Genomic DNA, 70,735 nt, shown 5'->3' with positions numbered 1-70,735 from the left:
TGAAGATGATGAGGGGAACCTTTTCAAAGGTCTGCAGTAGTTGGGATCGTAGAGGCGATATTTGTCGAGATTGATTGTGTTAAAATAGAGTGGTGTTTTTTTTAATATTGTGTCAAATCCAAGTTGTGCACTTGTCTATTCAAAATGGCTGCTCCTATCCAAATCATTGCACACACATGATAAGAAATATTATGTGGATTAACATTTGTAAGCTTTGCATATTCAAAATTAGAAATTGAGACATGATTTAAATTTTAAATTTGAGACATGCACTGCATGTGGTCTATTCAAAGTGGTTTCTCCAATCCTAATCATTGCACATGCATGATAGGAAATATGTGGATTGACATTTGTAAGCTATGCATATTCAAATTTTGAATTTGTGACATGCATTATAAAATTTAAATTTAAAACGTGCATTGCACGTGCAAGCTTACTAGTACTGGAGAAACATGCTTTCTGAATCTAATTTATTTATATCCTTTCTATATCAGTTTTATTTCTAATTTTTTATTATTGTTTGCTTCACCCAACTTCCTGCAGATACATGATTTCATAACAGTGCACTTTTTAATTCCTCAGCTGCTGAACCACTTGAACACAAAAACAGCCGGTGCTGGTCCTTCCATGCTGAATATGCCCATATTCACGGAGTCCTGCTGGTACATATTCTTTGCATGCGTTGTTGCCTTTGCTTTTTAAAAACTTTATCCAAACAATCAAGTGTCAGATTTATACGTACAGAACATGGTTTCTTCATCCATCTTTTCATCCAAATCTGTCAAGGGCGTATGCATCTCATGGCTAGGAAAATTAATAATCATCGAAATATATTATCTTCCTGTGCTGGCTTGCAATTTTTTAAAAGAAGGATATCAGGCTCTCAGATCACTTCATTGATCATATTCTATAGTACAATACCATATGTTTGCAATATACTCAAGTGTCCTCTTATTCTTCCTTCTCATTGTTGTTCTAAAAGAATCCGTGAGATCGTACACGCATGCACGATGTGAATACCTAAAGTAACAACTTGAATAGTTACTACTTTCATGCTATTGTCAGTTTCTACACATTCATTATAATAATCATTAAAACACTTTCATACTTTTTTTCATAACTGCACAACACCTATATAATATCACCCCAAACATTGTGCCCCTACAAATTCATCATCATTTTTTGCAGACTTCTTTCCATTGGAAATACATGGACAATCCGCTGGAAGGCAACAATACGGGTACATCAAGTTTTATTTGATTTTTCAGCTTCGCGCTTACCTTATTTAACACTACACAACCATTTTCTTCAGGATTCAAACTGATGCACCAAACAATTACTCTGCCACCCTCATCAGCTCATTCAGCCAGAGAAACTCACAATAAGTATATGGAAGCTATTTCAGAGATGAAGAATAATGCAAACTGCCTATGTGTATCACTTTCAAAAGCACAGTTCCACGCAAACACAACACCACAAAGCTTCCCGAGAAATACCCATTCAAGGTTGCCAAATACATCTTCGAGTACATGAAGAAGTCACCCACCCAAAAACCTCTAAGTAAACTTACCATGTGTCATGCTACTTATATTCAATAAATATTTTGTCACGATATAATTATCAAATAGAATTACCAATAACTATTTCCTTTTCGAGTTCTCATATTATATCATTTGTTTTCTTCCTTCATTTTATTCTATTTTCAAAATTGACCTTTTAAACAAAATATCATCCAAACTTATTACAATTAATTCCCGCAGCAACGCGCGGTGTATCATCTAGTTTCTATAGAGATTAAGTACATATTGTAGTTGTCATCGACACATAGGAATTTTACGAGAGGTCTAAAAGCTTGGATCCCTTTGATAGGGCAAAGGTGTCCGATCTTTCGATGAGACGAAGATAACGTCGATTTGTTGGTGGAGTTCGTGCTTGACGATCCGACTACACGTGTAAAGCTTGTGCGCCAATGCAATCACTAGGACAATCTCCGGGAGTTACTGATCTTGCGGATGCACGATCAGCCTGACCAGCGAGGGTCTTAATTCCTATCTGAAATCGAGAACAAGTAAGAACTAATGATGCAATCAGAATATTGCGGATATAGATGAAAGCTTTATTGAATAAGGTGGGATTACGAATAGTCGGTCTTGTTCTGGGCGTTGGTCTCAAAAGAAGTACACGAGAGTTGTAGCAATGGCTAACTTTTAATCTAATCAAAATCCAAGTCTAAACATGACGGCTATGGAGGTATTTAAAGGAGGAAAATGTGGGGTTTCGGCCAGCCATACGTATGGTGGCCAAACCAAACCCTAGAAGGCCTTTCCCCCTTCAATACGGACTCTAAAAAGTGGCTGACTTAAATCCTGTGAAAATTACATGGGCCTAGCCCAAAACTAATGATGTCGCAGCATCATAACTCTATATTTCGTCCATCATCTAAGAAAAAAAAAACACAAGCAATTAGGGCATATAGAATGTTGAGAAAGCGGGCCGTGCACCTTGGCGCACAACTGTGTTTCCAAAAATTAAGCAAGAGTCAACGGCCAGCCTCCTCCTGAATTGTTGGCAGCAGGTAAACTGACATCTCCTGTTTTGCCTCTTCTTCCTCCCCTCTGACTCTGTCTCTATCTTTCCCTCTTCAGGTCAGCCATCCGCTGATTATTCGCCTCTAAAAGAGAAAAGGAAACATTCCCCCAATTAACTACCATCGACGCGCTTTCCACCCTAAAAATAGAGATCTCAAAAGCGGGCTGGCCGGTTCTGTTTAGCGTAAGGTTTCCTCGTCGTCTGATCTAAGAGGAGAGGCTAATCCAATTAGCCTCCTCCTCCTTCTTCGTCTTTTCGTTTCGGCTAATAGCTAGATCTTCCTTGGAAGAACAAGTCGTTTTCCCTTTCCATCTCGTCTGGTTGATTTCTTCCGCTTGCGTCGTTTTCTTGCCCCACTCGCGTGTTTGATTCCTTTGTTGTTTCCGGTTCTTTGTTTCCATCTGTTTTTTTCTCTTGGTCGGCTGAGCATCATATTACATCACATTCCAAGGCGATCGGGCGTCATGCGGGCTTGAATTCCTCGTATATATCCCATGGATGGATATAGGACGATCCGGCATATCTCCTCCCGATATTTCCGCTGCAGATGCATCGCGGCCGCGCGTTTCTCCTCTGAGATTTGGTTTTAGCGAGAAAACAGAGTTCTTTGCCTGAAAGTGGGGGAATCGGAGTTGAGGAAGAGTACTTCTTCACACACGATCGGCTGATCGGTCGATCGGATGAATTCCCTGACGACGACGACCGGTAGCAGCAGCGGCGCCGGGGCCAGCGGCAGCCGCAGCTTCGGCAGCGGCGACATGAAGGCCGCCGACGGCGAGGGCTACGTCAGGGCGGACACGCTCGACCTCACCAAGCTGGACGAGCAGCTGGAGAAGTCGCGCTCCAGGGTGTGGCTGGATCACCAGCGCGGCGCCTCGCCGGGGGAGCTCCTCGAGTGGGAGATCGACCTCGCCAAGCTCGACATCGACAAGCAGGTCGCCAGCGGCACCTTCGGGGTCGTCTACCGCGGCACCTACGACGGCGAAGACGTTGCAGGTCAGTAAAACCACAACCGTGACACCTCGCCTGTATGTATATCTAATTCTGTACGAAATTCTGTATATATGTCCAAGATGAATTATGCGCTGGTATCCGTTCCAGATGAATTATGCTTTGCCATCCGCGCCATGCGATTCTCTTTTTTACCGATCGAAGGTCATCTTGCCAACCCATGATAAATTTAGCAGGGAGCCAGCTTCTTTTGGCTAATGATTTGATTGGGCGAGGTCACATCATTGCCACGCCCATTGCACGTTGTCTGTCTCTCCCCAACCAGTTGAGACAATTAGTTCAGAATAAAAGTCGTTTTGCCAAAGTTTGGCATGGCAATAGCTGTCAACTTGCCAATTACTAGCCAAGCTTGCCAAATGTTGACGAGTTTGATATTGCAAAATATTGGCTTACCAAACCATCAGTATTGGCAATTGAGCTTGAAAGTCAAGCACGATTATAATACTTGATGTCTTCAACATACATGACGTTTTAGGTTTGGACACATTTTAGACGTGCCACATTGACCGTTATTGAATATGTCCGTGCAAATATATGAAACTATTATGAAGCTATATAGAGGTGTTCCTCGTACAGATCTACAGATCAAATTTTAAGCTTTATAGATCAAAATAAGGTCTTATAGACCAATATTCAAAAGTAAAAAACAAAAGGTTTTATCACACACATTCTAAGACGTCATCATCGAATTTGGAAAAAGTCGTGCTAAATAGGTGAACATTTTTACCGGGTTGTAGCGCTTATGGTCGGATGGCACCATAGTCGACAAGTAGCTATGCCAGAGGCCAAAGGTTTGAGATGTAGGAGGATATATTAAGGAGATCTCGGTGACACAAGTGAGGTATGGCACATGGGCTGATAATATAGCGGTAGTTGGTGGTGCTGGAGGATGAAGGGCATATGTAAGTTGGTGGGATAGAGAGATCGATAGCCTGGCATAGTAATTCCATGTACTACCTTTTATGTCACTGCATAGACACCAGTCCACGTGTGAATGAGTTTTATGTACCGAATATACATCCAAATCAGAAGGCAATAAGGAAGATACATATGTCGGTAAACATGGTCCGATGCCATTTTTGTCATGTGAATGATGACAACGTAAGAAAATTTTGGTGACCTTTTTGTCCCTATGACTTGGCAGCTATGTGGCAGTTGTTATTTCAATCCATATGCTTCAAATATATATAAAAAATACTTCTTATGTTCCATTTTTAGGTTTACTTTTCCATTCGCGGTGACCAAGGCACTGATTTGTGGATATTTTGGGATGAAAATACTCATGATAACAATGTGGATTAGAGTAGTAGTTACACCGGGCTAATAACATTCTTTCCTGTTTTTGAGGGGTAGAATCGATATCGCCAGACACGTTTGTAATAACCTCTTATATTATGGGAGGGATGGAGTATTTTTCTTTACACATTTTATTTTATTGTTTGCTTTCAAAACCATTACGCAATTTATTAGTGAGAAAGCTAGCCATAGAACTTGGATAAGACACATTAGAAGCCATTGGATCATAAGAACCTTTTTCATATTTCTTATATTGTGTCTGTTATGGAAACCAAGACTGTTTATAGGTCCTCAGTTGATTTGCATGATTCGAAAAATAATAAAATATAGAATTGCAACATCATTCCTTAAACCGCAAAGAACTAACATGATGTCTGATTACATCGTAGTAAAACTACAAAAATATTCCCACAATGTTTTTCTATAAACTGTTGACAGAATACAGATCAAAGAGTTCACGTAGCTCGCAAACATTTAAACATACTACTCCTAACTCCTAAACAATCTGTTGAATCATAGTGTCTTTGGGAGTGGAAAGAATATACTATAAATAGACGAATCATGTTTCATAGTTTTTATGTTGCTACTAGCCGGGGTTTGAGACAAGGCCTCGGGCACCCAAGACGGTGGCTGGGGCATGTAGAAATTTGATTTGGTAAATTTTAGTGATTTCAGTATTGTCTGGAGGTATTTATTTCTCGGTTTCTCTACCTAACTTGATCATGAATTCATGATGCCCTAGGCCTGGTTCAGTTATGACTGACACAGCAACTAAGCTAAATACTGAAACTATGTTTATGATCTTTTGTCTAAAAAAGTACTGATACTATGCATCAACAGGTTGACAAGACGAAAAAGTTTACATATGCATTTCTCTGTTTCCCTACCTAACTTGATCATGATGCCCTAGGCCTGGTTCAATTATTACTGACACATCAACTAAGCTAAATACTGCTACTATGTTTATGATATTTTGTCTAAAAAAGTACTGATAATATGTATCAGCAGGTTGACAAGACGAAAAAGTTTACATATGCATTACGATTTGCTCATTTTATTTCGTATGATGCAGTGAAGGTGTTGGACTGGGGTCAGGAAGGTCAGGAGACAAAGCACCGGGAAGCCTTCGAGAAGGAGGTGGCCGTCTGGCAGAAGCTTGATCACCCAAATGTCACCAAGGTACTGTACGTGATTATACATTACTACTGCATCACTGGCGGATAGTGCTCGGTAAAAAATGACTAATATGAACTGCATTCGTTAATTTGGTGCGTTTTTTCTATGTGTTTGCAGTTCGTGGGCGCGTCCATGGGGACGTCCCAGCTGAAGGTCCCGGCGAAGAAGGGCGGCGGCGGAGCGCCAGGCCAGCGGTGTTGTGTTGTGGTGGTGGAGTACCAGCACGGCGGCACCTTGAAGACCCTCCTGTTCCAGCACCGCGACAAAAAGCTTCCCTACAAGAAGGTGGTCCAGCTCGCCCTGGACATGGCGAGGGGGCTGAGCTATCTGCACTCGAAGAAGATTGTGCACCGCGACGTGAAGGCGGAGAACATGCTTCTGGACCGGAAGAAGACTGTGAAGATCGCTGACTTCGGTGTCGCCCGTGTGGAGGCTCAGGACGAATGCAACATGACAGGGCAGACGGGCACGCTGGGGTACATGGCCCCGGAGGTGCTAGAGGGCCTCCCCTACGACCACAAGTGTGACGTCTACAGCTTCGGCGTGGTCCTGTGGGAGATCTACTGCTGCACCCTGGCGTACGCCAACTACAGCATCGCTGACATCTCATACCACGTGGTGAAGCTGGGGATCAGGCCGGACATCCCGCGGTGCTGCCCCAAGGAGCTGTCGGAGATCATGGCACGCTGCTGGCACGCCGACCCCGACCGCAGGCCGGAGATGAGCGAGGTGGTGGCGCTGCTGGAGAAGATCGATACCACCAAGGGGAAGAGCATGACGCCCGCCGTCCCCGACCACATCGGCCAGGGATGCTCCTGCTTCGGCTTCAAGTAACTCTGTCGTCCTTGTGTCCGCGGCATGCCGATCTCATCGATGATTTTTTGTTTCTCTTTTGGGTGTGGGTGAGGTCAGATTGTAATTTGCTTGCTTGGAAACTCCGGTTATCTGCGCTAGTTTAGATGATTTTTTGGTTACTAGCTTGCCTACCAACGAAATCTTTGTGCACGCATGGCATCAGGTAGGTACTCAACATTCTTTGAGTCCTCTCAACTTTTGGTCCTTCTTTTGACGAAATGCAGCGGAGCTGCTTTCATTAATTAAGAGGAGTAAAAACAAGATTAAAACTAAGAAGAAAGGGGGTTCGAACCAACAACAAGGTCAAAAACCAAGAACAAAGGTGACAGTGAAGCTGAATTTAGCCACTGCCATCTACTCTGATCTAGCTCTATAAAAAGAAGTGCTTCTTTATTCTTTATTATAGACTTATCCACTTAGATGAATAAATCATACTCTATTTATATTATTAATGAATATGTATCCCAACCCATCTCGAGGTATTTGTATCAATACCTATTCGGTAGATCTTTTTTTTTCTCTGCCAGGAACCAGATTTGAACTGGTGACACGAGGGTTTTCAGTCCTCTGCTCAACCAACTGAGCTATCCTGACCTTTTCTCCAAGTTACCGTTCCAAGGACCAAGACAGCTTCCCCTGTTGCGCGAGGAGAAGCGGCAATAGAGTGGAAGATTCTGCTATTTCTCTCCTTCCAATTTCCAGGGAGTGGGAGCCTGGCAGGGGGGCAGGGATGTCGAACCTAACTGAGACCAACCTCCAGACGTCAGCCGAGAAGGAGCAGGAGATGATCTGCAGTCTCCCCGTGAAAACCGGTTACTCTGGCGAAAACCCTAGCCCCGGTAACTATGGCGTCGCCAAGTAGCTAGTGCTCATGCAGCACAAGCTACTTCCGATCACTTTTCCACCCAGATGGTAAACCGGAGTACCGGACAATAGACATCAACTTGGGATCCTTGGCCCCTTCCGCTAAGCATCATGATGGCCTTGTGCTCCTTTTTTCTTTGTCGGTATTTAGATTAAAATCTTGTAATTTTATATCAAGAGCAACAGATAAAATAGAGGTGGAAGAGGGAAAGTAAAATGTAGTACCTACGAGACTACGGTTTTCTGTGAAGATCAAAAGAACAAAATACACAATGCCTGCAATTTTATATTGCTGCATACACATCTTTATCGATAACCTAAACAGTTAATAGACAGATTTCCACTGGAATACAATAATGTTTCTTCCAAAGTTACATACAGACTACAATATCTCTATGTTTTGAATGGCATATTGAATTCTAATATAGCAGTGATTACATCTGTGTAAAACTGTAAATAATTGGCTGAGAAACAATGCAAAATATTGTTTTGCGATTTTGGCTTCTAAATGTGCACATAAATATTCTGCCAACATCTTAGGGCTAATATAAATATATAATAAATCGAAAAAAAAATTAACTATACTCCAGCAACGAAAATGGGTAAGTGACCATTGCGTAGCCAATACGTGGTACTAGCATAGTACCTATGATACGACTCAGAACTCAATATGTGGTGCTTATCATAGTAGTTGTAAAAGTACATCCTAAGCAAGGCTATAACTCAAGTACATAAAACATATAAGGTGGCTCATATGCTCATATTTATCCAAAGTTCCACACAAGGGAAAAGAAACTCAATCAAACAATTGGAAGTAATTTTGTCGAATAATTGTGCTTCATGCAAACGATCCTCTTGCACAAAATAAGTTTGTCATAATGTGCTGGAAATTCTACCTTGGAACGAACTTATGACAGGTTTTCATTGCTTGCTTTCATATAAGTACAGAGCAGAATACAGTGAAACAGTACTTACTAAAGCTTTTTTATATTAATTTCCGCAAGGGATATGCTGCAGGAACTCAAGATCTTCGTAAGACGATGAACCCGGTCATCAATAATATGACATTTAACTTCGACTATCTTAAGTTGCCTCATTGCAAGTGATCGCTCCATAAAATTGTTGGCTTTCAATTTTATGCCCCATTTGGGTTCCTGCACCAAATAAAATACTTTATAAATTTAGCATGCATCATATAGTTTATCAAGGAATACACATCATAATTACTAGTAAACATATGTATACCTTACAAAGTTGAAGTGTGAGTTTCTCTAGAACTGGTGTGTGATGCAGAAAGTGCAGTAGTATCTTGAAGTCAGCAACCAAACACCAGTCAATGAGTGACAAAGATCTTAGCCTACTAAATGTAGGGCAGCATCGCAGATCTCTTTTGAATATAATCTGTGCAAAGTACAAATCATTAAGAGCAGCTTAAACTTTATTGGACGTACAAGATGGAATGATAATGGAATGCGTATGAAACTTGAGCATGCAGCTTAAAGGAACTAGTACATTCATACCATTTCACGGGAAGTTATCAACTCCAGACATGTAGCGTTGGACAGACCTTCAAAAACCACAGAGAAATCAAGTATACGGTCATTATCCCGGTACATCTCAGACATGCAACAATCACATTCATACTCTTCAAGGCCACCGTTATCACAGTACTCACAGTATTCCTCGTATCCATGGCCAAGATTGACAGATGCAGTTTCTAATAATGGCATGCTTTCAAGAATCGGAATCATAGAGAGGCAATCACGTAGTTGTAGTGTAATAAGACTTGGGGCAAAGATATGAGTTGGAATATCTCGCCAGAGGAACTGACAGCCCATGATGCTAAGATGCTTCAAGGATTGGGGGGATGAAATCCTATCAGTACTGAGGACACAATCAGCGAACTTCAGACCCTCCAATGCCGGGCAGCTCGAGAAATCAAGAAATCTTTCTTCCAAATAGACACCGCCGAGCTCTACTCGCACGAGGTGCTGGGAAATGAGAGGCTGGTCGACCAGTTTGACGAGCGGCTCGCCCTGATTTGTGGGCAGATTAGTGTAGATATGGACCTGCAGAATCCGGACATGGCATGCCAGAACGCGCCGGATCCAGAGGTCGACGAGCGTGTCGTCCAGCCGCAAGAGCCCGCGAAGATCAAGCTCGCACTCGTCGAGGACGAAGCTGGTGTCACGGAGGAGAAACAGCTTGTCCACGAAGCATTTCAGCTTCTTGACGCTCCGGAATGCCTCAACGTCGGTGACACGGAGGCGAGGGATGAGCCTCCAGAGGTGGCGCCAGCGACGGGCGAGCACGCACGTCCGCACGGCCTCCGCCGCCTCGAGGAACCCAATCACATGATGCAGTAGGGCGTCCGGGAGAGCGCTGAGGCGGTCTTCGCAGCCCGTCGTCGACGCTTTCGCGGTTTTGCACCGGCAAGACATTGCGTCGAACACGTAGCGGGTGTTGATGTTGCTGTTGGTCACGCAAGGGGAAAGGTGTGGTGGGAAGATTTCGTTAGAAGAAGAAGAAAGAACGGGAGAGAGAAACAGAGCTTCTCACTGCATCACCACCTCAGCTTACTCTGGCACGGCGCGCCGGCGGAAAAGAGAGGTCGGACGAAGAGGACGGCTACCTCAGTACCTCTGCTGCTCAGTGATAAACGGGAGCTCCGATTGCTCCCGCCGCCTGAAACTGATAGGGTGGCTTAATGGGCCGCTGCAAATGCGACCCAATAAGAAGTTGCGGTTTATTTTTCAAGTTGTCATAAATCTTTAAAAAGTTTCTCTCAATAAAATCTTCAAAAGTATGTACTTTCTTCTTATTTGATCCTAGGGCTAATATAAATATGTAATAAATTGAAAAACAAAATTATGATTATATACTGCATAGCAAATCCAGCAACGCAAATGGGTCGGTCACTCTTGCATTATATATATCAACTCAATATGTGGTACTAGCATAGTACCTATGATACCACTCACAACTCAACGTGTGGTGCTTATCATAGTAGCTGTAAAAGTTCATACAAAGAAACGATATAACTTTAAGTACATAAACCATATAAGGTGGCTCATCTGCTCACATTTATCCAAAGTTCCACACGAGGGAAAAGAAATTCAATCAGACAATTGGACATAGTTTTGTCAAATAATTGGATCCACTTACACAAAATAAGTTTATTATAATGTGATGGAAATTCTACATTCGAACGAACTTATGACAGGTTTTCATTGTTTGCTTTCATATAAGTATAGAGCAGAAGACAGTGAAACTAAAGCTTTTTTATATTAATTTCCGCAAGGGGAACTCAAAATCTTCGTAATACAATGAACCTGGTCATCAATTATATGACATTCCGATACGATACACATCCCACCTGCAACCCGTTTCTAGCAAGCAGCAGGTATTAACTGTGTATAAGAAAATGAAAATTTTATGATCCCAAACATATTACAGCAAGACCTACAATACACATGTTGTTTCTGTTTCAATGCATGCAAAATAAGGCATTCAAATTCAAGAGATGAACATCAAGTTTGAAGGTTTTCTAGTCTGCGTGCATTGCTGCAGCGCAGATAATTAACAGCTGGCTACATGGCATGTATTTGCAAAAATAAAATACTCCATGGCAACCAGTCCACTAGTATATCGGTGTTGTCAATGGAAAGAATGAACATGAGCAACTATACTGATCTGAGCAAAACGCATGTTCCATAAACTGGAAATGCTTAAACAGGAAATACGATCTTCGCAATAGCTTAGGCAAGATTGGTACTACTCAATAGCCAATTGCGACAGGTTAGACACTTCAGACAAGGCCTGTATTTTGATTCTTGCAGACTACTCATACAAAATTCAAGAACAGGAGCAGAGCAGTAGAGATCAACAAAATGATCCAACCATCGCAAAAACATAATGCACCACCAGAGCTAGTTCAGATTCGTAGGCAAAAGAAGCAACACGGATACTAATCAAAAAGTTGTTATGATAGTTTTTCATCGCTTGCTTTCATTTAAGTACACAGCAGGATACACTGAAGCTGTGCGTACTAATTAAAGCTTTTGGATAATAATCTTCGCAAGGGAGATGCTGCAGGAACTCAAGATCTTTGAAATATTATGAACCCGCTCATCAATAATATGACATTTAACTTCGACTATCTTAAGTTGCATCAGTGTAAGTGACTGCTCCATTGAGCTGCTGCCTTCCAATTCTATGCCTGATTTGGGTTCCTGCGGCGAATAAAATACTTTGTAAGATTGATCATGCATCATATAGTTTATAAAGAAATACACATCGTAATTGCTAGTAGAACATGTATATACCTTAGAAAGTTGAAGAGTGAGTTTCTCTAGAACTGGTGTGTGATGGAGAAAGTACAGTAGTATTTGGTAGTCAGCGACCAAACACCAGTCCTTGAGTAACAAAGATCTTAGCTTATTAAATGTAGGGCAGCACCGCAGATCCCTTCTGAATGTAACCTGTGCAAAGTGCAACAAAGTAAGAATGGTTTAAGCTTAATCTGCCGTACAAGATGAAATGATGGGTATGAAATGTGATCATGCAAGCTGAAAGCAACTAGTAGAAACATACCATTTTAGGGGAAGCTATCAATTCCAGACATGTAGCGCTGGACAGACCTCCAAGAAACACAGAGAAATCACGTTTACGGTCATTATCATCATCCCAGTAAGTCACGATCATCCCACACCCACATTTTTCAAGTTCAAGGCCATTATCACAGATATCACAGTATTCCTCATATACGTGGCCAAGATTGAATGATGCGGTTTCTAATGCTGGCATGCTTTCAAGAATTGGAATCATGGTACAGTCATGTAGTTGCAGTGAAACAAGATTTGGAGCAGAAAGCTGAGTTGGGTACATATCCCAGACAAACTGACAACCCCTGATGCTAATATGTTTCGAGGATCGGGAGAATATCTTATCAGTATGGAGGACACAATCAGCGATCTTCAGATCCTCCAACGCAGGGCAGCTCGAGAAATCAAACAGTCTTTCTTCCAGATAGACGCCACTGAGCTCTAATCGCACCAGGTGTTCGGAGAGGAAAGGCTGGTCGTCCAATATGACGAGCGGTTCTTCCTGAGAGGCTGGCAGATTAGCGTAGAGATGGACTCGGAGCACCGTGGCATTGCATGCCAAAACTCGTCGCATCCAGAGGTCGACGAGCCCATTGTCCAGCCGCAGAAGCCCACGAAGGTCGAGCTCACACTCGTCGAGGACGGAGCCTGCGTCACGGAGCAGGAGCAGCTGATCCACGAACCTGATGAGCTTCTCGACGCTACGGAACGCCTCGATGTCGGTGATGCGGAGGCAAGGGATTGGCCTCCAGAGGTGTCGCCAGCGCCGGGAGAGCACGCACGTCCGCACCGCATCCCCCGCTTCGATGAAACCGAGCGTGTGATGCAGCAAGTCGTCCGGGAGGGCGCTGAGCCGGTCTTCGAAGCTTCCCGTGGACACTTTCGCGGTCTTGCTCCGGCGAGACATTCAGTCGAACAGGTACCGGGTGTCGATGCTGCGGAGGAGAACAAAGAGATATGAGAAACGCGAGGGAAAAGGTGTGGTCAGCAGTTTTCGTTAGAAAAATTAACTGGTTCTCACTGCATCATCTCTTTAGCTTACTACTATCTGGCAGACTGGCCGGCGACGAAGAGAGATCGGAGAGGGGAGATCCGCAGTGACAAACCTTTTTTTAGTGCGTCCTCAGTGTTAAACCGGGTGCCTCCTGCTTGGCGATTCACACATTTAGCCCACCCCAATAGCCCAAGATACATAGGCCCAAGTGAAAAGGACGGAATTGGCCCCTAAACAGGAATTCATCGATCCTATCTGAGTAATATTTTTCGGAACTGTCTAATTCACATCTAGCTGATTTTCAATTGGTCTACAGTCACTTTTTTCGACCAATCAATCGTGTCCACATCATTCATCGAAATCGTTAAAAAAAGGCCGACCTTCGCGAAGGGAAGGCAACTCGCTCCGCACGCAACAAGTGGTGCGCTGTGGTGCCAGAAAATTCGTGGGAAGTGATCTCCCTGCTCGCCACGTGTCGCAAGGGGAAGCAAGGTGGGGATGGGGAAGGAGAGAGAAGACTGTGTTGTTGTGTCAGTTTTTCCCTTTTTTTCTAGATTCATTTTTTTCAAAATGAAAAATCTTGAGAACCGTAAGTCCAAATTGCGAACCGTTTTCGCTTTTGAGATCCTCGCGTCGAGATCTTCAAAACTAGATCCCATGTTGATAGGTTTGGAGATACTTTTTTTCGTACTTCCAATAATATTATGATTATACATGTGGTGTGTACCTAACTGTACTCGTGTTTCAACTGATAAGTACTCATGTTTTTAGTGTATTTGGTGCAATTTTTCCCTTTACTCGCAAATCAGACTTCGCCGTAAAGTGGATCAGATCAGATTTACGCGCTGATCAGACTTGCTCGTGTGCGCCACTGTATTTATGTACATGTACTTGTTCGTGTTCACGACTGTACCTGCTCGTATGTGCGTTTGTACCTGCTCGTGTACGTGATTGTACCTGTACTCGCTCGTGTGTTCAACTGTACTCGTGTGTTGTGCGTGACTGTACCTGCTCGTGTGCGCGACTGTACCTCCTCGTGTGCGCGACTGTACTTGTACTCGCCCCGTGTGTGCAACTGTACTCGTCTGTTGTTCGCAGCTGTACTCGTGTATTGTACATAACTGTACTCGTGTATTGTAAGGTACTTATGTTGTATGTACTCGGAATTTTCACTGAGCCTAGTTGTTTGTATTTCAGCTTTCAGTAGTTGTAACTTAGTATGCATGTGAAATAAGCTAGTTGTAATTTAGTATGCATGTGAAATAAGCTAGTTGATCAATTTCCCTGGTGTTTTGGAACATGGGTGCATATGCTCCCTTTATTTTGAAATGCATGTTATGAATATTTTAAATTTCAAAAAAATTGAAACAAAAAATTTGTACGTACATCTTCACGTGCTACGCGCTCACAAAGTCGTTTCATAAAAATCGACTTATCATGTGACGTGTGTAAAAAAGACAAAATTCAGTGCTAAAAATAATGCTTTTCACAAGATAAAGTTTCTCCTTTTTACATAGACCACAAAAAATATTGGTTTTTCGTGAAACTTAGCGAATGCACATACATTATGGAGATGTACATGTAGAATTTTTTATCCAAATTTTTTGACATTTCGAAATATGTTTTTTTGGTAGAGGGAGCATACGCACCCGGGAGCCGAATTGAATTTCCCTAGCTTCAATCGATCGATTCTGGTGAGGGTAGCTAGCTAGCTATTGACATTTGTACCGCACACGGGATTGAGTACGTACGCGCCCGGACACGAGTACGCCAGGTAGCGGATACGCGCGTGGGGCACGAGTACATGAGGCTGCATATGTACGCACGCTGGGACGAATACATACGCGCGGGGCAGTGTACGCGGGGACGAGTACGTGAGGCTGCACGCCTGTACCTATGCTCGCGGGGACTAGTACACACGGGTGCGGGTCGCGTTCACGCGCGTGCTCGCGTTGACAGTCCGCCACGTGTCAACCGTTCAGATGTTGCGGGAGCCAGCATTTTCCTTCGTGAAGGTTGGTCTTTATGTAATGGTATTCATTGTGTCCGTGCGGTGCTTGTGTCACGTGAAACAGGGCTTTAAGCCTCATTCTGGGTGGACCAGAATAAAAACACTAGACCCAATAACAATATCATCCAATACAGAGCATGTGGCCAACTACGCAGAAAATAAAACAACTAAGGTCTTCCTGAGTTGTTGGGCCACTCTAACTTTACAACACCGTGTGTGCAGCCCAAACAAACACACACGCTTCAAACGCTTCACAGATACAAACCTTCGAAAGGAAGAAAACAATATTGGAAGACCAAAAGAAGACCTAGGGAACCTGGGAGAATCGGACCAAAAGAGACCATGGTGGACGAAGAAGAAGGCCAAAGGGGAATATATGCTGACCTCAAAGCAGAATTGCCGTCAGCTTCTCTCCATATCAGTCCATCAAAAAACTCCCTGCCAAAATCATCTTCACCTCCACTTTCTTTTAGTACCCCACATGAAAAATGAATCTGCCACGCATGTAAACCGAATACAACAAGAGACCGCATAGTACACAGAAGGGGTAGTCTTCTGATACCATTTGTTTTAGGACACATTACGAAAGTCTTGAGACAATTTTTGCAGCACTTGGTCTCATTCACCATAGCTAGTCTGAAATTATGATTACTGAAGGACGAACACATACTGTAAAAACAAACTAACCTAGTCTGAAATTATGAGGTCTGCCACCAAACGAGACTCTAGAGAGCATCAAACGAGACCTTCACATAACCATCTTCGTATACCCTGAATTAAATCTGGATTTCTTTTGCCTTTCATAACCATCTTCTTCCATGTGGAACAAGATGAGTACAACTCCCATACCCAGCCCGCGCTCGCCAATACAATCATTCATCCTCCCTGATTGTGCCTCGGTAAGATTTAGATCATTTGGGCAAACAACAACTGTTGAATCATCTTGAAATCGATGTCCAATTGAATACATGAATCAGCACATGCACAAAAGGACAAAGAACGATGAAACAAGAACATGACAAAAACTTCGTCATTTGCGTGACTACTAGGTGGGCATAAAGTATACAGAAGATAGTATTAAAAGATAGAGATTATGAATGAAAAAGCGAGTACCTTGCATCCTTTCCTTTTGGATACATGTGGGACCTTCTGCAACAATACCAAAAGATTGGGGAGCGTTATCAGCAGAATCCTAATCCTAACACCAGCAGTCGTTCCATATTTACTGATGAACTCCTCGTAACCAAGTCCATAGATACGAGTCTTGTTGGCACGTTTCATCAAATGAAACCTATACTCTGTTCCATCGACATCAACAACATCAAACACATTGCCCATCAGGTTGTTAACATGAAGTAAGGGCACAAAATCATCTTCAAAAAGGGTGTGGGAGCAACATACAGTGACTAGTTTCCTGAAAGAATATCAAAGAACTATAGACTCAATCCATTCACAGGAAAACGAAAATTCTGTTGACTGAATAAAATGTACTGAAAAAACTGAATCAGCTCTGATCTTAAGTTAAGAATGACAATGATCACTAAATAAAAATAGACTGGAAAAAATGGAATGACAAAACTAAATCAACTATGACACTAAGTTAAGAAACACTAGAGAAATGACAGGCACAACTATTCTTGAAATATAGAATGAAGAAAGACAATGAAGAGAAGACACAAAACGGAAGTGCACAGACATATGAAATGTGAAGAAAGTAATGAAATGAAAAATGAGAGGAGAAGCCGAAGAAAATAGTGGCTACCAGATGAGGATTACAGGCAAACAAGACCACAATAATGAGAACAACACTACACTCTAAAGAACAAAAAATGAGAACACTAATAAAGAATGAAACATTTAACTAAACTAAGGAACAAAGAAAGACAAACTAATAAACAATAAAATCTGAAGAACAACACATGAAGAACAAGAATGAGAAAATCAAGAAAGAATGAGAAGGCTGAAGTGAAAGACTGAAGAATGAACACCAAATGAACAAAAAGGAATATAGTGAAAGAAAGCCCGAGGATGAAAACTAAAAGAATAAAGAAGAACAATATTCACTGAATAAAAAAAGACTGATGAAAATGGAAAGAAAAAAACTGAATTAACTATGATATTAAGTTAAGAAAGACTGGAAAACTGAAAATTAAAAAAAAAATGAATTAAGATTGAGGACTAAGAACACAAAAATGGCAATGAAACTAAAGAAAGAGTATTACATGCCGTCAAGGAGAATATGAGAATGACAAAGAATAGAAATGAAGAATGAAGAAATAGAGAGACTACGGAATAGAAAACTAAAGATAATAGCAGAATACTAAAACTTAATATTGAAGACTAAGAATGACTCAGCATAAATTAAGAAAAGAAGAATGAAAAGGGCAGTCAAGACTATAGGAAGAGGAAGAACGCAAAATAGCTATTACCGCTGGTATTTAGTGTTTTCGTTTAGCTTTCTATGCATCATGTCTCTGGAAATAAAAGGATAGCTAGACCAAGCAAGAACAGAATACATGCATGCGACGGGATACGGAAACATACTTGCTTCCTAAAGAACCCAAACAATGCATCATCTAAGACTGTGTCTATTATTTTGAATTCCAGATCCTCCACAACACACATATCATATACAAAAAATCGGCGAACAACCAAAAACAAATCAAAGAAGAAGGTACAAAATAGATGATAAATTGTACATACCAAAAAGCTGACATCATTGCCGTTAGATCTGCTGTCTCCTTCACTATTCCCAACATCAGAATGATAAATGCCAAGATCAGATATAGCGTGGGAAGACCTGCATATGCATTTGAGTGTGTTAAAAAAACACAAATCCTCTATTTACAAAAAGGGTAAAACACCATAGATAAACCCCTACGGTACATTGACTAGCTACTCTCCCAAAACTAGTTACCATTGGGCTCGAAACTGATATAAATCCTTGGCAGCCAAACTCTCATGCAATTTGCAGAGCAACTATATTATGGAAAAATCCAAAACAAATCTACACCATGATCATTATATATAAAAAAGATGGTGTGCCTGGATATCAAAAATTTACCACAAAAACTACAAGCTCATCATGTCTCTGGAAATGAACAATCCAACTAAATATCATAAAAATGAGACCAGGACAGTTGGAAGCCCAATACTAACAATAGCATAACATAGAGACGGTGTCCATAATAACAGTACCGAACTAACAAAAAAAATGGTGCACACATTTGCATACATCAGAACATACGTACATATGGACATACGTACATACGTACATACCTACATACCTACATATATACATACGTACATATGTACATACATACATACATACATACATACATAAGTACGTACATACGTACATACGTACGTACATACATACATACGTACGTACGTACATGCGTACATACGTACATACGTACGTACGTACATACATGCATACATACATACATACATACATACATACATACATAAACATGAAAACATGGACAATAAACATTCTGCCCCACATTGATTCACACTTAGGGGTTCTGTCAAAAAGAAGCTGCAAAACGTGCAATTCAAAAAACGGCATTATTTACATAAATAAAGACCATGAGAAACACTGCTCACTGAATTCGAATCAACTAACACATCTGACTAAATTATGAAGGATAATTCACGAAAGCAAAATAAAAAATTAGAGAGCATCTAACAGCTAACTCGTATGCCCAACTACCAAATTAACCATACAGGGAGGAGGTCCCCATTCGAATCTGCACGAACAGACATGGATCGCTCAGATAGAAAAACAGGGGATCTACCGCCCCCTACTCAAATCGCTCCAAAAATACACCTAGACACCTAACACATAGCAAACCTCCCCCGGGGAGCTAGAACTCTCATCCGACGAACTCCAGCTCTCCTAATGATATCTCCGTCTGGCCTCCACCTCCGAGCGAACGCAGGAAATCAAGAACCCCTCATCACCTCGACCCTCCAAAATTTGCGACGAGACAACAGAGAAAAGACGAGCAGCGCATAATCATACCATCGCCGGCGGACAGTCCTTCCTCCGCCGTCTCTGGATCTCGCCATACGCATACGACAGGGCTCGAGTCGCTACACAGCAATGGGAGGCGCCGCTCCTCTCTTCCACCACCCGGTTCCCTCTCTGTCCCTCGAGACTTTTCTACGACCAACGGATAAAGACACAGAGCCAGGCCCACAAATATTTCAAAAAGACAGACTCGGGCAATAATGGGCGCCCAACATACATAACAGGCTCGGATCATGCGTCTGGCTAGCCCGACACCCGCAAGCTCGACAAGAAAAGAGAGGACGTGCGGGAGGACTTCGCACGAATCACGAAGACAAACGAACGTACATGAAAACGTGTGTGGACGAATTGAAATACAGCTAGCTGTTGTTTAGCAGTCCCATATTTTTTTATCTGATCATGTGTGTCTAATATTTTTTGATCTGATCGGCGGAGTATGACATTATGCTTGCACCACCGAATGCTAGGGTTCCCGGCGTTACGTATCGTCACCGATAGCCGCCACCACCACCCCTCCGCTTTATGATTTGAATGATACACTGAATTCTAGTATATCAGAGAATTAGAGCATCTCGAATCGTGTCCTCCAAAGCATCCCCAAACGGCCTTTAGCGTTTTGGGATGTTTTTTCTTCATGCCTGGTTTAAGGACGTAGCTACCTAACCACGTCCCCCAAACAGAAATTGAGATTTTTAAATTTTAATCGAAAACAAATTCATTCAAATTTGCTATATATTACATAGATTTGAACGAAATTCGATGAAATTTAAACCTAAATCCTAATCTAGTAGTACTTGCAGCGGCTAGAGGGGTCGTAGTACTGGTGGAAGTTGTACATGCCATCATCAACGACGTCCTCCTTACCGCGCTCGTCGATGGGCTCATTCTTCACGGTGCCGCTGGGCTCAGCTTCACCGTCGTTGGTGAGGTCGACGAGCGGCATCCCAGCGTCGCGGATGGACATGGTGATCTCCGCGTCGAGGTCGCCCCTCAAGGCGTCCTTGTCGTTCAACGATGTCATGTACACCGCGTGCAATCCTGGGCAGTCCTCGGGGTCGTTGCTGCTGGCGATGAGGCGTTGCCGCCGCTCGTACTCCACCATCAACGCGGCCTTCACGGCTTCCTCGTTGTCCTGCTCTTTCTTCACCTCGACATCGAAATGAGGAGGGTGCCGCCGGCGCGCCTCTACTGCTGTTGCGCTGGTTCGCGGATGTTGATGTTGTTGCCGCCGCGCCTCCGAATCGCGGGCGGCGTCGCGTACTCGGGCTCCTCCTTCACCTTGCTCTTCGGCACGTTGTACGGTGTGGCACGGTGCGAGGAAGGCATCGATCGCACCGGCCCCAAGGAAGAATAGTTCGAGGAGGACGAGTACGTCCTCCTCGATTGTCAGCGCGCTGCGGCTGGAGGAGATGCGGCGGAGAAGCTGGCATCTCAAACCTTGTCGCGCCCCAGTGGATGCCGTCGATGACGGCCCAGAGGGTGCGCCCGGGAACGCCCCAGAAAAGGATGCGCCCCTCCTTGTTCCATGTGTTCCTCCGACCGACGAGGTCATCGGTGATGTTCATGTCGGCGTCGTACTGCGCCTGGAAGAATTCTGCCCACCAGTCATCGTTGTCGGTGGGGGCTGATGGCGTGTAACTCACACGTTCGTTGGGAACCCCAAGAGGAAGGTATGATGCGCACAGCAGCAAGTTTTCCCTCAGAAAGAAACCAAGGTTTATCGAACCAGGAGGAGCCAAGAAGCACGTTGAAGGTTGATGGCGGCGGGATGTAGTGCGGCGCAACACCAGAGATTCCGGCGCCAACGTGGATCCTGCACAACACAACCAAAGTACTTTGCCCCAACGAAACAGCGAGGTTGTCAATCTCACCGGCTTGCTGTAACAAAGGATTAACCGTATTGTGTGGAAGATGATTGTTTGCGTAAAAACAAGAAACAAGTATTGCAGCAGATTTGTATGCGATGTAAAGAATAGGACCGGGGTCCACAGTTCACTAGAGGTGTCTCTCCCATAAGATAAAAGCATGTTGGGTGAACAAATTACAGTCGGGCAATTGACAAATAGAGAGGGCATAACAATGCACATACATGACATGATAAATATAGTGAGATTTAATTGGGCATTACGACAAAGTACATAGACCGCTATCCAGCATGCATCTATGCCTAAAAAGTCCACCTTCAGGTTATCATCCGAACCCCTTCCAGTATTAAGTTGCAAAACAACAGACAATTGCATTAAGTATGGTGCGTAATGTAATCAATAACTACATCCTTAGACATAGCATCAATGTTTTATCCCTAGTGGCAACAGCACATCCACAACCTTAGAACCTTCTGGCACTGTCCCATATTCAATGGAGGCATGAACCCACTATCGAGCATAAATACTCCCTCTTGGAGTTAAGAGCAAAAACTTGGCCAGAGCCTCTACTAATAACGGAGAGCATGCAAGATCATAAACAACACATAGGTAATAACTTGATAATTATCATAGCATAGTATTCTCTATCCATCGGATCCCGACAAACACAACATATAGTATTACAGATAGATGATCTTGATCATGTTAGGCAGCTCACAAGATCCAACAATGAAGCACAATGAGGAGAAGACAACCATCTAGCTACTGCTATGGACCCATAGTCCAGGGGTGAACTACTCACTCATCACTCCGGAGGCGACCATGGCGGTGAAGAGTCCTCCGGGAGATGAATCCCCTCTCCGGCAGGGTGCCGGAGGAGATCTCCAGAATCCCCCGAGATGGGATTGGCGGCGGCGCGTCTCGAAGGTTTTCCGTATCGTGGCTCTCGGTACTGGGGGTTTCGCGACGGAGGCTTTAAGTAGGCGGAAGGGCAACGCGGGGGGCCACACGAGGGCCCCACACGCCAGGCTGGCGCGGCCAAGACCTAGGCCGCGCCGCCCTAGTGTGGCGGCGCCTCGTGGCCCACTTCGACTCCCCTTCGGTCTTCTGGAAGCTTCGTGGCAAAATAGGACCCTGGGCGTTGATTTCGTCCAATTCCGAGAATATTTCGTTACTAGGATTTCTGAAACCAAAAGCAATAGAAACAAAGAATCGGCACTTCGGCATCTTGTTAATAGGTTAGTTCCGTAAAATGCACGAATATGACATAAAGTGTGCATAAAACATGTAGATATCATCAATAATGTGGCATGGAACATAAGAAATTATCGATACGTCGGAGACGTATCAAGCATCCCCAAGCTTAGTTCTCGCTCGTCCCGAGCGAGTAAAACGATAACAAAGATAATTTCAAGTGACATGCCATCATAACCTTGATCATACTATTTGTAAACATATGTAATGAATGCAGCGATCAAAACAATGGTAATGACATGAGTAAACAAGTGAATCATAAAGCAAAGACTTTTCATGAATAGTACTTCAAGACAAGCATCAATAAGTCTTGTATAAGAGTTAACTCATAAAGCAATAAATCAAAGTAAAGGTATTGAAGCAACACAAAGGAAGATTAAGTTTCAGCGGTTGCTTTCAACTTATAACATGTATATCTCATGGATAATTGTCAACATAGAGTAATATAACAAGTGCAATATGCAAGTATGTAAGAATCAATGCACAGTTCACACAAGTGTTTGCTTCTTGAGGTGGAGAGAAATAGGTGAACTGACCCAACATAAAAGTAAAAAGAATGGTCCTTCAAAGAGGAAAGCATCGATTGCTATATTTGTGCTAGAGCTTTTATTTTGAAAACATGAAACAATTTTGTCAACGGTAGTAATAAAGCATATGAGTTATGTAAATTATATCTTACAAGTTGCAAGCCTCATGCATAGTATACTAATAGTGCCCGCACCTTGTCCTAATTAGCTTGGACTACCGGATCATTGCAATACACATGTTTTAACCAAGTGTCACAATGGGGTACCTCCATGCCGCATGTACAAAGGTCTAAGGAGAAAGCTCGCATTTTGGATTTCTCGCTTTTGATTATTCTCAACTTAGACATCCATACCGGGACAACATGGACAACAGATAATGGACTCCTCTTTAATGCATAAGCATGTGGCAACAATTATTATTCTCATATGAGATTGAGGATATATGTCCAAAACTGAAACTTCCACCATGATTCATGGCTTTAGTTAGCGGCCCAATGTTCTTCTCTAACAATATGCATGCTCCAACCATTAAAGTGGTAGATCTCTCTTGCTTCAGACAAGACGGACATGCATAGCAACTCACATGATATTCAACAAAGAGTAGTTGATGGCGTCCCCAGAAACATGGTTATCGCACAACAAGCAACTTAATAAGAGATAAAGTGCATAAGTACATATTCAATACCACAATAGTTTTTAAGCTATTTGTCCCATGAGCTATATATTGTAAAGGCGAATGATGGAATTTTAAAGGTAGCACTCAAGCAATTTACTTTGGAATGGCGGAGAAATACCATGTAGTAGGTAGGTATGGTGGACACAAATGGCATAGTGGTTGGCTCAAGGATTTTGGATGCATGAGAAGTATTCCCTCTCGATACAAGGTTTAGGCTAGCAAGGTTTATTTGAAACAAACACAAGGATGAACGGTGCAGCAAAACTCACATAAAAGACATATTATAAACATTATAAGACTCTACACCGTCTTCCTTGTTGTTCAAACTCAATACTAGAAATTATCTAGACTTTAGAGAAACCAAATATGCAAACCAAATTAGCAAGCTCTAGGTGTTTCTTCATTAATGGGTGCAAAGTATATGATGCAAGAGCTTAAACATGAGCACAACAATTGCCAAGTATCAAATTATTCAAGACATTTTAGAATTACTACATGTAGCATTTTCCAATTCCAACCATATAACAATTTAACGAAGAAGAAACTTCGCCATGAATACTATGAGTAAAGCCTAAGGATATACTTGTCCATATGCAACAGCGGAGCGTGTCTCTCTCCCATACAGTGAATGCTAGGATCCATTTTATTCAAACAAAAACAAAAACAAAAACAAACAGACGCTCCAAGCAAAGTACATAAGATGTGACGGAATAAAAATATAGTTTCAGGGGAGGAACCTGATAATGTTGTCGATGAAGAAGGGGATGCCTTGGGCATCCCAAGCTTAGACACTTGAGTCTTCTTAGAATATGCAGGGGTGAACCACCGGGGCATCCCCAAGCTTAGAGCTTTCACTCTCCTTGATCATATTGCATCATACTCCTCTATTGATCCTTGAAAACTTCCTCCACACCAAACTCGAAACAACTCATTAGAGGGTTAGTGGACTATAAAAATTAACATGTTCAGAGGTGACACAATCATTCTTAACACTTCTAGACATTGCATAAAGCTACTGGACATTCATGGATCAAAGAAATTCATCCAACATAGCAAAAGAGGCAATGTGAAATAAAAGGCAGAATCTGTCAAAACAGAACAGTCCGTAAAGATGGATTTTATTGAGGCACCAGACTTGCTCAAATGAAAATTCCCAAATTGAATGAAAGTTGCGTACATATCTGAGGATCACTCACGTAAATTGGCATAATTTTCTGAGTTACCTACAGAGAATTAGGCCCAGATTCGTGACAGCAAAGAAATCTGTTTCTGCGCAGTAATCCAAATCTAGTATGAACTTTACTATCAAAGACTTTACTTGGCACAAAAAAACATAAAACTAAGATAAGGAGAGGTTGCTACAGTAGTAAACAACTTCCAAGACTCAAATATAAAACAAAAATACTGTAATAAAAACATGGGTAGTCTCCCATAAGCGCTTTTCTTTAACGCCTTTCAGCTAGGCGCAGAAAGTGTATATCAAGTATTATCAAGAGATGAAGCATCAACATTATTTTCACAATTTATCCCATTGGGTATCTTAGATGCTCCCTTATCTATAGTGGTTTTAAGAGCTTTATCGATTTTGGGCCTATAATAGCTTTTTGGTTTAGCCCCTTTAGAGATATACATGAACCTTTGCTCCTTTCCCACATAAACTTTCTCTCTAAACTTTATAGATGAAAAGGTTGAACCCAATGTTCCCATAGCCTCTTCTAGTTCACTAATCCTTTGGGTTTGATTATCATGAATAGCACAAGATTCTAAGATGGCGATTCTCTCATTAATTCCACCTAGAGATTTATCAAGTTTATCAGTGCTATCAAGTAATGCTTTCAAAGTAGTATCAATAATTGGAAGGTTTTGCTCTATGGTTTCCAACTTTTCCATGACATTTTCAAGAGAGGCTTCAATTTTAACTTCATTAACAGGTGGTATTCCAAATAAACTCTCAATAATGTAACTAGCTTCTAAAGCAGGGGCGCCTAGGAAGTTACCTCCCGCGAGACAATCAAGAACATACCTATTCCAGCTAGAGATACCAACATAAAAATTCCTGAGTAGGATAGTGGTGGAGTGTTTCTTAGTGCACCTATTATGGGCATCACTAATTCTATACCAAGCATCTTTTAAACATTCTCCCCCTTGTTGCTTAAACGAACGAACTTCAACTTCAGGATTACTCATTTTAGCAGTAGTAAATAAAGCAAACTAGATAAAGTAAATGCAAGTAACTAATTTATTTGTGTTTTTGATATAGAGTGCAAGGCAGTAAATAAAGTAAAGCTAGCAACTACCTTTTTTTTGTATTTTGATATAATGCAGCAAACAAAGTAGTAAATAAAATAAAGCAAGACAAAAATAAAGTAAAGAGATTGGGAAGTGGAGACTCCCCTTGCAGCGTGTCTTGATCTCCCCGGCAACGGCGCCAGAAAAAGAGCTTGATGGCGTGTAACTCACACGTTCATTGGGAACCCCAAGAGGAAGGTATGATGCGCACAGCAGCAAGTTTTCCCTCAGAAAGAAACCAAGGTTTATCGAACCAGGAGGAGCCAAGAAGCACGTTGAAGGTTGATGGCGGCGGGATGTAGTGCGGCGCAACACCAGAGATCCGGCGCCAACGTGGAACCTGCACAACACAACCAAAGTACTTTGCCCCAACGAAACAGCGAGGTTGTCAATCTCACCGGCTTGCTGTAACAAAGGATTAACCGTATTGTGTGGAAGATGATTGTTTGCAGAAAACAGTAAAACAAGTATTGCAGCAGATTTGTATGCGATGTAAAGAATAGGACCGGGGTCCACAGTTCACTAGAGGTGTCTCTCCCATAAGATAAAAGCATGTTGGGTGAACAAATTACAGTCGGGCAATTGACAAATAGAGAGGGCATAACAATGCACATACATGACATGATAAATATAGTGAGATTTAATTGGGCATTACGACAAAGTACATAGACCGCTATCCAGCATGCATCTATGCCTAAAAAGTCCACCTTCAGGTTATCATCCGAACCCCTTCCAGTATTAAGTTGCAAAACAACAGACAATTGCATTAAGTATGGTGCGTAATGTAATCAATAACTACATCCTTAGACATAGCATCAATGTTTTATCCCTAGTGGCAACAGCACATCCACAACCTTAGAACCTTCTGGCACTGTCCCAGATTCAATGGAGGCATGAACCCACTATCGAGCATAAATACTCCCTCTTGGAGTTAAGAGCAAAAACTTGGCCAGAGCCTCTACTAATAACGGAGAGCATGCAAGATCATAAACAACACATAGGTAATAACTTGATAATTATCATAGCATAGTATTCTCTATCCATCGGATCCCGACAAACACAACATATAGTATTACAGATAGATGATCTTGATCATGTTAGGCAGCTCACAAGATCCAACAATGAAGCACAATGAGGAGAAGACAACCATCTAGCTACTGCTATGGACCCATAGTCCAGGGGTGAACTACTCACTCATCACTCCGGAGGCGACCATGGCGGTGAAGAGTCCTCCGGGAGATGAATCCCCTCTCGGCAGGGTGCCGGAGGAGATCTCCAGAATCCCCCGAGATGGGATTGGCGGCGGCGGCGTCTCAGTAAGGTTTTCCGTATCGTGGCTCTCGGTACTGGGGGTTTCGCGACGGAGGCTTTAAGTAGGCGGAAGGGCAACGCGGGGGCCACACGAGGGCCCCACACGCCAGGCTGGCGCGGCCAAGACCTAGGCCGCGCCGCCCTAGTGTGGCGGCGCCTCGTGGCCCCACTTCGACTCCCCTTCGGTCTTCTGGAAGCTTCATGGCAAAATAGGACCCTGGGCGTTGATTTCGTCCAATTCCGAGAATATTTCGTTACTAGGATTTCTGAAACCAAAAACAGCAGAAAACAGCAACTGGCACTTCGGCATCTTGTTAATAGGTTAGTTCCAGAAAATGCACGAATATGACATAAAGTGTGCATAAAACATGTAGATATCATCAATAATGTGGCATGGAACATAAGAAATTATCGATACGTCGGAGACGTATCAGCATCCCCAAGCTTAGTTCTGCTCGTCCCGAGCAGGTAAAACGATAACAAAGATAATTTCTGAAGTGACATGCCATCATAACCTTGATCATACTATTTGTAAACATATGTAATGAATGCAGCGATCAAAACAATGGTAATGACATGAGTAAACAAGTGAATCATAAAGCAAAGACTTTTCATGAATAGTACTTCAAGACAAGCATCAATAAGTCTTGTATAAGAGTTAACTCATAAAGCAATAAATCAAAGTAAAGGTATTGAAGCAACACAAAGGAAGATTAAGTTTCAGCGGTTGCTTTCAACTTATAACATGTATATCTCATGGATAATTGTCAACATAGAGTAATATAACAAGTGCAATATGCAAGTATGTAAGAATCAATGCACAGTTCACACAAGTGTTTGCTTCTTGAGGTGGAGAGAAATAGGTGAACTGACCCAACATAAAAGTAAAAAGAATGGTCCTTCAAAGAGGAAAGCATCGATTGCTATATTTGTGCTAGAGCTTTTATTTTGAAAACATGAAACAATTTTGTCAACGGTAGTAATAAAGCATATGAGTTATGTAAATTATATCTTACAAGTTGCAAGCCTCATGCATAGTATACTAATAGTGCCCACACCTTGTCCTAATTAGCTTGGACTACCGGATCATTGCAATACACATGTTTTAACCAAGTGTCACAATGGGGTACCTCCATGCCGCCTGTACAAAGGTCTAAGGAGAAAGCTCGCATTTTGGATTTCTCGCTTTTGATTATTCTCAACTTAGACATCCATACCGGGACAACATGGACAACAGATAATGGACTCCTCTTTAATGCATAAGCATGTGGCAACAATTATTATTCTCATATGAGATTGAGGATATATGTCCAAAACTGAAACTTCCACCATGATTCATGGCTTTAGTTAGCGGCCCAATGTTCTTCTCTAACAATATGCATGCTCCAACCATTAAAGTGGTAGATCTCTCTTGCTTCAGACAAGACGGACATGCATAGCAACTCACATGATATTAAAGTGGTAGATCTCTCTTGCTTCAGACAAGACGGGCAACGCGGGGGGCCACACGAGGGCCCCACACGCCAGGCTGGCGCGGCCAAGACCTAGGCCGCGCCGTCCTAGTGTGGCGGCGCCTCGTGGCCCCACTTCGACTCCCCTTCGGTCTTCTGGAAGCTTCGTGGCAAAATAGGACCCTGGGCGTTGATTTCGTCCAATTCCGAGAATATTTCGTTACTAGGATTTCTGAAACCAAAAACAGCAGAAAACAGCCACTGGCACTTCGGCATCTTGTTAATAGGTTAGTTCCAGAAAATGCACGAATATGACATAAAGTGTGCATAAAACATGTAGATATCATCAATAATGTGGCATGGAACATAAGAAATTATCGATACGTCGGAGACGTATCAGGGGCCAGGTGGGATCGGCGCGCTCCTCGGCGTTGAGGCAAGCGCGCTGGGTGCTGATCGTGTCCCTCCAGCGATCGGTTCCCGGCAGCGGCGGCGGCGGGACGCCGATCCCGTTGACGGACCGCTGCTTGGCAGGCTCATGTCCGGTGGGACACGGTACCGCGCACGGTACAACAATCACGCCTCTGCCACCGTGAGGCTGCCGCGCCCAAAGCCGTTCGCCGCGAGGATGTTCTTGCGGGAGGACGACATTGGCGCTGAGGCGAGAGGAAGGAAGGAGGTGCGGAAAGATTGGAATGGGGAACGTGGCGAGAGCAAGGAGGGGCGCTCTTTATTGTACAGCGGCGACAGGCGAAGCTGCAGCGGGGCGTTGGCCGCAATAAACGCCGGTGCGGATGGCCACGCGGCCATGCACGACGAGAAGCTTCACTGCGTTGCCTGGGAAAGCTATGCGCCATTAACGTCGCTTGACCAGAGGTAAGCGACGGGTTTTAGACTATGTGTCAATGATGCGTCGGGCCCACCACTCCCCACCTCATTTCTCGCTTTGTCTGGCGTGCCCGAAGCATCCCATGTGGACCGGGGACGGGCTCGGGGCGCCGGACACCGTATTGGCCGCGCCGGACGGAAAGGGCCTTTTGGGCGCCACTGGGAACGAAAAATATCCGACGCGCCCCAAAAACCTTTGGAGGATGCTTTAGGGGACGCGGCTGAAGATGCACTTACATCGGTGCAAATAACTTGCTGAGAACCAATTGCGTTTCGATTCATAGATAGGAAAAGAAGTTTACATTACAAGCCTAAGATAAAGCCGGGACACCAACACACCCGACATTCAAAACGAGACTACGACAAAAGGGCGAAATTCATCGAGTGCTCCTCTAAGACTGCAACAGAGTGAGCTCCACCAACCCATGCTGATAAAAGTCGCAGTGTTTGTGCATCATCGAAATTACCAAGAACCTGTCAGTCGTAGCCAAGAGGCGTACCACCCAGATCCTGCGAGCCCACCAGGACTCAGCTGGGAGCATTGCTGCTCCGATCTCAGCCCAAATCCAGGGATGCCGTTGGCGCAGTGCGGCAGTGCCTACCTCCCAGCAACCTCCACGGGCGTGCAAGCGTGCAGTCTTCCGCAGACTGCCATCAAGCACAGAGGTCATCCCAGCACTGCTTATCCAGAGACTTGCTCGCGCAGTCCGAGGAAGATTCTCGTACTGCAAGCCACCGCGATACCACTAGGCCGGTGCGCCACTTGCATCGCAAGATGCCTCATATGTGGCCAACACAGGACCCACAAGTGGTCTCTCAAACTTTAAGTTGTAAACCAGGGGTGTTTCCTTTGAAATATCTGGGTGTTCCTTTACACCACAAGAAGCTGAGAAAATAAGATTTACAGCCCATAATTGATAAACTTTTAAAAAAGGCTGCTGGTTGGAGAGGAAAACTTCTTAGCCATGTTGCCAAGCTAGAACTGGTTAGAAGTGTCCTTGCTAGTATCCATTTATATTTGTTGAGTGTTATAAAATTCCCCAAATGGGCAATAGCCTTGATTAACTCACAGATGGCCAATTGTCTGTGGGATAATTATAAGGGACACTATAATTATCACTTAGAAAATTAGGGTTTAGTGTCACAAAAAAAGAAGTTTGGGGACTAGGCATTCCAAGCTTAGCTGAAATGAATATGTGCCTCCTTGCTTCGTGGATTAAAAGATACCAGCTAGATGATAACAAACTTTGGAAACAAGTGATAGATTATAAATATAATGTCAACAATCCAAACATTTTCTCCTGCTCCTCATTGGGTGTCTTACCATTTGGGAAAGGAGTTGTTTGGGAAGCTAAAGCTGCTTGTGTACCAATAGAAAGTGGGGAATGGTAAGAAGATCAAGTTCTGGGAGGACCACTGGTTTGGGTCTTCCAGTCTTGCAATCTAATACTGGGAAATTTACTTCCTGGAATGACACTATTGCTGAGTTGTGGTATGGGTTACAACTTAAAGTGACCTTTAGAAGATGCTTTGATCACAGGCGGACGCTGTTATGGTATGAGATATTGCAAATTGCACAGACCAATCAGATTAGTGAAGATGGTGATAATCTCATATGGAAGCTTGAGTCAAATGGCTTATATAGTGCAAAATCCCAATATGCAATGGTCAATTTTAGGGGGATTTGACTTTTTATATACAAAATGTGTGGAAAATTAAAGTACCACCAAAAAATCACTTCTTCTTATGGTTGTTGTCTCATAATAGGATTCTCACTAGGGATAATCTAGTTAAGAGACAAAATGTGGATGATCTGCCTGTGTCTTTTGTACTGAGCATGAAACAAGTACACATCTATTTTTTGAGTGTATAGTTGCTAGAGCTATCTGGAAAGATATTTTGCATGTGACTAGGTTAGGATCTTCCCAGGTTTCAATAGAATCCTTGGCTGCTTTCTGGGAGCAGAATAAAAATCATAAAATACTCAATATGATCGATGTTGCAGTCTTATAGGTTATATGGCTCATCAGGAATGATCTATGCTTTAATCGTACCCCATGGATGGGTTTACAGGTCATCTGGCGGAAGATGGCCTACTTCCTTGCTCAATGCAGCATTCTGTACAAGGAGTGGAAAAACAAAATAAGAGGATGTAGGTGATTTCCTTGGAGTCCTTAGCTCATGCTCCACCACCACTGTTGTGGCCGGATCCTGGCTGATTCCGGTGAAGAAGATGATGACATCTGCTGAAGTGGAGTCGATGAACCAATGCTGCTCTGAGGGAGAAGGTATCAAGATTACAGCTCCTGATCTATCGAGGACTCCGGCGGCCAATGCCTTGATGCTGGTGGGTGATAGGGAGCACTTCAAGATCTTAATAGAGTTTAGCTTCCATGTCGCTGCAGAAAAAAAAGAAAAGGAGTTGTGTATGGTAGTCACTTGATGGTCGGGAATAAACATTTTTGATATTTTTTGATGGGGTCGGTAGGTGTTTTGAGTTCCCATGGGGTGTGTGGTGTGTGTGTCCGTAAAACTTGGATGTTTGTGGTGTGGTTTCATGCAATGGAACCGGGGCGAGGCCCTTCTCATCTAAAAAAACGTGGCCAACACAGAGATCCCGAGGAAGAATTACAGCCCGAAATCTACTTCCCAAGATGACGCCTCCATGGGGGAACGACGTCAAAGACGTCGCCGTTGCCCAATTTAGCATGCCAAATCTGAGGTTTACACCCAAAACCCGAGACCCTGGGCAGGGGAGGTCTTGGAACTCCTTGATGATGCCATAGAGGAAACGATGCCCTCAGGCATCGTCGTCACCGCCCCCGAAAGGTAGGGCTTTCGCCCGGAGCATGGTACCTCACCATCGCAAGCATTGTTCGCTCTTCGCCTAGAGCTCACGCGCTGACCTTTCCACTCAAAGCACTAGCCTTGCCAGGGCATCCCGTCGGCAGCATGTCCAGCGCGCCAGATCGGAGGCAGCCATGCCCACAAAGGGACAAGTCGCCTGAGAGGGGTATCACCAAGCCGCAAGCGGTATAGGTGCCGCCATGGGAGGACTCTCCGGCAGGTCTTTGCGCATCTACCTCAGAGAAGCATTGCCGGCAACCCAGCACCGCTGTCGTTGCCTATTCGACGGTACCTCAGAGGAGGGATCCTCACGAGGGGGAGAAGAAGTAGGGGCCATAGGGCGGAGTGCACACGGGGCGGTGGTACGCGATTTACCCAGTTTCGGAACACCTGCACGATGGCAAGGCCTACTGCTGCTTGTCTGGAATTATCTGGGTGCTTTCGCGTTGTTACAATGAGTTGTGGTTGTGCCTCTAGGGCTCCCGGGATCCGGCTTATATAGGCGCACGGATCTAGGGTTTACATGGAGAGTCCTAGCCGGATTACAGGTTGCCTAACTACGATACAATATCTTGCCATGTACGTTAAGGATCCGCCTTCCATCTACGTCGTACTGGATCCGGGTCCCTCATGGGCCTTCACGGATCCGGCCTCCTCCGAAGGTCGGTTGGGATCCGGCTTCCCTACCCTGGGCTGAACTTCATCCTTCATGATCTACAGCAACTGGGCCACCCGATGGGCCACATGCCACATCACTGTCTGTGGGCCACCCGGGCTTGCCGGATCTAGGCACTGTCGATGGTACACCCATGAAGTATACCCACAACAAACCGCCCACCCACCCGGCAGCGCTGCACGGGCGCCTCGAGCCGCCACGCCAAGATGGTGTTGGTCTCAGCTCAACCCGGCCAGAGCAATAGAAACCCTGCGCTCGGAGCCAAGGAGGACGGACGAGGAGGTGGGTGACCGCACCCAGGTGCAGGTGATCAGAACGGCCAAGGCCCGGCAGCCCTAGCAAGCCCGAGGGGCCCAGATCTGGGCCGGCAGACCCGCGCCGCCACGGTGCCAACTCTAGCTGCCCAACACCGTCACGGGCATCCCAGCATCATTGCCGCCTTCCCTAGCTCAGTCGCCGGACAGCCGAGGGGCTCCCGCCGCCGCCATTGGGTTCACCCGTGTCTCCCGACGAACGGGCGGGAGGTAGAGATGCCCGCCGTCGACGGCACCGCGCGGGCTTTGCCCGACAGCTCCCGCCGCCGCCGATGGAGGAGGGGGCAGAGGGGGTCGGGATGAAGTAGGGGTTAGGTTTCGCACCTGACTCGCCCGCGGGGACGAGCTAGGGGTCGCTCTCGTCTCCCACTGGCCCTGGTCAGAAACAATACAAAATATTGTTTTACAATTTTGGCTTCTAAATGTGCATATATAATATTGTGCCAACATCTTAGGGCTACAATAAACTTATAATAGATTGCAAAACAAAATAGTAATTGTGCTAAATAATACTCATATAAATTACATCTTGTTTGGGCAGGATTAACCCTAGAAAAATGGCGTGAGCTACTAGAGGACTTGCATAAGATAAGAAAACGTAATTAAATCCCTAAAAATATTGACCATGCAAGTGGTGCAACACAATACGCCTTATATTCTGAAAAAATTCTCAAAAAACTATATGGCTTATATCTAGAAATGGAGGTAGTATATATACATTTTAATATACACATGCTATTTTTTTACATATATACAAGTGTTGTCCAAACTTAACAAATCATCCAATTTCATAGGTTGTACATCCAATTAGAAATTGGAATTGGGTAGCACCCTTCGATTCCTACCGAAAATTCCAATGCTTCCTGCAAGCCTGCAACTGTAAGCACAAAGAAACTGGAGTAGAATCACCATGTCCAAGCTTGATCCAGATTAGCAACTCTCAGCGAATTTAGCAATGAAAACCAACAGAAAACATGCATATGTTTAACAGGTTTAGCTCTGCTGAAAAAAAAGCTTGGCCATGCAGCGCTGGAAAAACAGTAATACCACAAAATCATTACGATCCATTTCAATACCAGCCCTATTTTGCCTTTCCTTCTGTGTGCGACTCAACACAGGCATTGGTCTGTATGTCACTCAACACAGACAATGATTTATCGTGTAGGACGATTACTACCAGCAAGATGGTCTCCATGTATTTGCAAGAGCTGGTAGTAAGTTACATCGGAGTAGGTGTTAATTGTGCAAGAAAATGGAAATTTCTGGTCCCAAACATACCAGTACAACAAGACCTGCAATACACAAGATGCATGCAAAACAAGACCTGCAATACACAAGATGCATGCAAAACAAGGCATCCAAAATCAAGAGATAAACATCAAGCTGAAAGGTTTTCCATTTTACAACTGAATTGCTGCAATGCAGGTGACTTTAACACCAAGCCATACAACTAGTCCACTAATATTAGTTCTGCAAATATGGCAAGAATGAACATGGCAGGAATGAATTAGTCTGAGCACAATGACTGTTCCTTAAACTGGAAGTTTATTCCTTAAATATGAAAGAGATCTCAACAGGACCTAGCAATAGCCTAAGCAAGATTGATACTACTCATCAACTTCTCTCTGCATCACCACTTCACTCTACTCTCCGTGCGCCAGCACCAATGAGAGAACTCGGATCCACAGTGATAAACGGTGCGCCTCTTGCCCGGCAATTATAACACACCCTGAAAGCCCACGATAGAGAGAACTCCGAGTTAGAAGTTTTCCATTGTATAACTGTACTTCTGCAGGAAAGAAACAGTAATCTGTGCTTTCATATAATTACATAGCAGAATACAGTGAAAAAATACGTACTAAAGCTTTTGGATATTAATTTTTGCAAGGGATATGCTGCAAGAACTTAAGATCTTCGTAATATTATAAACCCGGTCATCGATCATTTGACATTTAACTACGACTATCTTTAGTTGCTTCAGTTTAAGTGATTGTTCCATCGAACTCCCTCCTATTTTCATGGTGGATCTGGGTTCCTGTGCCAAATAAATATTTTAGGTGATTGATCATGCTTCATATCTATACCTATCTATACCTAATAATAAAGGAGCTAAGGTTTCTGCCAAAAAGTTTCGTCAACGTTTTTTTTGGGACCGTTTTGCCCTCCCACCAAATCGCATAATACAGCAAAAATGCCACAGGCCACGTACCGGTTAACCCGTGAGAAAAAAGAAAACAGAGAGTCTCTCCCGTCGGTCTCCATCTCCAATCGCCTCCTCCATCAAAATCCCCTGCGCCGCCGCACCTACTGGTCGGCCTCTCGCCGGCCCTCGCAGGACCTCACCGTGTCGCCTTCATCTACCGCCTGTGGAGGTGCTCCCGATTCCCATCTTGCATCTGCTCCCCGCGCTGCACCCGGTGGAGGAGTTGAATGGAGGGAGAGGGGGATGCAGATGGGATGTCCGCCGAGGAGAGGAGGAGGTTGGTTGCCAGGGAGAGCGTGGGTGCGGTAGCTGGCGAGCACGGCCTTGATGCTGCTGCTTTGGAAGAGAGACGCTGGGGCGAGAGGAGAGGGATGGGAGGAGGCCGACGAGGAGAGAGGAAGGACCAGTAGAAGCGGAGCTCCAAGCTGGCCGCATCACGGTGGGACGCATCACGGTGGGACGGGCGTGCAGGTCATTTGGTTCTTCCATGGAGAAGGCTATGGAGCATCTTGATGGGAAAGACAGATAACTTTTCGCTCTGAATTTTGGGCTGCAGCTGCGTTGCTGCTATTTCATACTGCGGATGTGCGGTCTGCCGAAATCGTTGACTGCTGCTTTGGTGAGATATGGTTAGAGAAACTGACAGACAACAAGATTGTTACTGTTAACGTGTCGCCTCTCTGAAATCCTCTGAAACAAGCCCTTGTCTTTCAGTTCTTTGCCCTTGTGGACATGGAGTAGTAATAATTGTTTGGTAGTTGCCTGTCTCATCACACTGCATTTTACAACACGTTGACTTGGTCAGTAATGTCTCATGGTGGTACCAAATATTATTGTTAATTTAGTCAGTATACTGATCTAGCCAATCAACAAATGTCAGCAATTGCTCAGCTTCAGTATATGTATCAGTGTTTTGTTGATAATCAAAATGGATGAATTTTAAAACTTCACTTGACTATTTTCATTTGTTCAAGTTAAATTTGTTGATGATCAAAATAGATGATTTTGATTTTACGTTTTAGGAAATCATCCATCCTTCGGTCTGCTTCTGGCGCCAATGCACTATTGGGCTCTCAAGGGCCCTGAGCCAGACCAAAAGGATGATTTATAATTTTTTTAACCCAATTTAAGATAGAAAAATGAAGACGTTAATCAAAAGATGCTGATTATGAAAAAACGATAGACCGACACAGCGGCCCCTCCTAATCAGAATTTTTTAGATGGGGCATATTGTCCAAATCGGTGACGTCCATGTAGTTCCAATACCAAGAGCAAAGACAATTAGTTGCAGATATTTCGAACAATGATATCAAGCGTGAGCGTGATTAAATTCAGATGAAATATCTTGGCATGCATGGATATGTATATGAGTTTCCGCCATCATTTGAATTCCATAATACAAAATACCAATTATTTATCTAAATACATGTGTTGGACTCATAGTCAACCGTACCGTAGCAACGCACGGGTATTGTCCTAGTAATAATAAAGGAGCTAAGGTTTCTGCCAAAATTTTCGTCCAACTTTTTTTTTGGACGGATTTGCCCTCCCACCAAATCGCATAATACGGCCATATGCCACACCGGTTCGTTTGTTTTGTTTCCTCCGGCTTCTTCTTCCCGAACAATCCCCTCCTCCACTCGATGATCCCCAATTCCTAACTTCACGCTACCAAATTTCTCTCCGTAGAATTGGATTCATATGCTCCTACTCCCGATTAGATGCTACCGGCTCCGTTCGCTCAAGCATCTCCAGTGCCTTGGTCAATGGTCACCCTCCCCACATCGTCCCGTGGCCGGCTACTACCTCGCCGCTGCTTTGCTCTGGAGCGGCTGCGGAAGAACGGTGAGTAGGCCACGACGAGGCCCCACGCTCTTCAGGTGAGGGTGGTGCGGACGAGCATCGCGATGCAGCACGGACGAACGTCGTGACGGAGGGGACAGGGGAGGAGGAAGATCTCGAGCAAGTGATCCCCACCGACGGAGTGGATGGTCGCGACCGGTGAAAGTAGGTACCTGCTCCGGCGGCGTGTCACAGTCAGTCCATGGCGGTGTCTCGTGCAGGGGATACACGCGCAGTGAGGCATGCGTTGACTGGCCAAATGCGTGCTGCAGCAGCCGCCGAACAAGGACGACGCGGCCGACGAGCCCAAGCATCAGAGCTGGGACAGCGAGCGGCGCCGAGCGCTGAGCGCCATAACGTGAACAACCGGCGGCGCGGAGCGCTACGATGGTGGGATTCAGTTTTCGGATCGGGATGCCAATTTCAGATGCGGGTTCCGCTGGCTCCTTGCACAGGCAGAGCAAAGATTATCTTCTCTTTTTTCCTTTTTTTAGAGCTTTTGTGAAAACGGTTCGTTCGGATTGTTTTTTTTAGCAAAGACGTTCGGGTTAGCTTGTTCCGTAGGTCCCATCGCTGGCTCGCTGCGAGCGTCGTTCCTTGAGCCAGCGATCGCTGTGGGCCGGCTTTGTTCATACTGTACGAGCGACTTGGCGTTGCGGCCTGCGCGCTGGACATGGGATCCTTCATCCTTGGGACAAGCTGCGGCAGGTCCAAAGCAAGCAGGGGTGCCACGCGTAGTTTTCTTAATCAAATAAATAGTCCCACCTCGCTATTTAAAATCGAGTCCGGCCTGTTTATATACGTACACGCCTGGGAAACCAACAAGAATTAGCACCGTTGGCAAAACTACTCAATGAAAGATTCTACTACAACCCATGGAAGGTGTAGAGTGCAAGCCTGAACCAGCTATGCAAAGAGAGACCGCCTGAACAGACATGACTCTAAGGGAAGGGAAGGAAGGGCCGACGCTGATGAACCACACCGAAGCCTTACATCAAACGGGAGCGGGATAGATGTGACAGAAAGGAACATGGCCCTATGTGATGGCCATAATTAAACGGGAATTCCTTGACATGGAAGAGGCAAGAGAGGTCAACCGGGGAGGCAGTTATTGGCGGCGGGCGCAAAGAGCTGATGCTGTACTATCCGTGAAATATATTTCTTTCTCCCGGTGCAACGCACGGGCACTTTTGCTAGTAGTTTATAAAGGCAATACACATCATAATTACTAGTAGGACATATACATACCTTACAAAGTTGAAGAGTGAGTTTCTCTAGAACTGGTGTGTGATGGAGAAAGAACAGTAGTATTTGGAGGTCAAAAACCAAACACCAGTCATTGAGAAACAAAGATCTTAGCTTACTAAATGGAGGGCAGCATTGCAGATCTCTTGTGAATATAATCTGTGCAAGGTGCAAATAAGTAAGAAAGCTTAAACTTAATTCGCCGTACAGGATGGAATGATAGTGGAATGGGTATGAAATTTGACATGCAAGCTGAAAGGAACTAATAAGAGCTTACCATTTCAGGGGAAGCTATCAGTTCCAGACAGGTAGCGCTGGATAAACCTTCGAGAAACACAGAGAAACCACGTTTACGACCATTATCCCAGTACAACTCAGACATGCCACAATCACATTTTTCAGCCTCAAGGCTGCCGCCATCACAGAAATCGCAGAATTCCTCATATTTTTGGCAAAGATTGACAGACGCGGTTTCTAAGAATGGCATGCTTTCAAGAACTGGAATCATGTTAGAACCATGTAGTTGCAGTGAAACAAGACTTGGAGCAGAAATACGAGGTGGGCGCATATCCCAGAGAAACTGGCAGCCCATGATGCTCATATGCTTCGAGGACTGGGATAAGATCTTGACAGTATGCAGGACACAATCAGCGATCTTTAGATCCTCCAACACCGGGCAGCTCGAGAAATCAAGGAAGCCTTCTTTCAGAAAGACGCCATGGAGCTCTAATCGCACCAGGTGGTGGGAGAGGAGAGGCAGGTTCGCCAGTTGGACGAGCGGCTCTTCCGAAGAGGTGGGCAGGTTGGTGTAAATATCGAGTCGCAGCACTCGAGCACGGCACGCCAAAACGCGCCGGATCCAGAGGTGGACCCATAAGTCGTCCAGCTGCAAGAACCCACGGAGGTCGAGCTCGCACTCGTCGAGGACGGAGCCGGCATCGCGGAGCATAAACAGTTTGCACACGAACTCGTTCAGCTTCTCGACGCTCCGGAACGCATCGATGTTGGTGATGCGGAGGCGGGGGATGGGCCTCCAGAGGTGTCGCCAGCGCCGGGAGAGCACGCACGTCCGCACGGCCTCCCTCGCCTCGAGGAAACCGAGCGTGTGATGCAGCAAGTCGTCCGGGAGGGCGCTGAGCCGGTCTTCGAAGCTCCCCGTGGACTCTTTCGCGGTCTTGCCCCGGCGAGGCATTCCGTCGAACAGGTAGTGGGTGTCGATGCTGCGGAGGAGCAAGAAGGGTCACTCAGGCCAAGGGGAACCCCCGGAAAGGCTTCATTAGCAAATATGAAGTGGGGGAGAAGCAGAGCTTCTCACTGCATCACCGCGCTGCGGCGACGGCGGAGAATGGAGATCGGACGGGAAAACGACTATCTCTGCACCTACGCACCAAAGTGATAAACCAGAGGGAATTGCACTCTCCACCAGGCTCAACTCGAACCGTTGCACATATCACCACATGGACAGAAAATTTGCACATTGCACCAGATCTACATCTAATCCTTTGCAGTCCAGTCTAATACCATGTTAACAGCTAACCTAGCAATAAAATTACAATGGAAAGCTATTTTAGTCAAGTGCGTGCCAAAAAAAATTAGAAATGGCGCAGCAATATAAGAGTGTTATTTAGGAGACAATAAATATTAACAGCGATATATAAAATAGAATATGACCACAACAGTGGAGAAACTTAAAATCGAAGCAAAAGCTACAAGTACCGCTTTATTTTCAAACACTCGAAATTTGCACTTGAGAGTTTTAAAAAAAGCGCGTGAAAAATTGGTAGAAATTTCATTTAATTCGAACATAACATACATAGTTGAAAACTAAACCCTAAAGCCTAATTCAATCGTACTCGTCTTCTTCATCATCGGAGATGAGGTCGACGAAGGGCGGGGGAACCCTCGTCCACGTCCACGTCCTCGCCGTCGCTCTCTTCCTCATCGTCCTCATTCTCACTGTCTAGGGGGTGGGGGGCGCTCCCCGGGCATGAAGTCCCGCTTGTCGTGGATAGTGCAGCGCACCTCATGCTCCTAGGAGAGGAAGGAACGCCAGAAATCCGGTCGCTGGTACACTGGCTCATAACGCTGCGATGGAGGAAGTCGCCCTTCTTCATCTAGCTCGGCAGCTTCATCTCCGGCGGCGGGCTGCGGATTGGGATCTGGCTAGAGAAGTGGTGCGGCCACCGAGTGCAAGGCCAACTTAAGTAGACCTGACCACGTGCATCGATGTCAGCGCCATCGGGCCAACATCAATGCACGCGCAGCATCCCGGTGCCAGTGGCGTCAATGCACGCAGGCAGAAGTTTAGGCGGCGACGGCACTGGTCAACGGTGGCTTTGATGGTGTGGCTGCTGCCACTGGTCACCTTTCTGCGTCGGGTCATTTCCATGCGGGCTCGCGGCACGCGTGAGAGGACACGCGCGATGTCCGCCTCGACCCATCGATTTCCCAAATTTGAGAACGGATGTGCTGACGCGGACGGATCGGCCCACCGGAGCGTGCGCGGACCAAATCACACGTTTGGACTAGATGGGTCGGCCCCCTAGAGATGCCCTAAGCGCCTTTTGTTTATGCCTAAAGTGGACACAACACATGGGGAGGTGCGATACTTGATAAAAAAAAACAGGCCTATCTGTGTGGGACCGACTTGTCAGTTTAGCTATTAAGGCTGATAAAATGAGTATTTAGACTAGGTTGCAACTGATTAGATGTAGACCTGATGGAGACTGCAAAAGGCTGATAAAATGAGTATTAGACTAGGTTGCAACTGATTAGATGTAGACTTAGTGGAGACTGCAAAAGTTTGAACTGAACCTGGTGGAAGCTGCAATTTCCTCCGATAAACCATGCACCTCCCAGCAGATATTTCAGTTGATTCCTATGTCTAATGCCCGGACCATAAACACGGACTATGTAGATTGTAACTGAACTGGGAAAATTCAGAGTACAAATCATTCAGATTCTACTTAATTACAAGATGGCCACCAGACCCCCACGTATTTGGCAGGCAAGCTCGATAAAGGACCAAAATTTAATTTCAAAACATTGGCAGGGGCCGCGCGGACGCGTACCCCCTCTACCACAAATTACGACGTCCACTCTCCCACTTGGGGAGATGGTAGACCAACGCACCCACCAAGTGCAATGTGGGCCATTGATCTAGGCCACGGCCCTTCATGATCGGCCGTAGACCCCGTCCAGGTAAGTGAGTTGGACGTAGCACCGGGCGCCTATTATATAGCCGGCTCTCCCAGGCGATGCTCTCCCGCTGGCGAGGTGGTACTAAACGAGAGCGTGCCTGTGCAGCCGTGGGAGGACGGTGCTGGGTCGCGCTATGGGCCTATTTCTGGTGGAAGTGGGATTTGGATGGCAATGGCCCATTACTACTCCATCTGCGATGCTGCCTTTCTTTTTTCTTTTGGTATACAGCGGGATCTGAGGTATACATGAGTTTGCATTAATGGAGGACATTGCATACTAGTATAGAGTACTTTCCACTTTTACTATACAACTTTCCCGAGCCTTTTCTCATCTCAAAAAATTGCAGACGGCATGCTACGCACATGCTTCATGCAAGTACAGTACAAACGAACTGAAATAGCAGTCACCATGTCCAAGCTTGATGCAGAATTGAAACTCTACAGCGTGTCTACCAAGGAAAACCAACACAGGGCACGCATACGTTTTAACGGGTCTGGACTTGGAGCTCTACATAAAAGGAAGATTTGCCGTCCTTTTGCTGTTACTCGACACAGACCTTGATCTGTATGTCACTCAGCAGAGAGTGATTGTCATGTACGATGATTACTTCCAGCAAGATTGTCTCATGTACTGTATTTGCAAGAGCTGATAGTCAAGTTACACTGGATACAGATGCTACTGCATTCTATTCCGATATTATACATCAGGAATGCATCATTCTGATCCCAAACATACTAAAACAAGACCTGCAATACACAGGCTGTTTTATTTGCTGTCTCGGAGAAAAATACAGCTATGCATGTTCATACTTGCCACTGGCAGCATTGGTATGTTATGTTAGTGAATACGGAGGTTATTTTATTTCTATGTGTGTATGCAAAATCAAACATCAAGCTGAAGGGTTTTCCATTCTATGTCTGAGCTAGTGCAGGTAATTATAGGCCATACAGTTGGCTACATAGCAACTGGTCCACTAACACCTCAGTGCTGCCAGTGGCAAGAATGAACATGCACAGCAATACTCTTGTCTGAGTCAGGATTTTGTTCAGACAGTCTGAGCAAAATCATCATAACTTACACTGGAAATAGAACATAATTGTAGTTCCTTAAACATGGAAAAGATCACGACAGGAAATACAATCCTACATATGCAAGGCATTCAAAATCAACAAATAAACATCAAACTGGAATGTTTTCAAATGTACGCCCACACTGCTGCACAGTAAGCCGTACAGTTTTTAGATAACTAGGTAACTAGCAGTAAGCCAGTAACCCATACAGTTGGCCGCATGCAATTAGTCCACTAACATATAAGCAATGCCAGTGGTAAGAATGAACATGAGCAAGGAGAACATGTAATCTTTAAACTGGAAATACAATTCATTCTACTGCAAGGAGAACATGTAATCTTTAAACATGAAAGAGGTCTGAGCAGTAAATACAATCTTAGCAATATTCTATGGAAAAATGATGCTACTCAACAGCTGTTTGCATCATGTTAGACACTTTCAGCTAAGGCCTACATGGTTCTTGCTGTCTACTTCTACAAAATTCACAAACATGTACAGACCAAAGATCCATAAAATAATCCAACCATCAGAGATACATAACAAGACCAGATATAATACTAGCAGAAATGCACAACTAAACATTCTGATCCGAAAGACAAACCAGCAGCACAGGACAATCTCTTACAGCCACAACAAAACATAAATCCATCAATACCCAAACACTAAATAATGACCAGTTCATATTGATTCAGATGATAACTACTACTCCATCCGATCCGTATTACTTGTCACTAATATGGATGCATCTAGATACATCCCTATGGATCAGAGGGAGTATATGATTCACATGGATTCACATAATCATATAAGCCATATAACAATGAGAATTAGAAGGAAGTATCATGCCCAGGCGCACAACCACATGGGTCCACAAAATCATCAGCATTGGACATTTGTTAAGCACAACTGAACTTTAACCTCCTGTCGCAGCAGTAGAGCAAAGTCACAGATAAATACTGTTCAGTTTGATGCATATAAGACCTATTGATACAGATGTATACTGTCCAGTTCGATGCATATAAGACCTGCTAATACAGATGCAAACCAGTTCATATAATTCAGATAAATCAACAAAGAAAATATAACCAGAAAAGGTAGCACGCAACCACCACATGGTTCATTTTGCTCAATACAATATAGGTCTTACTTAAGAAATTTGGATTGATACTAGCACCAAAGACTAATGCATCAGGTCAGAAGTTTCAGCTAAGGCATACATGGCTAGAACAGTGTAGAATAAAATTCAAGAACTTGTCCAGAATGATCCAAATCATGACAGATTCATAATACATGACCAGAAATGAATGCAGAAACGGAACATTACTCTAGCTACCACGACCAGACAGACCATCCATGGTACCTAAAGAATTAATTATTGCCCAGTATGAATACCAATTGATTCGGTTGTAACTAATTTATATAATTTACATGGAGCAACCAAGAACAAAAGATTAAGAGGAAGGAACAAGGTCAGGTGCACCAGCACTATACACAGAATCATATAAGCATAGGAGATTCATTAACCTTAACAAGAGCATTGCACGTGTACTGAACAATAGAGCAAAGTACTACTATTACAGATCCAACAGGAAAAAGCAGCACGGGAGATTTACTTCTTACAAACCATCATCCATAGATCACTACAACTACTAATACTACCAGCAGTGGTTCTAGACAACCCAGGCTCTCAGAAGCGATTAGCAGCGGCCATCTACCAGTACCATGAGGAGCGGCAAACCTATCATCCGCAGAAATGTAACACTAACAATTATCATCTGCAGGTCAAAGCAGCAGAACATCTTAACAGGAAAATGTATCTTAACAATAGACTAAGAAAGTAGCCTCAAGCCTCAACCTTGCAGACTACCTACACAAAATTAAGATCAGGTGCGGAAGGTTGAGATAGACAAAATGATCCAACCATCAGGCATTGGTTGCAAGACCAGAGCAGTACACGGAAGTCCCATATAATTGCAGAAACGCGTCATGCAATGAGATCCACTGGCGAAAGCACCTGCACATAACACTCTTGTAACCACGACTACACACTAAGGATCATCCATCCATTCATAACATAAACTAAAAACTGACAAGCTTGACTCAAACAAGATCTATGTTGTATTGTGAGCAAAACGCTTTCATCCAAATTTCATAAAGAACGTCTATACTGTATTGAGCCAAATCAACATGTGCAGCGACACTGTTATCCGAGTAAAATGTAGTATTATTTAAAATGGAAATATGATAGAACATCATATTGTGAGCATCCTAAAAATGAAGGTCTCAACAGGAACTGCAACCTTAGCAATAGCCTAATCAGGATGGATAATAGCACCAACAGACGATTGCATCAGGTCAGAAATTTCAACTGCATGTATAGTATAAGCTAGAACAGGTGCAGAAGAAAATTCGAGAATATGTCGAGAATGATCCAAATCATGGCGGATTCATAACAACCGCACAAGTCGCATATAATAGCAGAAACTAAACATTGCTAGTGCAAATCTCCAGGAAGCAGCAGAACAGAAACATCGTCTTGCTACCACAACCATTCAAACAATAGACCTATATTGTATAGTTGGGGGCAGAAATTTCTTAAACAGGACCTATCTTGTATTGAGCAAAACGAACATGCACAACTATACTGTTAATTATCTGGGTAAAAAACTGAAATAGAATAGCAAATTGTATTGTGAGCATCCTAAACATAAAAGTGATCAGGAAATGCAACCTTAGCAATAGCATAACCAACAGACAACTGTATCAGGTCAGAAATTTCAGCCAAGGCCTATATGGCTATAACAGGTGCAGAACAAAATTCAAGAAATCATTGCAGGTCATAACGCGAACAGAGATGTATCCAATAGCAGAAACAGAACATTGCCACTACAAATCCCCTGGAAGCATCATCAGAACAGAAACATCATCTTGCAACCACGAGCAGACAAACCGTCCATAATCATATACGCAGCATAGATTCATTGACCGTAACCACAACATTGTAGGTGCACCGAACAATATAGCGCAGGTACTATTCAGATCCAACAGGCAAAAGCAGCAACACGGTTTTTCTTCTTACAGACATCCATAGATCGCTATAACTACTAATACTACCATAGACAAGCGAGACTTCCGAGAAACGACAAGCAGCAGCCATCGACCACCAGGCAGCGCAAGGGGGCGGCGCACCTAGGAGGAGGTGAACTTGGTGACGGCCTTGGTGCCCTCAGACACGGCGTGCTTGGCGAGCTCCCCGGGGAGGACGAGGCGCACCGAGGTCTGGATCTCGCGGGAGGTGATGGTGGGCTTCTTGTTGTAGCGCGCGAGCTTGGCCGACTCGCCGGCGAGCTTCTCGAAGATGTCGTTGATGAAGGAGTTCATGATGGACATGGCCTTGGAGGAGATGCCGATGTCGGGGTGGACCTGCTTGAGCACCTTGAAGATGTAGATCTTGTACGTCTCCACGCTCTTCTTGGCCTTCTTCTTGGACTTCTTGTCGACGCCGTCCTTGGCGGCGGTCTTGCCCGCCGGCAGGCTCTTCCCCGCCTTGGGCTTCTTCGCGGCCGGCGCCTTCGCGGCCGGGTCAGACGCTGGTTCGTCCTCGACCGGCTTCTTCGCCGCCGGCTTCTTCTCGGCCTTGGGCGCCATGGGAGCTGGTGGCGGTGGTGGGGATCGGATTTGGGGTTGCGTGTGCGAGGAGGAAGATTGGGGAATTTGGGTTGTGGTGGGGAAAGGAGGAGACGGGGGCGGTGGATTTATAGTGGTGAGGCGGTCGGCGCTGATTGGTTGCGGGGCTGGTGCCGCGGATCGGTGACGTGGAGGGGTACGAGGCGGTTGGCGCGGCTTTGGGTGGACGGGCGGGATGCGTTCCGGCGCGGATCGGAAATTATGGGCGGGATCATTATCTCCATCGCGGGAAACAACGTTCACGCCAAAATGTGCGGGCGACCGCGTCCAACAGAAAAAAATCGAATGCGCATTAGTACCTTGCAGTACCAGATGCTCTCGCTATGAAAAGCACATTTTTTAATTAAATGGGAAAAGAGATAGGAAGTGCGTCTACATGTTTTATGTGGGTATATATGGTTTCATGGGAAAGTGACTGTGTTGCCACCTATATGTCTTTTCTTCAGATAATGTTCGAACGTGTAAATATCTCACCTGAGTAGGCTTGCGTCTCTAGCAGCTCGTAGCATAGCTAGTAAGGGTGTGTTTGGTAGCGTGGGCCAACTCAGAAACTCTCATCTCAACAGAGATTTATGGACAAACATGTGTTTGTTAGCCCGTGTCAATCCATCTCAACTATCCCACCTCATACGGAAAAGGCTCCTCAGCCAGGTCCGGTTGTGAAGCTCAAATCGAGCTTGACAACTCAGCTTGGCTGAGTGCATCCCGCAAAATTGCCCACCCGCACACCTCGCAGAGGCCCAGACTTCCATCCCCGAAAAAAAAAGATGCCATTTTCTCTCCGCACATCTCTCGTGAGCGCTGGCCGCCGCGCCTCCCGTGCCTCCCGAGCGTTGACTGACGCCGGCGCCGCGCCTTCCGTCCACTGGCCGCCGCATCCGCGCTTCCCCTCCCGCCAAGACCGAGCCTCGCCGCCGGAAGAGCCTCCTCGCGCCGCCCAACAGGGCCTCCTCGCGCCGCCAAGCAGAGCCGCCTCTCGCCGGTAGAGCCGACGCCGCGCCGCCACAACTGCCCAGCAGAGCCGCCTCGCGCCGCCAGTTCCGTCGTCGCGCCGGCGGGGCCGACGCCGCGCCGGCAGGGCCTCCTCCAGATCCGATTTTGGACCCGATTGCTTTTGCTATACTTTTTCCAAGGACCTTTTTGCAAAAATGTCCCTGTTTGTAGAAATGCTGTGTATAAATACATAATAGTAAACCAGTGTGAATTTTATATAATATGGATTTAGTGTGTATTTTATATAGATATAGTATTAACTTAGTTTAAATATTGAATTAGTGCTGAAATCAATTGCCGTGATGTCCTTACCATCTCATGTGATACATGTGCTACCAAACAACATCTTATCTTATCTCATACATGTGCCACCAAACAACATCTCATCCTAGCTCAACTTAGCTAGGGTCATCATGTATGAAGAGAGAAAGTAATTCTCAATTGACCCGGGCTACCAAACACACCCTAAGTTTCTAGTGTGAGAAGGAGATGCAGGTGGTTAAACTATATACCACAATTTTTAGCTACTATTCCTGAGAAAGATTGTAATAGTCATGAGTAACTAATAAAGCTCCTTGGTTCGCAAAAAAAAAATGTTTAACCTGTTTAAAATGTGTTTTTCGTGTGGATACGACAAATGTTGAAGCCGGTGGCGATGTGGGGTTAGTTCGGTGTCGACGGGGATCTCAAAGAAGAGTGGCTCGCGAAGGAGAAGGGCTTGATCTAGTTAAGATGGCAGACCAATAGTAATGAAAAGGGGGAAATAGATGATCCAACATGTCAAGTATTTTCCGGTCCTAGGTACTTGTTGGTCCACCCATGTCTGGCACAATCAAGTAAACTTACAGTTTTGTAGAATTTGAACAATCTGAATCTTGAACAATACTTGCTCAACTACTCTTCTCGCACAAATGTGCATGGAGTTACGCTCGAACTGATCAAACTCTATATCAGATAACATAACCAAGTCGAGTAAATATCATAAATTTGAAACGATGGCAGCGCATTTGCTGCTGGATACGAGGAGTCTCGAAGTATAGTTGAGCTGTCAACATTGATGGCGGCCAGCCTGGCAGTGGCTGAGATGGTGATGAGGACGCTACCTCAAGTGGATAGAAGAAGCCATCTGAGTAGGGGGACTGAAGCCCAGTGCAATATAGTTTCATATTTATTGTATTGATCTAATGATTTTTATATCACGGGTTCAATGTATTCGTGCTCACCTATCCGCCGCCAGCTTGCCGACCTGGTTGCCCGCCTACTTGATGTCATGGTTGCTGCTTCCCTGCTGGTGCTTCGTGCTCACCACATCATGAAGGAATGTGTGAGAGAGGCAAGTGGCGGAGCGAGGCACATAGATTTGGCAGTGAAACAGTGGCGACACACGTCTGCGTGAGAAGCTGGAAACCCTAGCAAAAGTTTCCTTGACCCTTGGGTAGCCACGCCCAAGTAGAAGTTGCATCGAATGTACGTGGGCTGGAATCACCAGGTCCCCGCTAGACAAAATCCTTCCAAGCCCGACCAAACCCTCCAGCCCAGTTGAGCCTCCCTCTCCGTAGAGTCCTAGGCTGGAATTAACATCGGTCTAATCGCTGGCCGGTCCACGAGGGAAATTCTAGCTCTAGCTCATGGCCCTAAATAAATAGGGTAATGAACCGATGTTGGTGAAGAATGTTCAAACTACACAATGCAAACAACATTTTCGTACATGGTATAAAAGAGAAATAATAATAAGCTAGTAGTGAGATGTGGCGCGTGTAGCGAAAATTCAATTCGCCTACCATGTGCATATGCTCCCTTCACCAAAAAACATAAAATAATTGGCATATTTAATATTTTAAAGATGAACAAAATCTATATTTATCTATCCACCTGATGTCGAGGGTACTCCTCGCCAATGCCCTCCGATAGGGGCTTAGGGTTGACGGAATCCTGTTGGCTGACTCGAGACATCGGTTTTCAGACAAGCGGGGAGAGCAATTTACCCAGGTTCGGGGCCCTCGATGAGGTAAAACCCTTACGTCCTGCCTGTCTGTTCTTTGATTATGAAGACAATGGGTTACAATGGGGTGCCGAATAGTTCGGCTGAGATCTAGTCGAGATTGCTATTGCTAGGGTTACCTAGCTCTAAGCTTTTCCTGGCTAAGATTGCTAAGATTGATCGTGTCCTTCGGTAGCCCCTCTCCTAGCCTTTATATAGGAGGCCGGGTCTCAAGGGGTATAACCGAATACGACTAGATTTACAGTAGTTTAGATCCAATCTTTCCTTGTTTGTTCGCTCCCTTGTCTTGCACGTCAAGGAATCTTCTAGTGCGCCGACCTAGAGGCCCATCACGCCTTCAGGTATCTTCATGGGCCTCCAATTAGTCAATACCGGATAGGGCAACACTGGTTACTCGAAGGGTAATGCCCACGTCAGTAGCCCCCGAGTGTCTAGCCGAAGATAATTCGGGTAGAGACTTAATGCACGTCTTCTCTTGATATTCTTCTCCTTCATTGTCCTTGTTCATCTTGAATCTGCTTCACCTTCTTTTATCGGGTGCGCGTCAGCGCTCCCGATGGGAGTAGCCCCCGAGTCTAGGTACGGATGCTTGCAATCCGTGCGTAGACTCAAGTTGTTCTACTCGAATACTTTCCTCTGCCGAATTTTTCACGGATCTTCATAGGTCATCCGATATACTTTCTTTACGCAAAGGATAATGAGTAACGTGCCCAACTTTTGTTGGTTAACTGCCGATGGCAAAACAACGTTACCCTACACAGAATCAAGTCCCCGGGCATGATCCTGGAGTGCAAAAAACTTTTTAACGGGTGTGCACCACGTCCTCCCGATGGGAGTAATTATCGAGTCTGGGTACAGACTCAAACCTTCTTCCTTCGACCGCTTATTCTGTCGAGCCTTCTCTTTATCGGGTGCACGTCAGTGCTCCCGATGGGAGTAGCCCCCGAGTCTAGGTTCGGATGCTTGTAATCCATGCGTAGACTCAAGTCCTTCATCCGATGACTTTTCATGTTTCCTTCGAGTGCCTCTAGTTTTTTTTATGACGTCATTGATGACGTGTAACTGCTGCGAGCTGATCTGACGGGTCCTGACATGACGGGCTTGCCCTAGCTCTGTGCAATCAGTTTTTTTAGGGCTTGACCACTATACGCGTAACGATCGAGGTGGCTCCTCGATTTTCGCGCAATCGTGGGCATAGTGGGCCGCCGGTTCCTCCCCTTCCTCAAGCGCCACGTGCTTACTTAGCTCTTAACTTCTCCTCAAAATCTCCAAAGGGCGAAAAATTCCAAATCTTCTCCACAGTTCCGCAGTATCTCCTCATTCTCCCCCTTCTTCCTTCCTTCGTCATTGTCGCGCCGCCACCACAGCTTTTCCAATCTTCCTCAGATCCCACAATGGTGAAGAAGAAGAATCCTGCCGCCGCTACTAGCTCCACCAGCGGAGGTGCCGCCGCCAAGTCCTCCTCTTCTCTTCCGAAGGGGAGCGCTCCGGGCGCCCCTCCCCCAGCTCCGGCGCCGCCAGCACCGCCAAGCTCAATGGTCAAACCTTGGGACTGGGTAGCATCAACCGTCACCAAGCGTGACGAGAAGAGATCCCGAAGCCTAGGATTGATATCCTCCGATGCGGGAGATGTGATCCTTCCAGGTGCGATTTCTCGGCCTGATCCTCCTGCTGGATTTACTGTGATGTTCTTATCTTTCCTTCACCGAGGCCTTTCGCTCCCCACTCACGGATTCCTCCTCCATCTCTTGCGGACGCACGAAATCCAATTATGGCAACTTTGTAAGGGTACATTGCCCCTATGTGTGGTTTTGGTAATCAATGACAACCCCTATGGACTAATGTTTTCATTGAGTTTATATGAAGGAATATTCCATAGGTACTACTTGCTCTCCATGTGTTGGATTCAAGTATGGATGCCATGAAGATAAAGGTATATCTTGTGTATTGGCATCAAGATCATCGGTATGAAGATATATATATGTGATATGATCAATAAGAAGAAATGAAGATGGAGTTCTTATGTGGAACTCAATATTAGCCATGCTCTATCTTATGTGAGTATGTGAAGATACAAGGTTGAGTTGGGCAAGTTCAAGATGAGCGTCTCAAGTGAATCACATACTTGAAGCTTGCCGTCCATTTGATGATAATGGACTAGTGAAGATGTGTATCAATGGAGCTTTCCCATCATAGTGTATGGGGGAGCATTTGTGAGTCTTCACGAAGCAACATTGGTCAAGTGAGGTATTCCGGCTTGAGTGAAGCTTGAAGGTTTATCATCAAGATCAAGCGGGATGCGCAAGGCAAATGTATGGCCTTGCTAGGTTTTCCTTTTACCTGTATCAAGGTGGATGTTGGGAGACCGGATTATAGGATAGATAGCCGCACTACTAAGAGGGGCTTTCGGTTGGGTAACTTGATCACATCGTCTTAGGGAGCTCAATACTTTGCATACTTTGCATATCCTTATTGCTTCTTGGTGTTTCTCTATGTGAGGTTCTTGAGCTTGCTGCTAGCTTTACAACAAGCCCAAGTTCATCGAAAACGGAGTTCGCATGCATCTTCTATTGCGTTTTCGAGGTTGGGCGATTTTACCGGTTATTCATGATATAAGGTTCTACCCTTTTATATTCATGATAAAATCCCCTCCTACAATTTCTTGAGTTTGCACTTTCTATTGGATGTCATTTGTTATTATCTTTCCAACGGAATTTGTTTCATGTCAATCGGAGTTCGGGAGCAATAATTATTAAAGAAAAGGTAAAAGAAGAAAAAGAAAAAGAAAAGAAAAAAAAAGGGAAGGCCCCGGTTGCCGCCCGGCCTGCCGGGCCGCTCGCCGGCCCACCCGGTCCGAACCGGGCGCCAACCGGACCGGGCGGCCACCGGCCCACGCGCCGGCCAGCCAGTGCATCTCCGGTCCGGCCGATGGCTGACCGGGCCGCATCTCCACCAATCGGGCATCAAGCCGCCCCGGCCCGACCGGCCTCGCCCCCTGTCCGAAGCTGGCAGGCCCAGCTGCACCTCCGGTCCAGCCAGGCTCCGCACCGGGCCGCCTCCACGCGCCGAGGCCCACGCGCCCTGGCCTCTTCCCCGCGCGGCCTAAGGCTTTCCGCCGCCCAGTGATACGTCTCCGACGTATCGATAATTTCTTATGTTCCATGCCACATTATTGATGATATCTACATGTTTTATGCACACTTTATGTCATATTCGTGCATTTTCTGGAACTAACCTATTAACAAGATGCCGAAGTGTCAGTTGTTGTTTTCTGCTGTTTTTGGTTTCAGAAATCCTAGTAACGAAATATTCTCGGAATTGGACGAAATCAACGTCCAGGGTCCTATTTTTCCACGAAGCTTCCAGAAGACCGAAGAGAAGACGAAGTGGGGCCACGAGGTGGCGACACCATAGGGCGGCGCGACCCAAGCCCTGGCCGTGCCGACCTATGGTGTGGGCCCCTCGTGTGGCCCCCTGACCTGCCCTTCCGCCTACTTAAAGCCTCCGTCGCGAAACCCCCAGTACCGAGAGCCACGATACGGAAAACCTTACTGAGACGCCGCCGCCGCCAATCCCATCTCGGGGGATTCAGGAGATCGCCTCCGGCACCCTGCCGGAGAGGGGAATCATCTCCCGGAGGACTCTATGCCGCCATGGTCGCCTCCGGAGTGATGTGTGAGTAGTCTACCCCTGGACTATGGGTCCATAGCAGTAGCTAGATGGTTGTCTTCTCCCCATTGTGCTTAATTGTCGGATCTTGTGAGCTGCCTAACATGATCAAGACCATCTATCTGTAATTCTATATGTTGCGTTTGTTGGGATCCGATGAATAGAGAATACTTGTTATGTTGATTATCAAAGTTATGTCTATGTGTTGTTTATGATCTTGCATGCTCTCCGTTACTAGTAGATGCTCTGGCCAAGTAGATGCTTGTAACTCCAAGAGGGAGTATTTATGCTCGATAGTGGGTTCATGTCTCCGTGAATCTGGGGAAGTGACAGAAATCTCTAAGATTATGGATGTGCTGTTGCCACTAGGGATAAAACATTGGTGCTATGTTCGAGGACGTAGTTACTGATTACATTACGCGCAATACTTAATGCAATTGTCTGTTGTTAGCAACTTAATACTGGAGGGGGTTCGGATGATAACCTGAAGGTGGACTTTTTAGGCATAGATGCATGCTGGATAGCGGTCTATGTACTTTGTCGTAATGCCCAATTAAATCTCACAATACTCATCATAATATGTATGTGCATGGTCATGCCCTCTTTATTTGTCAATTGCCCAACTGTAATTTGTTCACCCAACATGTTGTTTATCTTATGGGAGAGACACCTCTAGTGAACTGTGGACCCCGGTCCAATTCTCTATACTGAAATACAATCTACTGCAATACTGTTCTACTGTTTTCTGCAAACAATCATCATCCACACTATACATCTAATCCTTTGTTACAGCAAGCCGGTGAGATTGACAACCTCGTTGTTTCGTTGGGGCAAAGTACTTTGGTTGTGTTGTGCAGGTTCCACGTTGGCGCCGGAATCTCTGGTGTTGCGCCGCACTACATCCCGCCGCCATCAACCTTCAACGTGCTTCTTGGCTCCTACTGGTTCGATAAACCTTGGTTTCATACTGAGGGAAAACTTGCCGCTGTACGCATCACACCTTCCTCTTGGGGTTCCCAACGGACGCGTGTTGTATGCGTATCAAGCTCTTTTTCTGGCGCCGTTGCCGGGGAGATCAAGACACGCTGCAAGGGGAGTCTCCACTTCCCAATCTCTTTACTTTGTTTTTGTCTTGCTTAGTTTTATTTACTACTTTGTTTGCTGCACTAAATCAAAACACAAAAAAATTAGTTGCTAGTTTTACTTTAATTGCTATCTTGTTTGCTATATCAAAAACACAAAAAAATTAGTTACTCGCATTTACTTTATCTAGTTTGCTTTATTTACTACTGCTAAAATGGCCACCCCTGAAAATACTAAGTTGTGTGACTTCACAACCACAAATAATAATGATTTCTTATGCACACCTATTGCTCCACCCGCTACTACAGCAAAATTCTTTGAAATTAAACCTGCTTTACTAAATCTTGTTATGCGAGAGCAATTTTCTGGTGTTAGTTCTGATGATGCTGCTGCCCATCTTAATAATTTTGTTGAACTATGTGAAATGCAAAAGTATAAAGATGTAGATGGTGACATTATAAAATTAAAATTGTTCCCTTTCTCATTAAGAGGAAGAGCTAAAGATTGGTTGCTATCTCTGCCTAAGAATAGTATTGATTCATGGACTAAATGCAAGGATACTTTTATTGGTAGATATTATCCCCCTGCTAAAATTATATCTTTGAGGAGTAGCATAATGAATTTTAAACAATTAGATACTGAGCATGTTGCACAAGCATGGGAAAGAATGAAATCTCTGGTTAAAAATTGCCCAACCCATGGACTGACTACTTGGATGATCATCCAAACCTTCTATGCAGGACTAAATTTTTCTTCGCGGAATTTATTGGATTCAGCTGCTGGAGGAACCTTTATGTCCATCACTCTTGGTGAAGCAACAAAGCTTCTTGATAATATGATGATCAATAACTCTGAATGGCACACGGAAAGAGCTCCACAAGGTAAGAAGGTAAATTCTGTCGAAGAAACCTCTTCCTTGAGTAATAAGATTGATGCTATTATATCTATGCTTGTGAATGATAGGACTAATATTGATCCTAATAATGTTCCGTTAGCTTCATTGGTTGCCCAAGAAGAACATGTTGATGTAAACTTCATTAAAAATAATAATTTCAACAACAATGCTTACCGGAACAATTCTAGTAACAACTATAGGCCATATCCTTATAATAATGGCAACGGCTATGGTAATTCTTATGGGAATTCTTACAACAATAATAGGAACACACCCTCTGAACTTGAAGCCATGCTTAAAGAATTTATTAGTACACAAACTGCCTTTAACAAATCTGTTGAAGAAAAGCTTGGGAAAATTGATATACTTGCTTCTAAAGTTGATAGTCTTGCCTCTGATGTTGATCTTTTGAAATCGAAAGTTATGCCTAATAGGGATATTGAAAATAAAATTGTTACTACAGCAAATGCCATCCAAGTTAGAATTAATGAGAATATAAGATTAATGGCTGAACTGCGTGCTAGGTGGGATAGAGAAGAAAATGAAAAACTAGCTAAAGAGAAGAATGTAGCTAAAGTTTGGACTATTACCACCACAAGTAATGTTGATTCTTCACATGTTGCTGCACCTCCTACTATTAATAATAAAAGAATTGGTGTTAGCAATATTTCCACTTCTAATGCAAAGCGCGAGAAACTGCCTGAAACTGCTAAATCATTAAATCGCTGTGATAAAACTGCTGAAATTTTTTCAAATATTGGGGATGATGATCCCATTGCTTTAGATTATAATGGTTTGAATTTTGATGATTGCCACATCTCTGAAGTTATAAAGTTCTTGCAAAAACTTGCTAAAAGTCCTAATGCTAGTGCTATAAATTTGGCTTTCACGCAACATATTACAAATGCTCTCATAAAAGCTAGAGAAGAGAAACTAGAGCGCGAAGCCTCTATTACTAGAAAGCTAGAGGATGGTTGGGAGCCCATCATTAAGATGAAGGTTAAAGATTTTGATTGTAATGCCTTATGTGATCTTGGTGCAAGTATTTCTGTTATGCCTAAGAAAATTTATAATATGCTTGACTTGCCACCGCTGAAAAATTGTTATTTGGATGTTAATCTTGCTGGTAATTCTACAAAGAAACCTTTGGGGAAAGTTGATAATGTTTGCATTACCGTTAACAATAACCTTGTCCCCGTTGATTTTGTTGTCTTGGATATTGAATGCAATGCATCTTGTCCCATTATATTGGGAAGACCTTTTCTTCGAACTGTTGGTGCTATCATTGATATGAAGGAAGGTAATATAAAATATCAATTTCCTCTCAAGAAAGGTATGGAACACTTCCCTAGAAAGAGAATGAAGTTACCTTTTGATTCTATTGTTGACACTTCGTCTCTTGATAATACTTGATACACACTTTCTGCGCCTAGCTGAAAGGCGTTAAAGAAAAGCGCTTATGGGAGACAACCCATGGTTTTTACTACAGTACTTTGTTTTTATTTTGTGTCTTGGAAGTTGTTTACTACTGTAGCAACCTCTCCTTATCTTAGTTTAGTGTTTTGTTGTGCCAAGTAAAGTCGTTGATAGTAAAGTTCATACTAGATTTGGATTACTGCGCAGAAACAGATTTCTTTGCTGTCACGAATCTAGGCAAAATTCTCTGTAGGTAACTCAGAAAATTATGCCAATTTACGTGAGTGATCCTCAGATATGTACGCAACTTTCATTCAATTTGAGCATTTTCATTTGAGAAAGTCTGGTGCCTCGATAAAATCCGTCAATACGAACTGTTCTGTTTTGACAGATTCTGCCTTTTATTTCGCATTGCCTCTTTTGCTATGTTGGATGAATTTCTTTGATCCATTAATGTCCAGTAGCTTTATGCAATGTCCAGAAGTGTTAAGAATGATTATGTCACCTCTTAACATGTTAATTTTTATTGTCCACTAATCCTCTAATGAGTTGTTCTAAGTTTGGTGTGGAGGAAGTTTTCAAGGATCAAGAGAGGGAGGTGATACAATATGATCAAGGAGAGTGAAAGCTCTAAGCTTGGGGATGCCCCGGTGGTTCACCCCTGCATATTCTAAGAAGACTCAAGCGTCTAAGCTTGGGGATGCCCAAGGCATCCCCTTCTTCATCGACAACATTATCAGGTTCCTCCCCTGAAACTATATTTTTATTCCATCACATCTTATGTGCTTTTCTTGGAGCGTCGGTTTGTTTTTGTTTTTGTTTTGTTTGAATAAAATGGATCCTAGCATTCACTTTGTGGGAGAGAGACACGCTCCGCTGTAGCATATGGACAAGTATGTCCTTAGGCTCTACTCATAGTATTCATGGCGAAGTTTCTTCTTCGTTAAATTGTTATATGGTTGGAATTGGAAAATGATACATGTAGTAAATTGCTATAATGTCTTGGATAATGTGATACTTGGCAATTGGTGTGCTCATGTTTAAGCTCTTGCATCATATACTTTGCCCCCATTAATGAAGAAATACATAGAGCATGCTAAAATTTGGTTTGCATATTTGGTCTCTCTAAGGTCTAGATAATTTCTAGAATTGAGTTTGAACAACAAGGAAGACGGTGTAGAGTCTTATAATGTTTTCAATATGTCTTTTATGTGAGTTTTGCTGCACCGGTTCATCCTTGTGTTTGTTTCAAATAGCCTTGCTAGCCTAAACCTTGTATCGAGAGGGAATACTTCTCATGCATCCAAAATCCTTGAGCCAACCACTATGCCATTTGTGTCCACCATACCTACCCACTACATGGTATTTCTCCGCCATTCCAAAGTAAATTGCTTGAGTGCTACCTTTAAAATTCCATCATTCACCTTTGCAATATATAGCTCATGGGACAAATAGCTTAAAAACTATTGTGGTATTGAATATGTACTTATGCACTTTATCTCTTATTAAGTTGCTTGTTGTGCGATAACCATGTTCACTGGGGACGCCATCAACTACTCTTTGTTGAATTTCATGTGAGTTGCTATGCATGTTCGTCTTGTCTGAAGTAAGAGAGATCTACCACCTTATGGTTAAGCATGCATATTGTTAGAGAAGAACATTGGGCCGCTAACTAAAGCCATGATCCATGGTGGAAGTTTCAGTTTTGGACAATATCCTCAATCTCATATGAGAAAATTAATTGTTGCCACATGCTTATGCATAAAAGAGGAGTCCATTATCTATTGTCTATGTTGTCCCGGTATGGATGTCTAAGTTGAGAATAATCAATAGCGAGAAATCCAATGCGAGCTTTCTCCTTAGACCTTTGTACAGGCGGCATAGAGGTACCCCTTTGTGACACTTGGTTAAAACATGTGCATTGCGATGATCCGGTAGTCCAAGCTAATTAGGACAAGGTGCGGGCACTATTAGTATACTATGCATGAGGCTTGCAACTTGTAAGATATAATTTACATGATACATATGCTTTATTACTACCGTTGACAAAATTGTTTCATGTTTTCAAAATAAAAGCTCTAGCACAAATACAGCAATCGATGCTTTTCCTCTATGGAGGACCATTCTTTTACCTTTTTGTTGAGTCAGTTCACCTATTTCTCTCCACCTCAAGAAGCAAACACTTGTGTGAACTGTGCATTGATTCCTACATACTTGCATATTGCACTTATTATATTACTCTATGTTGACAATATCCATGAGATATACATGTTATAAGTTGAAAGCAACCGCTGAAACTTAATCTTCCTTTGTGTTGCTTCAATACTTTTACTATGAATTATTGCTTTATGAGTTAACTCTTATGCAAGACTTATTGATGCTTGTCTTGAAGTACTATTCATGAAAAGTCTTTGCTATATGATTCACTTGTTTACTCATGTCATATACATTCTTTTGATCGTTGCATTCACTACATATGCTTTACAAATAGTATGATCAAGGTTATGATGGCATGTCACTCCAGAAATTATCTTTGTTATCGTTTTACCTGCTCGGGACGAGCAGAACTAAGCTTGGGGATGCTGATACGTCTCCGACGTATCGATAATTTCTTATGTTCCATGCCACATTATTGATGATATCTACATGTTTTATGCACACTTTATGTCATATTCGTGCATTTTCTGGAACTAACCTATTAACAAGATGCCGAAGTGCCGATTCTTTGTTTCTGCTTTTTGGTTTCGTAAATCCTAGTAACGAAATATTCTCGGAATTGGACGAAATCAACGCCCAGGGTCCTATTTTGCCACGAAGCTTCCAGAAGACCGAAGAGAAGACGAAGTGGGGCCACAAGGTGGCGACACCATAGGGCGGCGTGGCCCAAGCCCTGGCCGCGCCGACCTATGGTGTGGGCCCCTCGTGTGGCCCCCTGACCTGCCCTTCCGCCTACTTAAAGCCTCCGTCGCGAAACCCCCAGTACCGAGAGCCACGATACGGAAAACCTTACTGAGACGCCGCCACCGCCAATCCCATCTCGGGGGATTCAGGAGATCGCCTCCGGCACCCTGCCGGAGAGGGGAATCATCTCCCGGAGGACTCTACGCCGCCATGGTCGCCTCCGGAGTGATGTGTGAGTAGTCTACCCCTGGACTATGGGTCCATAGCAGTAGCTAGATGGTTGTCTTCTCCCCATTGTGCTTAATTGTCGGATCTTGTGAGCTGCCTAACATGATCAAGATCATCTATCTGTAATTCTATATGTTGCGTTTGTTGGGATCCGATGAATAGAGAATACTTGTTATGTTGATTATCAAAGTTATGTCTATGTGTTGTTTATGATCTTGCATGCTCTCCGTTACTAGTAGATGCTCTGACCAAGTAGATGCTTGTAACTCCAAGAGGGAGTATTTATGCTCGATAGTGGGTTCATGTCTCCGTGAATCTGGGGAAGTGACAGAAATCTCTAAGATTATGGATGTGCTGTTGCCACTAGGGATAAAACATTGGTGCTATGTTCGAGGACGTAGTTACTGATTACATTACGCGCAATACTTAATGCAATTGTCTGTTGTTAGCAACTTAATACTGGAGGGGGTTCGGATGATAACCTGAAGGTGGACTTTTTAGGCATAGATGCATGCTGGATAGCGGTCTATGTACTTTGTCGTAATGCCCAATTAAATCTCACAATACTCATCATAATATGTATGTGCATGGTCATGCCCTCTTTATTTGTCAATTGCCCAACTGCAATTTGTTCACCCAACATGTTGTTTATCTTATGGGAGAGACACCTCTAGTGAACTGTGGACCTCGGTCCAATTCTCTATACTGAAATACAATCTCTTGCAATCTTGTTCTCATTTTCGCAAACAATCATCATCCACACTATACATCTAATCCTTTGTTACAGCAAGCCGGTGAGATTGACAACCTCGCTGTTTCGTTGGGGCAAAGTACTTTGGTTGTGTTGTGCAGGTTCCACGTTGGCACCGGAATCTCTGGTGTTGCGCCGCACTACATCCCGCCGCCATCAACCTTCAACGTGCTTCTTGGCTCCTACTGGTTCGATAAACCTTGGTTTCATACTGAGGGAAAACTTGCCGCTGTACGCATCACACCTTCCTCTTGGGGTTCCCAACGGACGCGTGCTGTACGCGTATCACCCAGCGCGCTAACCACCGCGCCCGGTCGGTGGGCCGGTCCGACCGGATAGGCCACCGGCCTCTCCGGCCCAGGATCCGGTCGGCCGGCCTGCTGACCGGCTGGGCACCTTTTTTAGTCGTTTTTTATGCGTTTTTCACCCCGTTTCTTCCCCAACGGTTATTTCTTCTTCCCCCACTATAAATACCTTTCTCCTACCTTGAGACAATAACTTCTTCCCCTTTCTCTCACCTCCATTGTTGCATTTGAAGAAGTTGCTCTCTCCCTTGAATCCTCTAACCGTTCTTGCTCATATTTGAGGATTTGAGAGAGGAGATCTAGATCTACACTTCCACCAAACCGTTTCTTCTCTAAGTGAGGGAATCTCTTGGGATCTAGATCTTGGAGTCTTTGGTTGACTTTCCCCCTTGTTCTTCCTCTCCAATCTCATCCTAGCATTCGTTGCTTTGGTGAGATTTGAGTGTGAAGGACTTGAACACCTCCGGTGTTCTTGCTTTGCATCATTGCATAGTGTTGAGCTCTCCACCACGATTTGTTCGAGTGAGAGACCGTGAGCTTGTTACTCTTGGAGGGTGACCTCCTAGTTGGCTTGGTTGGTATCCCGGTGATCTCTTCGTGGAAGATTGTGAAGGGGCCCGGGCTTCTCCTTCGTGGAGCTTGTGAAGTGGTTGTGGAGCTTGCCATCTCCGGAGCGGAGGAAAAGCTAACCATAAGGAAAGGGCCATTATCCTTCATGGGTGTGGTTCGGAGAATAGGGTGAGCCTTCGTGGCGCGGGGAATCCTTCGTGGGACCTCCACTCCTCCAAACGTGACGTACCTTGTTGCAAAGCAAGGGAACACGGGAATACATCCTCGTCTCCGCGTGCCTCGGTTATTTCTATACCCGAGCTCTCTTTGCTTGTGATAGCCATCGTGCTTGAAGTACATATATCTTGCTATCACTTGTGCTACATATATCTTGTGCCTATCTTGCTTAGCTCTAGTTGCTATTGTTACACTTAGTTGAGCTTAGCATATTTAGGGTTTGTGCTTGTAAACTAAACGATAGTTTAATTCCGCATTCTTACAAGTCAAATCCGCAAGAGTTTGTAATTGCCTATTCACCCCCCCCCCCTCTAGGCGACATCTCGATCTTTCAATTGGTATCAGAGCAAGGTCTCTCATTGTTTAAGGCTTCACCGCCTTGAGAGTAAAGATGTCGGCTAGTATAGTGCACAATGACACAATTGTCTTTAATGGCACAAATTATCTTTTGTGGAGAAATTGCTTGCTTTGTAAGCTTCGGACCTTGTGTCCACATATAGAGCAATTTCTAGATGTCGGTTTTTCTCCTCCGATGGATTCTCAAAATCTATCTTTAGAGGATGAGAAAAACTTACATCTTGAAGCTCAAGTATCTAATGAGCTTTTATTCTCTTTGAGACCCGATTTTCGTAGGTTCTTGATATATATAAAGCGAAAATCGTCTCATGAGATGTGGATCAAGCTTAAGGAAATGTTTGGTGGATCCACTTCTCAATTGGTCGGTGGTGATTCCGAGGAGCTCTCTTCCCCTTCACATCATGAAGAGCTCCAAGTTGCTTCCACCTCCGGTCGTGATGAGTTATCATCTTCTTTCACTTCACCAACGTGCAGCAAGACACGAGGTAATGATATGGTGAGTGGTGAGGAAAATTGCAATGTTGATATTGTGCTCAATAGTGATGATTCTTCATCTCTATCCCATTGTAATGCTTCCTCTTTGGACTTAAACACATCTAGCATTGAAAATGACCTACATGCTTGTGTTGATAGTCCTTGCATATCATGTGTAAATTGCTTACATAGATCTCATGAAGATATGCTTACCTTGTCTTGCTCCCATAATCAAAATGCTTATATTTCCTCTAGTTGTTTGTTGACTAACAATGTAGAGGAAACCGAACACTCTATGGATCAAGACATGATTTCAAATGAGGATTCAAGAATATCTTCATCTTCATCCTCCGGTATGCACATGTGCCTTATGGCATATGGATCAAAGGTATCTCCTACTTTGACTCCTAACACGTCCTCTAATGATGAGAATGATGATGATGATGATAATGATGAAGAATATAATACCTTGGTGCATAATATGGCAATGGTGTATGCTTCTATTCGTGGTAATAAAGAAGCTCGTGCTAATCTCGAACACTCTATGGATACCTTGTATAAATATAAGGAAACCATAGTGGAGTTGGAGTCCCATGTTGAAAATGGGGAAATGAGATTCACTCTCCTCAAGCATGAGCTAAAAGATGAGAAGCATACTAATTTTATGCTTACACAAAAAATTGAATCCTATGAGCTTGAAAATGAAAAATCTATTGATGATGCTTGTGCTACTAACTCTAATTCTTGTGAAGCATCGACCTTAAAGGAGAATGTTGAGCTAAGGGCTCAACTTGAGTTGCTAACTAGCAATTATAGGGAATTGGAAGAAAGTCATAAAAAGCTCTCAAGCTCTCGTGATGATCTTCTAATTTCCTATGATGGGCTAAAGTTAGCTCATGAGGCAAGTATCACTAAGGTAACATCTTGTGAGCCTCATATGGATGTTAGCACAATCTCTACTACAAATGCTATATTGCCATGTGCTAGTTCTTGTAATCCATCTAGTCAAACTAGTGATACACCTTGTGTTGGATTACTTGCTTTGCCTTGTTGCTCTAACAATGAAGCTTCCACTTCCTCTAGTACTTGTATTTCTACTAACCATGTAGAGGAAATCAAAGAGCTCGAGGCCCAAGTCCTTTCTTTGAAGAAAGATTTGGAAAAGCGTCATGAAGGGAAATCCGCACTTGACAAGATGCTAAGTGTGCAACAATCCCCCAATGACAAGAGTGGACTTGGATTCAACTCCAATAACAAGAACAAGTCCAAGAGCAAGAGCAACAAGAAGAAGGGCCAAGATAAAGTCGATGATCCGGTCAAGTTGGTTTGCTTCAAGTGCAAGGTTGAAGGGCATCATGTTAGATCATGCCCATTGAAGAAAAAGAAGAAGCACTTGAGTGAGAAACAACAAGGGAAACGGCCACAAGGTAAAGGTCAAGCTCATGCTAGACCTCAAGTTGAAGATAGGCCACTTCCCAAGAAGAATCAAGATATTGTTTCCCAAGAGAAGAAATCAATAAAGAAGAGAAAGGGGAACACTTGCTACTTATGCCGTGAGAAGGGGCACTTTGCTTCTTCTTGCTTAGGTGGTACCTTATCTAACCCTATAATTGTTGATGATGATTATTCTCTAGGGAAGGATAAGGATGGCAATGTGTTTGCCAAGTTTGTTGGAACTCAAAGTGGTTTCAAGAAAAGAACCATTTGGGTTGCCAAGCCTATTGTGACTAACCTCTTAGGACCCAACTTGGTTGGGGACCAACAATCTCAAACTTGATCAATAGGTACAAGTGGAGGGCATTGGAGACTTGGCTACTTCACGAAGAATTAAGGGATCTTCATATATTATATTTTTACCAAGCCAAGTCGTATGGATTATCATCTATATCTTATATCCAATGTTCCTCTTTGCGGTAACTTATACTTCAACTCTTCATGTTTATTGTAAGTTACTTGCCCCTTTGCATGTTTGGTTTTGTACCAAATATGTGTATGTATGTGTTGTGTCTTACTTGCCTATCTTGTGTATTCAAGTATGCTTGTTTGACTCATCATATACTTGTGTATTGTTTTGAGCCTAATGCATCTTGATGATATCTTATTTGACTCTCTTTGAAGTGATTAATGGAACATCCCATTTTGGGGGAGTGATATGCTTTGTGCATCTCTCTTCCTTTAAAATGTGTGTACATGGGTACCACCACTTAGTATTGATATTGCAAGATTATCTAGTCACTATGTGGTGTGCCATACTCATGAGAAATTCAAATTCTAAATATCCATTAATCATCTCTAGTTGAATTTTAGATTGCCTCTTATTTAGAAGAAATGTTTTATCACATTATGGGGGAGTAATATGTTTTGTGCATATCACAAGCCTAGAAAATGTGAACATGTGAGGTTATGCCACTTAGAGTTGATGCTCTTAATTATCTTGTTCCTAGGTGGCATGTTTGAATATGAAATTCTTGGTGCAGTTTTTCCTCAAATACATATCTCTATATCTTATTTGGGACACCGTTTGCTTCAAGTTATTCTAATCATTGCCGTGCGTGATTGTGTGACTAGTTGAAGTTATCAAGAATCTTCATCCGTGCATAGTGCATAATTCTATATACTTATCCTATGCCTTTTATTGTGAAGTTGATCCTTACTATCATTGTCAATACTCCACCGGAAATTATTTCCAATATACTCATTGTCTTTGACAATTGATAACCTTGTATGTGGTTAATTTTTTGGATCATCTTCACCTTGGATTGTTTCTTACTTCCTTATTTTATTTCCAAGAAATCTTTGTTGCTCCCATATGTCTTCCTTGTTCCTTTTTGAAAAATCTTTTGATAAAACCCCTTGATTCATATCAAGTGGTTGTTTTGGAATACATACCTTTTTTTTTCTTACGGTACATTGTGCCATTGTGAAAAGTGTAGTGGGTTTGGTTTATTCGTTCGAACCTTGCTCTTTTGGGGAGTTTGCTATCTCATTCCTTCTTACATATTTCACTAGCTTGAATGAGATAAATCTTTGAGCATGTTTGCTTTATTTCATTCTCTATGCTCAATGGTTTCTTCTTAGTTCATTTGTTGAACTTTGTTGAACAAATCTTTTGAGATTTGCTTCTTAGATATAATTTGGACAACAAATTTGTTCTGTAACACCTCTATACCTTATTTAATTCTTTTGGTGTTTTGTCCAAAGTATATCTTTCTTGGATCTTTAAAGTTTTGGTGCATGCTTATATGTAATTTGTTTATACTTGTAGCATGCTTGCTTTCTTTTGATCCATTATGTAGGATATACTCCATCAAATCCTAAATGGCTAAGATGTGCATGAAATTCAAACTTCATCTAAATATGCACATGTTTATATGGAGTGTGTCCTATATATTGTGGTTAGTCTAACCATGTTGGACCCAATAAGTTTGGGGACCAAGATGTACTTGAATATTGTTTTAGGTACATTGGAGATGCAATGGAGGCTTGTCTCATCTATAAGGAAGGTGTTGTCACCATATGAGAATTGGAGTCAAGCTAGGATGATCGATGAACTCTTATCTACTACATCAAGCCATTGCTATCTCGGTAACAAGTATCCTATTCATGCATTCTCATATAGCATCCAACCTCTTGTAGGTTGTATCTTGGCATGAAGTTATTTATTTCAAAAAAAAAATGTTGTCCTTGAAAACTCATTTTTAAAAGTAAAACTTTTTATTGTACATTTGAGTAAATTGAGAAGATGCATATGTTGGGAATATATATACATCATGTTTATGATTCACCTACCCAAATATGCCCTCTAGCAATTTATTGCATATCAATTCCTCAAAGAGCTCTTATGTGCAATATTGATGAAATTGCGAAATAAATCCATATTTATGATACTTGTTGCCTTTCTCAAAACACTCCAACTAGCTCTACTTCCCTTATTGTTAGTTGTGATGTTTTTGAGGTTTAACTTGGTTGAAGTTCATTCATATATACCATAAGTGAAAATTGGAGCCATAGGCTATATATGCTTCTTAAGCAAACATCCTTTGGTATATTTTATGACTTCATCTTGGATATCTTGTCTTATCTATTTTTGTTAACCTCTTGTGTGTGCATGTTTCTTTATGGATCACTTTGTCCACTTTAGAAACTCATATACATAAGAGCGTTAATCCATCACCTTGATATCCTTGTTCTTTGCCAACTATCTTCTTATCCTTTTGATTTTAGTGTTATTGGTAAAGAAGATTTATGAGTGCTTAGTTTATTTGTTTCTCTTCATGCACTCATATCTCATAATTGTTGGACTCAAGTTGTTCTTGATAAGCATATTCTCTTTATCTTTGTTGTGTTCTAAATGATATATATAGGGAGTAAGGATTCCATGTTTGTGCATATTGTATTCAAATACAAACATTATAAATTGTGCACGAACCTTGGGGAGCTTTCTTATTTTTAGAGCACTATATCTCTCTTATCATGATATCTTTGTTTGTCCAAGTGGATCTTTGATTGCTTGCTTTATTTGTTGAAGCTCACTTCACCATGTTATCTTTATGCAATCTTTGATCCTCAATATAGTTTGACTTCCTTCAAGTATTCATCATTGGATATGTGCACTTGATTCCACTCAAATTATGAGAAGTGCACACTTTGGGGAGGAACTCACATTATATTGGCCTTCTAAATTTTTCACCCATTTTGACAATCGATGCCAATGGGGGAGAAGTTTAGAGGGTTTAAGGGAATGGTTTTATACTTAAGTTTGGTTTGTGCTTAAGTGTTTTGCCTCTCATGCATTCCATATTTATATGTCTTGCATGGTTGTATATATATAGTGGAAACTATCCCAAAGGTTAATCTTGACAATGTATGCAATTAATTCATGTTCATCACACGTGCATACATTGTGGGGGAGTTTTCTCTATATATATTGGTTCTACTCACATTCATTGAATTTGTTGTAGTTGTGTGAGTAGAGCCGGTTTTGATATGGGCTAGTAGCTTTGTGTTACTTGACCATATCAAATACAACCTCTTGTATACAACTTATTCTCGGATAAGTTGCGTACTTGTCACTAATATTCATTATATAAACCCTCTTATTGTGGTTGTCATCAATTACCAAAATGGGGGAGATTGTAAGGGTACATTGCCCCTATGTGTGGTTTTGGTAATCAATGACAACCCCTATGGACTAATGTTTTCATTGAGTTTATATGAAGGAATATTCCATAGGTACTACTTGCTCTCCATGTGTTGGATTCAAGTATGGATGCCATGAAGATAAAGGTATATCTTGTGTATTGGCATCAAGATCATCGATATGAAGATATATATATGTGATATGATCAATAAGAAGAAATGAAGATGGAGTTCTTATGTGGAACTCAATATTAGCCATGCTCTATCTTATGTGAGTATGTGAAGATACAAGGTTGAGTTGGGCAAGTTCAAGATGAGCGTCTCAAGTGAATCAAATACTTGAAGCTTACCGTCCATTTGATGATAATGGACTAGTGAAGATGTGTATCAATGGAGCTTTCCCATCATAGTGTATGGGGGAGCATTTGTGAGTCTTCACGAAGCAACATTGGTCAAGTGAGGTATTCCGGCTTGAGTGAAGCTTGAAGGTTTATCATCAAGATCAAGCGGGATGCGCAAGGCAAAGGTATGGCCTTGCTAGGTTTTCCTTTTACCGGTCTCAAGGTGGATGTTGGGAGACCGGATTATAGGATAGATAGCCGCACTACTAAGAGGGGCTTTCGGTTGGGTAACTTGATCACATCATCTTAGGGAGCTCAATCCTTTGCATACTTTGCATATCCTTATTGCTTCTTGGTGTTTCTCTATGTGAGGTTCTTGAGCTTGTTGCTAGCTTTACAACAAGCCCAAGTTCATCGAAAACGGAGTTCGCATGCATCTTCTATTGCGTTTTCGAGGTTGGGCGATTTTACCGGTTATTCATGATATAAGGTTCTACCCTTTTATATTCATGATAAAATCCCCTCCTACAATTTCTTGAGTTTGCACTTTCTATTGGATGGCATTTGTTATTATCTTTCCAACGGAATTTGTTTCATGTCAATCGGAGTTCGGGAGCAATAGTTATTAAAGAAAAGGTAAAAGAAGAAAAAGAAAAAGAAAAGAAAAAAAAAGGGAAGGCCCCGGTTGCCGCCCGGCCTGCCGGGCCGCTCGCCGGCCCACCCGGTCCGAACCGGGCGCCAACCGGACCGGGCGGCCACCGGCCCACGCGCCGGCCAGCCCAGTGCATCTCCGGTCCGGCCGGATGGCTGACCGGGCCGCATCTCCACCAACCGGGCCTCAAGCCGCCCCGGCCCGACCGGCCTCGCCCCTGTCCGAAGTTGGCGAGCCCAGTGCACCTCTGGTCCGGCCAGGCTCCGCACCGGGCCACCTCCACGCGCCGAGGCCCACGCGGCCTGGCCTCTTCCCCGCGGCCTAAGGCTTTCCGCCGCCCAGCGCGCTAACCACCGCGCCCGGTCGGTGGGCCGGTCCGACCGGACAGGCCACCGACCTCTCCGGCCCAGGATCCGGTCGGCCGGCCTGCTGACCGGCTGGGCACCTTTTTTAGTCGCTTTTTATGCGTTTTTCACCCCGTTTCTTCCCCAACGGTTATTTCTTCTTCCCCCACTATAAATACCTTTCTCCTACCTTGAGACAATAACTTCTTCCCCTTTCTCTCACCTCCATTGTTGCATTTGAAGAAGTTGCTCTCTCCCTTGATTCCTCCAACCGTTCTTGCTCATATTTGAGGATTTGAGAGAGGAGATCTAGATCTACACTTCCACCAAACCGTTTCTTCTCTAAGTGAGGGAATCTCTTGGGATCTAGATCTTGGAGTCTTTGGTTGACTTTCCCCCTTGTTCTTCCTCTCCAATCTCATCCTAGCATTCGTTGCTTTGGTGAGATTTGAGTGTGAAGGACTTGAACACCTCCGGTGTTCTTGCTTTGCATCATTGCATAGTGTTGAGCTCTCCACCACGATTTGTTCGAGTGAGAGACCGTGAGCTTGTTACTCTTGGAGGGTGACCTCCTAGTTGGCTTGGTTGGTGTCCCGGTGATCTCTTCGTGGAAGATTGTGAAGGGGCCCGGGCTTCTCCTTCGTGGAGCTTGTGAAGTGGTTGTGGAGCTTGCCATCTCCGGAGCGGAGGAAAAGCTAACCATAAGGAAAGGGCCATTATCCTTCATGGGTGTGGTTCGGAGAATAGGGTGAGCCTTCGTGGCACGGGGAATCCTTCATGGGACCTCCACTCCTCCAAACGTGACGTACCTTGTTGCAAAGCAAGGGAACACGGGAATACATCCTCGTCTCCGCGTGCCTCGGTTATTTCTATACCCGAGCTCTCTTTCCTTGTGATAGCCATCGTGCTTGAAGTACATATATCTTGCTATCACTTGTGCTACATATATCTTGTGCCTATCTTGCTTAGCTCTAGTTGCTATTGTTACACTTAGTTGAGCTTAGCATATTTAGGGTTTGTGCTTGTAAACTAAACGATAGTTTAATTCCGCATTCTTACAAGTCAAATCCGCAAGAGTTTGTAATTGCCTATTCACCCCCCCCCCCTCTAGGCGACATCTCGATCTTTCAAACTTACCCCCAACTCAATCCTCCATGTTGCTGTGTTCATCACCCTTTGCGAGGCGTTTCTGGGGATTGAACCTCATTTTGGGCTATGGAAGAAGATCTTTTATGTGAAGAGATACAGCAGTAGTAATGGGTACTTTGTTACTGGAGGAGTAGGTTTTGTCGCTCGCTCAGAGGTCAATTACTTTAATTTCCCAATGAGAGAGTCCGTGCAAGGATGGAGGCTGAAATGGTTTTACGTCAAGGACTCTTCGTCACCCGAGTGTCGGCTCCCTTGCTATGCTGATGTTTCTGAAGCCAAGCCCAAGAACTCTTGGAAGAATATTCTCTCAGCCGACGAAAGGGCTTGAGCCGAAGAATTATTTGCCAAATTCCTTCGAATCAAAGAGGCCGACGGCCAAACTATGATTGGTACAGAGGTGGCAGCAGTATTCCTGAAGCGCCGAGTCCAGCCAGTCATGGCTAGAGGTCACCCAATGTGGTTGTACTC

The 70,735-nt window shown here is 43.9% G+C and overlaps 5 protein-coding genes and 2 non-coding genes across 14 annotated transcripts; 1 reads left to right on the top strand and 6 right to left on the bottom strand.

Moving 5' to 3' along the window:
- Positions 1-2,499: 2,499 nt before the first annotated feature.
- On the top strand, positions 2,500-7,046 carry LOC127292882 (serine/threonine-protein kinase 54). Of its 2 annotated transcripts, XM_051322403.2 has the most exons (4): positions 2,500-2,575; positions 2,646-3,585; positions 5,969-6,075; positions 6,190-7,046. In XM_051322403.2, exons 2-4 carry the CDS (start codon positions 3,270-3,272, stop codon positions 6,904-6,906), a joined length of 1,140 nt encoding a protein of 379 aa, XP_051178363.1. In that variant the 5' UTR covers positions 2,500-2,575; positions 2,646-3,269; the 3' UTR covers positions 6,907-7,046. The 2 variants fall into 2 exon arrangements, with proteins under 2 accessions (XP_051178363.1, XP_051178362.1); XM_051322402.2 differs by lacking the exon at positions 2,500-2,575 and having other exon boundaries at positions 2,619-3,585.
- A 402-nt stretch (positions 7,047-7,448) lies between these two features.
- On the bottom strand, positions 7,449-7,521 carry TRNAF-GAA (transfer RNA phenylalanine (anticodon GAA)). The gene has a single exon. It is a non-coding gene; the product is annotated as a tRNA-Phe (tRNA).
- A 727-nt stretch (positions 7,522-8,248) lies between these two features.
- LOC127292879 (putative FBD-associated F-box protein At5g56440) lies at positions 8,249-10,494 on the bottom strand. Of its 3 annotated transcripts, none has more exons than XM_051322397.2 (4): positions 9,467-10,494; positions 9,312-9,358; positions 9,037-9,192; positions 8,249-8,945 (listed from the first exon to the last, which is right to left on the bottom strand). In XM_051322397.2, exons 1-4 carry the CDS (start codon positions 10,230-10,232, stop codon positions 8,766-8,768), a joined length of 1,149 nt encoding a protein of 382 aa, XP_051178357.1. In that variant the 5' UTR covers positions 10,233-10,494; the 3' UTR covers positions 8,249-8,765. The 3 variants fall into 3 exon arrangements, with proteins under 3 accessions (XP_051178357.1, XP_051178355.1, XP_051178356.1); XM_051322395.2 differs by having other exon boundaries at positions 8,252-8,945; positions 9,312-10,263; positions 10,362-10,494; XM_051322396.2 differs by having other exon boundaries at positions 8,256-8,945; positions 9,312-10,263; positions 10,372-10,494.
- Positions 10,495-11,598: 1,104 nt separating this feature from the next.
- On the bottom strand, positions 11,599-13,613 carry LOC127292880 (F-box/FBD/LRR-repeat protein At5g22660). Of its 4 annotated transcripts, none has more exons than XM_071818651.1 (4): positions 13,502-13,613; positions 12,385-13,330; positions 12,117-12,272; positions 11,599-12,023 (listed from the first exon to the last, which is right to left on the bottom strand). In XM_071818651.1, the coding sequence occupies exons 2-4, from the start codon at positions 13,300-13,302 to the stop codon at positions 11,844-11,846; spliced, it is 1,254 nt and encodes a 417-aa protein (XP_071674752.1). In that variant the 5' UTR covers positions 13,303-13,330; positions 13,502-13,613; the 3' UTR covers positions 11,599-11,843. The 4 variants fall into 4 exon arrangements, with proteins under 4 accessions (XP_071674752.1, XP_051178358.1, XP_051178360.1 ...); XM_051322398.1 differs by having other exon boundaries at positions 13,407-13,551; XM_051322400.2 differs by having other exon boundaries at positions 13,438-13,551.
- Positions 13,614-34,912: 21,299 nt separating this feature from the next.
- On the bottom strand, positions 34,913-40,258 carry LOC127292878 (MEIOTIC F-BOX protein MOF). Of its 2 annotated transcripts, XM_051322393.1 has the most exons (5): positions 40,140-40,258; positions 39,102-40,044; positions 38,828-38,983; positions 35,394-35,569; positions 34,913-35,263 (listed from the first exon to the last, which is right to left on the bottom strand). In XM_051322393.1, coding segments are annotated over exons 1-5 (1,281 nt in total). In that variant the 5' UTR covers positions 40,145-40,258; the 3' UTR covers positions 34,913-35,262. The 2 variants fall into 2 exon arrangements, with proteins under 2 accessions (XP_051178353.1, XP_051178354.1); XM_051322394.1 differs by lacking the exon at positions 35,394-35,569.
- A 1,615-nt stretch (positions 40,259-41,873) lies between these two features.
- On the bottom strand, positions 41,874-42,033 carry LOC127297759 (U1 spliceosomal RNA). Its single transcript, XR_007849448.1, has one exon. It is a non-coding gene; the product is annotated as a U1 spliceosomal RNA (small nuclear RNA).
- Positions 42,034-46,051: 4,018 nt separating this feature from the next.
- On the bottom strand, positions 46,052-46,837 carry LOC127292877 (histone H2B.1-like). The gene has a single exon (XM_051322391.1). It carries the CDS (start codon positions 46,741-46,743, stop codon positions 46,285-46,287), a length of 459 nt encoding a protein of 152 aa, XP_051178351.1. The 5' UTR covers positions 46,744-46,837; the 3' UTR covers positions 46,052-46,284.
- Between the last annotated feature and the right edge of the window lie 23,898 nt (positions 46,838-70,735).

Source organism: Lolium perenne, chromosome 4, assembly GCF_019359855.2.
Source record: "Lolium perenne isolate Kyuss_39 chromosome 4, Kyuss_2.0, whole genome shotgun sequence".
Lineage (NCBI taxonomy): Eukaryota > Viridiplantae > Streptophyta > Magnoliopsida > Poales > Poaceae > Lolium > Lolium perenne.
This window is presented reverse-complemented; position numbering and strand designations above follow the sequence as displayed.

Coding starts and splice junctions, on each gene's coding strand:
- LOC127292882 (XM_051322403.2), top strand. CDS start 3,270: ATGAATTCCCTGACGACGACGACCGGTAGCAGCAGCGGCGCCGGGGCC. Junction 3,586..5,968: donor CGACGGCGAAGACGTTGCAG/GTCAGTAAAACC, acceptor CGTATGATGCAG/TGAAGGTGTTGGACTGGGGT. Junction 6,076..6,189: donor ATCACCCAAATGTCACCAAG/GTACTGTACGTG, acceptor ATGTGTTTGCAG/TTCGTGGGCGCGTCCATGGG.
- LOC127292879 (XM_051322395.2), bottom strand. CDS start 10,232: ATGTCTTGCCGGTGCAAAACCGCGAAAGCGTCGACGACGGGCTGCGAA. Junction 9,193..9,311: donor TGATAACTTCCCGTGAAATG/GTATGAATGTAC, acceptor TACTTTGCACAG/ATTATATTCAAAAGAGATCT. Junction 8,946..9,036: donor TCACACTTCAACTTTGTAAG/GTATACATATGT, acceptor TATTTGGTGCAG/GAACCCAAATGGGGCATAAA.
- LOC127292877 (XM_051322391.1), bottom strand. CDS start 46,743: ATGGCGCCCAAGGCCGAGAAGAAGCCGGCGGCGAAGAAGCCGGTCGAG.
- LOC127292878 (XM_051322393.1), bottom strand. Junction 38,984..39,101: donor TGATAGCTTCCCCTGAAATG/GTAAGCTCTTAT, acceptor CACCTTGCACAG/ATTATATTCACAAGAGATCT. Junction 35,570..38,827: donor TCACTCTTCAACTTTGTAAG/GTATGTATATGT, acceptor TATTTGGCACAG/GAACCCAGATCCACCATGAA.
- LOC127292880 (XM_071818651.1), bottom strand. CDS start 13,302: ATGTCTCGCCGGAGCAAGACCGCGAAAGTGTCCACGGGAAGCTTCGAA. Junction 12,273..12,384: donor TGATAGCTTCCCCTAAAATG/GTATGTTTCTAC, acceptor CACTTTGCACAG/GTTACATTCAGAAGGGATCT. Junction 12,024..12,116: donor TCACTCTTCAACTTTCTAAG/GTATATACATGT, acceptor TATTCGCCGCAG/GAACCCAAATCAGGCATAGA.